This window comes from Mytilus trossulus, chromosome 5, assembly GCF_036588685.1.
Source record: "Mytilus trossulus isolate FHL-02 chromosome 5, PNRI_Mtr1.1.1.hap1, whole genome shotgun sequence".
NCBI classification, from domain to species: domain Eukaryota; kingdom Metazoa; phylum Mollusca; class Bivalvia; order Mytilida; family Mytilidae; genus Mytilus; species Mytilus trossulus.
In genome coordinates, this window is record NC_086377.1 from 20,924,912 (window position 1) to 20,997,000 (window position 72,089).

The window sequence follows — 72,089 nt, forward strand, 5'->3', positions numbered from 1 at the left end:
TAGTTAGAAAGTTAAACTGGTCTAAAATTAAAGAGCATTGAGGATTCTGTATAAAAGTTAAGAATATGGAAGTTGTTATTGAATAGTCCGTCTGAGTGTATGTTTGTGTTTTAGCAGTTCAGTGTTTCTGATGTTCCGTTGTTTTCCTCTTATTGTTTGTACGGTTTTGGTTTATGACACGGATTTGATTTCGCTCAATCAATTAATGACAATTGAACAGTTGTATACAATCGTTGCCTTTATTTAGCATTCCGTTATATCTACTAATTGCATGATTGATTCGTAATATTCATATAAAATGATGAATTCACGTATCGTCTGGTTCAAGAACAAGTTTCTTTTATTTTAACAAAATAGTTTTTTTAGTTATTTATCATAAACCACTTATTCTTGTTTCCTGCAAATTTGGAATTTTGAATTGATACTTTTCATATACCGATAGTCATTGGAATAGAGCAAACTGAAATATTCTTCCCTGTGCAGAGGTTCGTATTCAGACGTACATAATTATAATGCACATGTCTAAAATTAAACCCTCGATGAAAAAAAATTAATATTTACAACTAAAAATTTCAGAGGAACATGACGATGATATAGGCAACACATCTGATTGGGTCTCACAAAAATCCAAACAGCACAAGTCATGTTGTTGTAGTAGAAAAATCAGATGGAATTTGTTTATTGTTTTCCTCGTTCTATTAACAACATCATGTCTAGGGTCCGTAGGCTTGAGCATATACCTTATGCTACAATTTCAAGATTTGAGTGTAGAACTAGAGCATGCAGGTATGTTTATTTATTGAAGTATAATACATGTTATATTATATAATATTAACCTTATGGACAATTTTAATAGCAAGCGAATAAAACAAACAAATATGTCAGCAATGAAAAACAAAATGGCACGTGGGCACTATATAGACTAATCACATAAGCAAAATCGACATAAAAGACAAGAATACATAAAATAGCAATACCACATGTACAATAACAAAACAGCAGGATGTGTACATTCCGAGCCAAGCCAAAAGGATATAAACCAAAAATGGACAAAACAGTGAAGGATAAAATGTACAAAGACAAATAAAAAGAAATTTATACCACGTCATGTTTGTGTAAATAAGTCAGTGTCTGGAATCTATAGTTAAAAGGCCATCATGTATTATCGGTGAGGCTGATACTGCATATTTACCAACAAGCTCTTTGTATCATCCGATGAACTTCTTTTTAAAAACTATTACAAATTTCAAAGTTTTGAAGTGTTATTATATTGAAGCAAGCAGAAAGGAAATTTGTAGCAAAGCGAATTCTTTTGAAATCAACCATATTTTTAAAGGCTTGATTTTCTTCGAGTATTTTGTTACTTTCTCAATCTTGGTTTGTTGTTACATAATTTTTTTTATTGAACACATACGGTACTTTTAATACTTTTCCTTTGTTTTATTAATTTTACAGTATTGAGGAACAGTTCATTGCACAACAGATTTCAGATTGAACAATCTGAAGACGAAGAAAAACATAACGAAAACATCAATAACATGGCCATCAGTAAGTTTTACACGTGTTTTGATTGGAGGTCAATTTTTGTTATTGTGATGGAAAAGGGGTGGAGGTGGATGACAATTTTTGATATAAACAAGGGGTGTCCTGATAATTGCGAATGTAACGTAATATAACTTATGTATACATTTTCTACGTTTAAATTTGAATGGTTTGTTTTACACCTTTCGTTTGAGCCTAAATCCCTTGATATAATGCGGTCGAACCCTTTGCACCCAAACATCTCTTTTTCTAAACATTGCAACGTTGGGTTGGATAAAAGCATCAAACTAGAGACTTTGAAACTTGGTATACTATTAATGCTTCTTTGCAAACTGTGTTCATTTAAGTGAAAAAAGGAAAATCCCAAAGGTTTAAAAAGTGTGACCCGATCTGTAACCTATGTTCATCTTTCGAACTGCTGTCTCGTGCTATCTCATGAAATAGTCAATTACAAATCCATTAATACACACAAATATTCTTATTCGTACATCATCAACAAAACTAATGTTTGAATATGGATCATTTCTAACTAACGTTTAACAACCATTGTATGAATAAATGTAACTTGATGATTTTCGGAGTTCAATTTAATTTGCTCACGAGGAAGCTATTAAATCAAGAGTTCCAAATGGTGAAGTTGAAATCATCCCTTCGTAGATTTAATGGACCCCACCATGAGTTGGTTGATTGTTATGGAATAACCGTTTCACTTATGATATAGAATATGTTCCTTATGTCGTAACTACAAATCCCCTTACCTTTTCACGAATGTCACCCACCGAATTAGACTATTCATCGGGTGTGTAATAACATGAGCAACACGACGGATGTAACATGTGGATCAGGATCTGCTTACCCTTCTGGAGCACCTGAGATCATCCTTAGCTTTTGGTGGGGTTCGTGTTGCTTAGGTGTCTATGCTGTGTATTGTGTTTTATTATTTGTCTGTTTGTCTTTTTTTAGCCATGACGTTGTCAGTTTATTCTCGATCTATACATTTGACTGTCCCTCTGGTATCTTTCGGATCTCTTTCAGTATACTGAATCACATTACAATCTTCTGTGTGTCGTTTTTAAACTGCCTCGGTTGTCCAGTGTTCCCCTCGAGTGGCGAAGATCGTGGGTTTAAACTACAGCCGTGTCGAATTCGAACCAATGTTTTTAAAATGGTTCCTGATTTGAGACAGGCGCAAACATGCATGTCTTTTTAAACTGTCGTTGGATAACTGTCTTATGGTCTAATAATGTCATTATTGTTCTTTAAATATTCAATCACTCACAGTTTGTATATTAATGAAGGTGTAAATAAAGTAGTTTCATGGGAAGTAAAAGAGATGTAAAAAATAAAATCCACTTCAAGTTGTGAGGTTTACAATAAAATACGCGTCATTGGTAGAAAATGAAATAAAACTTGATATATTGATAATTACATTATTTATATCTCATTTCTATTTATAGTGTTAAAGAATTATACAGATATGTTCAATCAAAATATCGGAAAACTGGAAGTGGGTGTCAGTGACTTAACAAAAATGTATAAAAACCAGGTCAAAATACAGAGTGATATACAGCAACTAATAGAGACTTATAATAGAAATATCAGGACGAATATAGTGAAACTTGACACAAAATATATCGAGGTTCAAAAACAAATCAATGAAATAGTGCGGACACAAAATGTCATTCAAAAGAAGCTGTCAGACATTGTATTGGCAGGTATGAAGATATTATGAGGATACTTTATTTTTATTCTTTAATTTTTTAAAAGAATCTGGTTGTTGTTATGTCGGAATATATTTATACTGTTTTAAAGTATAAGGTGATACCAACACTACAGGGAAATAACTCTGTAAAGTCAGCTGAATGTTTGAATTACGTTGTGTTGTAAAGGAAATGATAAGCTTTTCAAAGATCAAAATTGGTGTTTGTCAAACTGCTATATAACCAGTGTAATTTTTCTGACAAAACGGTTGGTTAAAATTATTTTGAAATTTTTATATTTTTGTCAAAGGGTCAAAGTAGATACTTTGTCAAAATTTTATAAAAATTAAACGAGCCAAATTTGTTTTAGTGAAAGTGTATGGTACCACCTTAAAGGGGCTCGCGGGTCTAAATCATTTTTTTATTTAATATAAGATTTCGCTATATTTTTCTATAAATTGACTAAATCTTATACCTAATGGAAAAATGAAATAAAAAAATGGGGTCACCGTTCATTTACGCGCACAATCTGCATTCAAAAAAAGCATACATTTTTGCTAATGTCCATTTTTTCTGTTGAACTAATAGGAGAAAAAGCGGTAATATAGAAATTAAAAAAGAACTAAATTACAGAAATGGCTAAAATTTTACAACTATTTAGTTTATGTACAGCACTTTCGAAAATAACAATAAAAAATATAGGTCCCCGATGAGTTAAAAAAGATATTTAAATTATAATGCCAAAAAATGGCAGTTTTGCACCAAAGGGAGATAATTTGGAGCTTTTTCAATGATATCTACATTTTAAAAGTCACCTGGGGCCAACACGTATTGATTTTTTGGAATAATTTTTGTACCATATGATAAAGTAACAACTTCTGATGGTAATAAATAAAATTTGTAATAAAAAATAAATGTTTGATTTTTTTCTGAAAAATTTATACCCGCGAGCCTCCTTAAGTTTTAACATTAGAGATAAGTTGCAAACTATCACATATACTATCATAAAGGAACTTGAATTGCACGAAAAGAAAGTAGGTTGTAACTGCTTACTCTGTGTCTTTAAACAGTGCAAAGATAAAAGATGAAAGAATATTAAAAACATATGTCATGTTAAGTAAATCACTTGATAATTATTGGAACTTATTTTACAAACCATTTTTAGTTGACCTTTTTAACTGTTTCTGTACCATGCATACCATATTTAGATATAATTTAACATTGTCTACTGTGCTGTGTCTTAAAATGATATAATAAATCCAAATATGAGAGCGTAAATTCACTAATGGAATAACAAAATCAAAAGCTGAAACACATCAAACGAATGGACAACAGCTGTCATATTCCTTACTCGGTACATGTATTTCCCTTTGTAGAAAATGGTGGAATGAACCCGATTTTATCACTAGCTAGACCTCACACTTATATGCAGATAGCATCAAACTCTATTATATTGATAACGATGCGTGAACAAAACAAAAAATTGTCGTTTTATTGATATAGAATTGAGATAAGAAACTGGAATTGTGTTGTAAAAGAGACAACATTCCGATAAAAGAGCAGAAGAGCCAGAGGCTCAACCCTTACATCATATCTCTTGTCAATGTGGAATGAACAAATACACAGCAAAACTCTCAACAAAAAAACGTTTTGAAGAAGTCCAAGTTCAATATTAAATATGTATCAGAAGAAACTAAGCAAAATGACAATGATCAACATAAATTACCAAAGGACTAATAGCACTTACTGACATGCCAGCTCCACACCACAATGAAGCTGACCAAAAGACCACGTCTTCATTTTATGAAAATCAAGCACAATCTCATTAGATGTTTACAATCATGACATCATAAATTATACGAGAAGAATAAGTAAATAGGCCTGTCACCTTTTATTACCAATCCCAGCATACCTATAAATTGTCACACTTGTTATACTCTTTCTTATCGTGTTGCTGATTATAGTAAAATGAAACATAAGATACATAAGGGTACCAGTCAAAAATGGCAGAAAGATAACATCACCATTCAAGAGAACGAAATTCGATGATATTTTGCTATTTCAGAGTACACATGAATACATAAACATATGTGCATAAATCAAATAAATAATTTACATTTATAAAACAATGTCCTATAATAAATGAAATACACATTGTTTTTGAACTGTGATATAAAACTGCACATAAAGTCATGCATTTTGTAAATTAATTATCTATTTCAGGATCAAATGAACACATTAGTAAACAGAAAAGAAACAACAGTGAATGGATTTCTTACACGTCAGGAATACACACATTGTTACTGTCTATGTTTCTGTTTATTATCATTTGCATGTAGACGACACAATTGATATATATATATATACTGTGGATTCATTTTCATGAATAAAATTACTGCAATAAAATGTGCAATGTTAAACTGTGATCAATTATCACCAACAACGTCTCAAACAAATCAATTTCTTAGAATATTGTAACGAAATTGAAATAGTATATATATATTTCCATCAAGACTTAAAATTTTAGTTCTTGCGTGCTTATAGTATAAAATAATTATAACACAAAGGAAGACATAAATTCTATTAAAAGACGTATGCTTAGCTGTTTCGTAATGTTTAAGACTGTTCTAAAATCTATGATGAGTTTATTTGGAACCACTGGATCGATGCCACTGTTGGTGGCGTTTTAATTCCCTGGTGGTATTACCAGCCCAGTAGTCAATACGTCTGTGTTGACTTAAGTTATCATTATCAATGATAACTTAACTGTAAACAAAACTTTCAGTTTTTTAAATACTAAGGCTTTTCTATCTCAGGATAGATAACCTAAGTTGTATTTGACAAAATTTTAGTAATTTGTGGTTCTCAATGCTCTTCAACTCCGTACTTTTTTTGGCTTTTGTTTTACATTTTTTTGGTTTGAACGTCACTGATGAGTCTTTTGTAGATAAAACGCGCGTCTGGCGTAAATTTAAAAATTTTAATCCTGGTATTTTGCATGATCAATTGTTATGAGCGTCATTGATGAATCTTATGTAGATGAAACGCGTGGCTTGCGTATTGAATCATATGCCTGGCACCTTGAACTAACTGAACCGATCTATGGCCTTTTTTCATACAGTTAGGGGATTTTGAAAAGAAGACCATAATATCTGATACAGCTGGTCAATTGTACTCTTCCTTGAAATGGCTCAAAACAGCATCAAACGAAGACGGTTGTTGTCGGCTTCAAGTTGTTCAGCTTTTATATTATCATGTAATCATGTATCGATATTGTGTGTTTTAGTCGATGCTAATTCGTACATTAAGTTTTTATAAACGTGGTTCAAGTACTGATTTGTTTGAGTGATTTAACAAACTATTTTGTCTTAAAATGTCCAGTAACAAGTCAGGTATTTTGCAGTTGTTTTCTCTTTGCTCGTTGTTTATTCTTTAGTTTTCTATGTTGTGTCATGTGTACTATTGTTTGTCTGTTTGTCTTTTTCATTTTTAGCCATGGTGTTGTCAGTTTGTTTTAGATTTATGAGTTTGACTGTCCCTTTGGTATCTTTCGTCTCTCTGATATGTAGTGTTTAATTGTCGTTTGTTTTTGTTGTTCTTCAGTGCTTTGTTGTTTCGTTGTTTTCCATTTATAGTTGGCTTGTTTTCCTCTGTTTAAGATTGCAACCCCGACTTGTTTTCTCTGATTCGATTTAAGACTTTTGAACAACTGTATACAACTGTTGCTTTGAACTAACTATCATCATTTAAGTGATTCATAATACGAAAGAATTTGTAATACTTCCTTATTTGGATAAGTCATATCATGGTCAATCTATGTTGCTCTATTTAATAAAAAAAACATGTAAGGAAGGAAATTGATGTCATTTTGGATGCTTCTTCAATATTTTTCATTTGGAAAAACTTCTTTCTAAAATGAAGTATTATTTGTGAACAGACTGAAAAAATAATCTGGAAAATATATCATCAAATTGCATAAGGCCAGATATTATAATGGTATTTGATTTATAAATACATTTTAGGTGTTGAATCTTTATTATAAAGACAAATAAATCACATCACACCACACAACCGACAAATAAACATATTGTTTGAAACCCGACGGATTCGATCATGCATGAATGTGTTTATATAGGACAAGATATAAAATTGTTTATTTTATTTTTAATTATCCTTATCGTTTATAAAAAGATATTGTTGATTTTTTTTCAGTGTACTAAACATTATTAAATTAACTACATACTAAATGTATATAAACCCATATTTTGTACTGATATTTGTCATTATTAAACCGTTTTTTTTTTATTTTGCTCTGCAAAGATTAAAAATATAACATTTCTGGCGTACACAAATGTAAGATTGTTTTATTGATAATTTGTATTTACAAGAAGAAGGGAATCCATATATTTCTGGGCAATTTTTAAGACTGAAGTTAATGCATTTATGGTATTGTATTGACATTTTAAAGTTATAAACATGGTGCAAAATTATACGTCTATATTTGATTTTGAATACGACGGAATAGAATGTATTCTATGTCTACGTACCATTTGAAATAAATCAACAACAAACAAGAATAGTTATCAAAGGCAGAAGGCTTATAATTTGAAACGCCAGACGCACGCTTCTTCAACTGTAATACCGGCGTTACACCTGGACGTGAAAACTTACGTGCAACAGACTTACAATGGAATTGCCGCGCAAGAGGAACGCTAAGAAATTGCTACACGCGCATTTCATCAGTTTAAAATTTGTCGAAATTCAAAGGTATACGCTTGGTGAACGCTTACACCCCAGCAATTTGTATGCAGCATAAAAATTTTCAGCTAGCTCTAGCTTGTTTGAAGCGTATTCCTCCTCGCTGCACGCATAACATACATACGTTACAAGCGCGTTTGAAAACACTTCAGAAAAGTTTGAGACACGTTTAGTTCTATGCCTGACATAATAACAATGAATCTGGCCAGGTGAATGACAACGCGTATTGATCTAATATTTCGTAACTATCATCTTATCTGTAACTGGTGGCTGAAAAATTGGACTAAATAAAATGCAAAATCGGCACTCTATTGTATTGTTTCAAAATTTTGTAATGAAAATTTGAAACTAAATCCGGCCAATTCAAGAAAAATAATTTTAAATTACGGTTTGAAAGATTACTAGTTCTTACAAATGTAACGATCAAAAACCTTTTTGTATAAGAATTTCCAATTTTATATATTGAATTTGGTTAAAATAAAACAAAGTAACACTAAATTCATTACATGATTGCTTGCGTAAGGTTTTGAAAAAATAATGACGCGTGTCGATGGTACGGTGTAAACATGTCTCCAAATGTTCCTTAGTGCAGTGAATGTTGTTTCTATTTATTTGTTTTTCGTTCACGGACATTGAACATATTTTATGCCTGTTCAACCAATGTTATGCTCATTTCTATTTTATGTGACTGTCATACAAGTAAGATGTTTAGCTAGATATAAAACCAGGTTTAAGCCACATTTTTGTTTAACATGCCCTGTACATAGTCTGGAATATGGCAGTTGTTATCAAATAGTCCTTGTCCATGCGTGTTTGTTTTTGTAGCTGTTCCGTGTTTCTGACGTTCCATTGTTGTCCTATTATAGTTGACGTGTTCCCTCGGTTTTGTTTTGTGACCCGGATTTGTTTTCGTTCAATCGATTTATTACAATTAAACAGGGAGTAAGAAAGGGCTAGGGATGTTTTGGAACTTCGATAATCAAGGAAATGATTATAAAAACCGCAAATACAATGTCGCAATTGTTTGTACTTAAACTGCTAAATACCTATTTATTTTTTTCATCAAACACAGCTCCGCGTTTGACACCTTCCTTTAGAAGTATATAATATTTATATAACTTAAATGAATCGTAGGTCAGTTCATTAGTAGCAATCACAATAATTATGTTAGACTGATAGACAAAAGATAGGGATTTAAATATATCGTATACATTAATCCTTTTAGTATTTCCCTTATTGATTATAATTATAACTTAGCAGTTTTACACTTTTACATTATACCGCTAAGTCAGGTGACCGTTATAGGCAAATTAAATATGGTGTTTTGTTATGACCCGTATAGAGCCCCTTAATTATGATTACTTGTTCTAAACTTAGCACAATAATAGCTAGGACAGAAAATTTCCCTGTTACGTTTGTTATTATACCGTTCAGTTATGTGGCCTTGGTTTGCAAATTACATAATATGGTGTTTTGTTATGGCCCGTTCAGAGCCCCATAAATATGATCACGCGTGTTCTAAATTTAGCACAAGAATAACCCAGACAGGAAATTTCCACATCTATTTTTACTTGCACTTATTCTAAATTGTTTGTTAACGTATTTAATTTCAGTCTACTACAGACACTCAAGATGTATACAGGTAAGTTAGCAATAAGAATATATACGGACAGATGATTTAAGAAACACCACATTAGGCATGTGATTTAATTGTAGGTGATTAGAAAATAATAATAAATGAATTAGACACAGACTTGAATTGAAGTATCCAAGAAAATGGCGGATATTTTGAGACGGGTCTAGATCACTCATCTGCTGATATGGCACCTGCTGATTTTGCACCATTAACCTGCCAATTTTACCCCTACGTAGAACAACTAAAGTTGCTTCCCTTTGTACACTAACGGGTTTAAAATTAAAAATGAATGCCATGTTACTTTATTAATTAAGCTGAATAACAGCTAACATTAATTATGTAAGATTGCAGGAAAGTATGATTTAAAAATGGTTTGTAAAATTTGAATTCACTTTTAAAAGTTTTGTCTTTTTTAATAGAATATAAAATTTTATTTGGGAAACAATTATAGCTTGTATTAATCTTGCAACGATCAAAAACAAGTGAAATGAAATTATTTAAACCTAATTAAAGGAGGAAATTAACTTATATTTCTTTAAAATATATGACTGTTAGGTTTTATTTTTCCTTCAAATTTTATTGTTTGGACACCACTAAAAGAAGTTAACCACACAATTAATATAACTGTATCTATGATTTTATAATGAATGCATGGAATGCAAAACGATTATTTGAGTAATTTACGAGATATAAAAAGTGGGGAGGACAGCTATGGGTTTTTTTTTTGGAAAAAAAGTGTGTTTCCAGTTTTTGAAGAAAAAAATAATTTGTTTTTGATTCTGAAAAAAAGAAATGTTTGTTTTTACCCTCAGCTGCCACTATATGATCCTATATGTAATGCCAAAATTGAATCAAAAATATTGTTTTTGACTTGTCGCGAAAAATCAAATGGTTGCTGACTAAATGCATACAATTATTATGCATTTTATTTACTAATATTTTTATAGAGGAACCTTAATATCACTAGTGTTAATTTGCTTTGACGTTGCGCACGATATTGGTGTCACTTTGGAAATATAGGTTAGAAGGCGGGTTATTCAAATTCAAGCCCTTATACTATACCATAAATATCCATGTTATGCATATCATTCGAAAAGAAATAACCCACAGAAATCAATAACATAGATGATTTTGTACTTTGCCTAATTTTTAGTGAACAGCTTTACTTATCTCGATGCCTATAATGTTATTTCCAGGGGGTGTCCCGCTGTTACAATTTTGTTTTATGTGAGTCTTTAAAATCCCAGTGCGGATTCATTAGTAAGTAGAATGGTTAAAAATTTTCAATTGTTTTGTAAAAATTTAACTTAAAATGAAGTAAGAGACATTTTTAACTGGAAGATCGTCAAAAGAGTTTAAATAAAAAAAGAGAAAAATGTCCCAATTACCACAAAAACACAGAATAGGTTTGAATGTTGATGTCGTCACTTTTACAGTTTTAGATTTATGAATGGTCGGACAGGGGATACCTTTCTCCATTCTCCCGTCCCATTTCTCTTTTCTCCCGCCATAAAAACTGCGCCATGTGTTTTACTTATAGAGAATGCATATATTCTCAGATAATTTTATTGCAGAGTTTTTACGAATGGCAGAATGTTGAACTTGGTCTTTTCCGCAAATACACACACAACCCACACGTTAACATCATTCGAAATGTATTTTATTTTTATCAATCACTTTTACAACTGACGGAGTGTTCTAATAGTATTTTTTTATGGATGCATTAAGAACAACTATTTTATTGTGTCGTCCTGAACATGCCTGAAGTATTTGCCACTGGACATTTTACAACCTCTTATCAAACAAACTTCTATGCATATCATTCAACTTTGAATCAATTTATCTAAAAACGAGGATGGTTATATGTGTCTTTACACATGCACGGACTCACTATAAAATCCTGGAAATTGCTAGTTTTTAGTCTTTCACCGTATATATAAGAGATCATAATAAAGTAGTGACAGCGCTCTACGGGGCGCCGAATTGGACTCTTGTGGTTTTGTACTCAAAATTCAATTTTGTACGGACAAAAGTGACTTTTGTTCAACAAAAATGAGTTCAGTTTAACAAAATTTGTATTATACTACAAATTTGAAATTTTGTCATACAAAATTATCTATCAGCGGACAAAAGTCACTTTTGTCATGACAAAATTCATTTTTGTTACACAGACTTGACTTTTGTTACCTAATTTGAAAATTGAGCGACAAAAGTCAATTTTGTATTTAAATTAGTTTAGTTTGGTTTCTGTGAACTAATTTGCATACAAAATCGACTTTTGTTACACAAAATTGACTTTTGTTACACAAAAATTACTTTTGTTACACAAAATTGACTTTTGTTACACAAAATTGACTTTTGTTACACAAAATTGACTTTTGTTACACAAAATTGACTTTTGTCTCAACAAAATTGACAAAATTGACTTTTGTCTCAACAAAATTGACAAAATTGAATTTTGTCTCAACAAAATTGACAAAATTGAATTTTGTCTCAACAAAATTAACAAAATTGAATTTTGTCTCAACAAAATTAACAAAATTGAATTTTGTCTCAACAAAATTGAATTTTGTCTCAACAAAATTGATTTTTGTCTCACGAAAGTCAATTTTGTCTCACGAAAGTCAATTTTGTCTCATAAAAGTCAATTTTGTTGTTACAAAATTGAATTTTGTCATCACAAAAATGAATTTTGTCATCACAAAAATGAATTTTGTAGTCACAAAATTGACTTTTGTCTCAACAAAATTGACAAAATTGACTTTTGTCTCAACAAAATTGACAAAATTGACTTTTGTCTCAACAAAATTAACAAAATTGACTTTTGTCTCAACAAAATTTACAAAATTGACTTTTGTCTCAACATAATTAACAAAATTGACTTTTGTCTCAACAAAAATGACAAAATTGAATTTTGTCTCAACAAAAATGACAAAATTGAATTTTGTCTCACAAAAGTCAATTTTGTCTCACAAAAGTCAATTTAGTCTCACAAAAGTTAATTTTGTTTCACAAAAGTCAATTTTGTCTCACAAAATTGAATCTTACCGTACACAATTGACTTTTGTGATTTAATTTCCATATCAGGTAACAAAAGTCAATTTTGTATGCAAATATGTTTATATTTGCATACCTTTAAGACAAAATTGACTTTTGTCATGACAAATATGAATTTTGTCTACAAAAATGAATTTTGTCATGACAAAAATGAATTTTGTCTACAAAAATGAATTATGTCTACACAAATGAATTTTGTCATCACAAAATTGAAGTTCTCACAAAACAAGTCTGTAGCACATAGTTTTGTAAGACAAAAATGATTTTGTTATGACAGAATTGAATTTTGTACAAAACCACAAGAGTCCCATTCGGCGCCCCGTACGCTCGGAGTATTTTTATGAGGTCGTTTTCTGAGTTTTTCCTTTCTGTTTTCCAACTTTAGTTTGCTTTTACCAAATGCTATAAAATTTATACGTAATGCTTTATAATGTTTCATATTTATGAAAGAGGGGGCATTATCAGTTTCCTGTATGGACACATCATCCATTTATTCCAAGCTCTAACATATTATTTCTTTGTGTAATGCATTATAATCGGAATAACATAACTATGGTTAAAGAGAAGCCACGATCAATTTTGATTTGACGGTCGCAAATTTCCGTTTTACTGTCTCCCCTACGCGTGGACAGTAAAAGTGCATTTGCGAACATCAAAATGCCAATTGACGATGGGGATTCCTCAACTACAGTGCCGTTACTCCTGTAAACTTTATTGAACTGATTTTAATTGATTAAAGTGTGAAAGATTTTCATATTACAGGTCTACATAACTGCATTTCGTATTTTAAATATCAACAATACATATACGGCTGGTCATTTGTTTTCCAAGGCCATCGTCTGTTTCGTCTTTTATCACGCACAGGAGCATGGAGTTTGTTTGTTTGGTCAAAGACCCCAAATCTGAATATCATGTGTAACAATTACACAAATCATACCAGTAATCTATCTTTCTCCTGCAAGGCTTTCCCCTGCTTAGTCATAAATATTTGATCATATTTGAATAACATTTGTTGATGTCTAGATTTAAATGAATGGAATAAACACGGCTGCTGTAACAGACTTTACTATAGTCAAAACTGATGTCTTTTCATCCAATTGCTGCATACAAACAATTTACCAAACATGGGGACTATGGAGCAATGCTTTTCTAAGATTTAAAATATTATAGTTTGAAGAACTGAAAGAATATAAGCATTTCCTTCAAAATCAGAATCTTGTATACAAGTATTACACAAGTATAATTAAAGTTAAACACCCCCCCCCCCCCCCTTTCCGACTGATAGTTGTGGGCATAAAAGTTGAGAGACCACATCAAAATTTTAATGTTGGATACAAAAAAAAACAACTTAATTCACATATTTTGTTCACTAACCCTCCCCTCCCCCTCATAACTTAATTTGAGAAAATTGATTAACCGATATGGATATATGTAGAATCGATGTTAAATTAACAAAACTTGCAGCAACTTTTATCCCCCATCCCCACCCCCAAACTATTTGAATTAAGTTTTTTTTTTTTTGATCCTACATTGATATAGGAAGATGTGGTGTGAGTGCCAATGAGACAACTCTCCATCCAAATAACAATTTAAAAATTAAACCATTATAGGTTAAAGTACGGCCTTCAACACGGAGCCTTGGCTCACACCTTGATCTTTTAAGTTAATCACTGTTTTCTCTCATTGATTATGGTCAATCCCAAAGTGTTACAAGACAACATGATTCTTTATAAAAAGATGCTATTTAAGATGACTTTCTTCCTTGCAGATCAACAAAAAAAAAATGTTTTTGTTTAACAGAAATGACAAGCTAAACACATATAACGGCCATTTCCGTAAAAACGAGTTCGGGGACATACCAATTCTATTAGCTCATTTAATGCAAATAGTTAATTCCTTAATTTCACAGTTTTACAAAAACGTTGGACCCGGAAAAGGGATATTTTTGGCTTTTTGTTGCCATGGCAACGGGATTTTTTTACCAAAAAATTAAAAAATCTTGTTTTTAGGATTTTTTTTTATGATATTGTTAATTCAAATTTATTATTGATGAATGAACCACCATTATTTATACATGTTTTATTCAATTTTATTTTTTTATATTCACTCACATACATTATTATTTCAGAAGAATTCAAAATACATTTTCCCCTAAAAATCGTAAAAAAATCGGAATTTTGAGCTTTTCATCTGAAAAAACGGGACGGGCGATGAAATTAAATGATTGAGTCTTCCTCCCTGAACAAAATGATGCATCATATTGCTATAATATCACCAAGAAAAAAATCCAGGTTTCATGCAGACCTTACCTTAAACTGTATTCAAATTTTCTTGCATATTTGGCATAACATAATTTCATGAAATGGTCTGATCTATATAAAATAAAGTTCTCGTTTGATATGCATTAAAATACAGATCTGCATTAATTAATGCATATAAGATCGAAATGTTTTACTCGGATATTTCAAAAAGACAATGCCCCGGAGGTATAACAAAGAGATAACTTACTAATGACCACACTCCTACTTTATAAATCAAGAAGCATTTGAATACTAATTGAAGGAGCGAAATTATCAAATAACAACAAACATATATAAACGTGTAATTGGGGAAAAGAGATAGAAACAGGAAACGAAATATTTACAATTTTACTATCCAATATAGGAGACGTCTTCTAGCAGAGAGAACATTGCTTAATTTGAAAAAAATATATAGATGAAACTGATTGTTGAAGGCCATACAATGACCTATAGTTGTTAATTTCTGTGTCATTTTGATCTCTTGCGGAGAAATGTCTCATTGGCAGTCATACCACACCTTCTTTTTATATATCTAAATCAAGACATCAAATTGTCATTTTGTGCTATTGTTGCAGACAATTCTTCATAAAAATTTTAAATTGTTCATGTATCTAAAATTTTGTTTTAATTCAATGGAATTTTGAATTTGCACCGGCTTGAAAAAAATAAAACCATATAAAGAGGCCACTTCGAACATCTCTTTATTTTAATCGGCATTTTCACATGAGTAGAATTTAAGGTCAACGTTTGAAACTTTTCGTGGAACAACGTCAAAATCGTCGTTTTATTAGGAACGTAGTTTAACGCTGAGTGGCACCAATATCGTGCGTAACGTAAGTATCTTTTTGCTTGTGTTCCAAGATTTGCTTTATTAATTAGTAATTAATTCAATTATTCAACATATACTGACTCTCAGTTTCACTGTGATGTTGTCTCAATACGGGTGGATACAGGACGCTACGAGAGTCTCCCAATAGATAAAAAAAAATTGTTTCGTTTGTGACGATATAATTGAAACGGAGGAGCATGTATTGACTTTTTCTATAGAATACTAAATAGTATGTATAACAATGACAGACTATGTGTGAGGGTAGATAATAAAATAACTGATTTTTTTAGTTCAAAAGTTGGAGTCCGACAAGGGGACGTTTTAAGTCCTAACCTGTTTAAATTTTTCATAAACGATTTGCCCAAAGCTTTAGAGGACAACTGTGACTGTTTACAGTTAAATAATAAATGTGTACCTTGCCTTCTCTATGCGGATGACCTGGTGCTATTTTCAGATAATAAAAAGGGGTTACAAACCCAACTTAATATTTTATACCAATATTGTAATGACTGGTGTCTTGAAATAAACACAAAGAAAACACAAATTATAATCTTTAATAAAAATGGGAGACTACTGTCAGATGAATTTAATATAGGTGCAAACAGAATAGAGTGTGTGAAATTCTATAAATACTTAGGATTAGTTCTTACTAATACTGGAAAATTTAATGCAGCTAGAAAAAACCTATTTGATAAAGGACTAAAGGCTTCTTTTAAATTTTATAAAAACATTAAGTCATGTTCTCCATCTATTAAGACTTTACTTCATATATTTGATCACACCATCAAACCAATAGCTTTATATGGCTGTGAAATATGGGGTATGTTAAATTTGACTCCAAAAAGAAGAGCCATGCATCTTTTTGAAATCTTCAAAGATTGGGAACCTGATAAATTAAATCTTAAATTTTGCAAATATGTACTTGGTGTCTCCAAAAATTGCACAAATATTGGAGTTATATCAGAGCTAGGAAGATTTCCTTTATATATTAACATAGTAATTCAAATGTTTATGTATTGGCACCGCCTTGAAAACTCGCCCACTGATCTCTTAAGTGATGCTTATATTGAAAGCTCCTCTGATAAAGCTGTGTCTAATCAATCGTGGTATGCAAACATAAAGTTTTTTAGTGAAAAACTTGGTTTAAATTTAGCACTTTGTAAAAAACTCAGTAAAAATAAATTCAAAATTTTACTTAGAAAATGTATCAAAAATGATTTTTTAACATATTGGAGCCATCAAAAAGACTTTATTAAAAAAGATGATCATAGTAAATTGAGCAACTACTTTATTTAAACATAATTTCACTTTTGAAGAATACTTCAATATTAAAAACAGAGACAAGAGAGTCATACTAACTAGATTTAGAATAAGTAATCATTGTCTCCGCATAGAGAGAGGTCGTTATGAACGAAAAATTGATGACCATGGAAAAAATATTACACTGCCAAGATCAGAGAGAACATGCCAGTTTTGTTCAATGAACTCGGTTGAAGACGAAGAGCATTTTTTATTTAAATGTACCCTTTATAATAAGGAAAGAAAAACCTTTCTGGATGAACTCTTTGCAAAATACCCATATCTATCCCAAATATCTGATAGTAATCTGCTTATTTGGTTTATGTCAAACGATAGCCTTCATTTTAACTCTAAATTATGTGAAGTGCTATCCTCATTTTACACATTGAGAAACTAAGTATTTGCTTAACTGAAATTATTAAACTTATTTCTAGTCTTCACCAGTTCATTGTAACATAATATAAATTGTTCTTTTCTGGGCAGTAAGAGTTATCCTTCGTTCCATATATATACAATGTAGGCAACTGACTCTCCTCATAAAACAAATACTTTTGTATTGGTATTTTTATATGTATGCTATTTTTTTCATTTACATGTTGTACTGTTAAATCAATCATCCTTAATCAGAACGATAGTTGTATGTGTGAGTGTATGCGAGTGGGAGAGAAAGGCTTTTTATTTTTACTTTGTGTGATTAAATGCTTGTTATGAGCCCTATGATTAGGAAATAAAAATATCTTTATCTTATCTTTATCTTATCTTATTGACTGAATGTCCGTTCCTTTTTAATCCGTCTCTCATATGGCATTAATAGTTTTGATAGGTTTCCTTTTATAATGTGAATTGTGTATACTGTATTATTGATGGTGAGACGTTAATAAATTATTATTGTATTGTATTGTATACCCCCACAACATTAGCAGAAGAAGTATATTTAATTTACACTGATACAGTAATATTAAATTAATTGATGTTGCTTGTTTTACGTTCAGCATCAAATATTTCATGCATGCTCATGGTGATATCAAATCAATAATCTTTAATACAACCAGAAGGTCTTTAACCGAAATCAATGATTTGTATAGTAAGATATACAAATCCTTGCCGAAATCAATGTCGACAAACTTGAAATAACACTTGTAAATAAGGGTGTATTGGATAGAGAAATTGAAATTTAGCCTTGCAACAGCTCACCTCCAGACCCTGCCAGTAGAAGATCCTCCAGGGATTTTTAACGTGCAGAGAGCCTGGCACTCTATCACATCACGAGACAAAGAATGCAAAATCTCCTTTCTGACTAGACGTGGCTGCGTATTTATTCATCCAAAGAACGCCCAACATTCTCAGGGACTTTACTGTCGGTTCAAAGACAAAAGTGATAATATTTCTGCATGTTCCTGAGTCACTTTTGGGGTTTAACGCAAATATCATCATTTTTCAAAATATTAAAAAGGGGTCTTACAGGACTTTGCTATAATATCAGAATAAACTCAAATATAAATACTTCATTGGCAAAAACACAATTACATATTTCAGTACATTATAACAATGAATACAGCATAATTAAAAATTTTATAGTTTTAAAAGAAGTCAAATTCTCATTTCTATATACCAGATATTTATGTAGATAAGAACTTGTCACTTTCGGGCCTTTCAAAGAATTTCCTTCATATATTAGGCTGATTTTCACTACTACATGTAGATAGTATATTTAATATAATAGTTTTAAAGTTTATTCTGTTGTTATTTATTTTTTTATTACATTTCAGTAAAAAGTGGTTTTCATCTTTTACCTCACCCGATTTACATACATGACAAACTCGTTCATCGATGGGTAAACCTAAATATCGCCCTTTTTAAATAGCAAGATTGTGTGCCCTCAATCTTATTTTACACAGAGATGACCTTTCTCATATATTACTTAGACTATCAACATAAGAACTACGCTGATTTGAATTATGAAATTATAAATAAAGTTTCAGTTTTGATGAATCATGATTTTTTTATGATTCATCCTGTGTATACTGATCAAATACTCGTTGTTTAATACTTGGTGAACATTGTTTAATAGACAACCTCCCCCAGCTAGGTTTGAAAATCCTAGATTGTTTAAAATAGAATAAATTTCTTTGTGCATGCATTGGGTTCTTTTTTTCAGTTGCCAGAAAATTTTAGATACAAGTGTGTTTTCACACCTACACTTTTGTTAAAAAAACTTTAATATATAAAATGAGATTATTTTTTTTACCACAACGGTAGCCTGCAAAGTTCGGCTCTTCAATAAAGCAGCATTACTTGCTTTGCAATGAACACCTAGAATATCTTTTATGATTTCATAATGGAATTGTCTCCCGAATACAAAAACACCACAAATCTCACTACAATACAGCAATATCGGACTTACTAATGAATCAAATAATTTTTCTAAAAGTTAACAAGGATTATCCAATCCAATTGTTTTCTTAATCATACAAAATGCTTTCCTAGCTTTTTTCCATTAGTAAGGATACCGCTAAATGTAAGTAGACTCTAACACTTAAACATTATTCCCAAGTAACACTATTAAATTGGGATAAAAGATGACACCATGATGTAGATGTGGTTAAATATGTTTTGCACTAGACATGATGAATATTTTGTAAAATTATACTCAATTCTTTCGGTATTTTTTTTGTGAAAGATGAACCATATATATATAAATATATATATAAAGTTCCTCTTTCGGCCCTTTCTTTACTTATTACATCATCGGCTGATATGACCCCTTCGTGTAGACACCAAACACAGTGTCTCTATTGACCCTTTCTTTACTTAAAATATCACCTGCTGACATATTCCTATTGATCCTTTATTTACTTATAACATCACCTGCTGATATGATCCCTCCCTATAGGCACCATAGAAAGTGTATCTATTGATCCTTTCTTTACTTATGACATTACCTGCTGATATGACCCTCGATACATACAGCTTAGAAAGTGTCTCTATTGATCCTTTCTAAACTTATAACATCACCTGCTGATATGACCCCTTCCTATAGACACCATAGAAAGTGTCTCTATTGATCCTTTCTCTACTTATAACATCACCTGCTGATATGACCCCTTCCTATAGACACCATAGAAAGTATCTATTGATCCTTTCTTTACTTATGACATTACCTGCTGATATGACCCCTCGATAAAGACACCATAGAAAGTGTTTCTATTGATCCTTTCTTTATTTGTAACATCATTTGCTGATATAACCCCTCGATAGACACCGTAAAAAATGTCTCAATTGATCCTTTCTTTACTTATGACATAAGCTGCTGATATGACCCCTCGATACAGACACCACAGAAAGTGTCTCTATTGATCCTTTCTTTACTTATAACATCACCTGCTGATATGGCCCCTCGATATAGACACCATAGAAAGTGTCTCTATTGATCCTTTTTTACTTATGACATTACCTGCTGATATGGCCCCTCGATATAGACACCATAGAAAGTGTCTCTATTGATCCTTTCTTTACTTATAACATCACCTGCTGATACGACCCTCGATAACTGATATGACACTTTTTACTTATGACATTACCTGCTGATATGACCCCTCGATACAGACACCACAGAAAGTGTCTCTATTGATCCTTTCGTTACTGATAACATCGCGTGCTGATACGAATCTCGATATAGACACCATAGAAAGTGTCTCTATTGATCCTTTCTTTACTTATGACATTAGCTGCTGATATGACCCCTTCCTAAAAACACCATAAAAAGTGTCTCTATTGATCCTTTCTCTACTTATTACATCACCTGCTGATATGACCCCTTCCTATAGACACCATAGCAAGTGTATCTATTGATCCTTTCTTTACTTATAACATTACCTGCTGATATGACCCCTCGATAAAGACACCATAGAAAGTGTCTCTATTGATCCTTTCTTCACTTATAACATCACCTGCTGATATGATCCCTCCCTATAGGAACCATAGAAAGTGTCTCTATTGATCCTTTCTTTACTTATAAAATCTCCTGCTGATATGACCCTCGATATAGACACCAGAGTAAGTGCCTCTATTGATCCTTTCTTTACTTATAACATCACCTGCTGATATGAACCCTTCCTAAAGACACAATAGAAAGTGTCTCTATTGATCCTTTCTTTACTTATAAAATCACCTTCTGATATGACCCCTCCCTATAGGCACCATAGAAAATGTCTCTATTGGTCCTTTCTTTACTTATAACATCACCTGCTGATATGACCCCTTCCTATAGACACAATAGAAAGTGTCTCTATTGATCCTTTCTTTACTCATAAAATTACCTGCTGATATGACCCCTCCCTAAAGGCACCATAGAAAGTGTCTCTATTGATCCTTTCTTTACTTATAACATCTCCTGCTGATATGGCCCTAGATATAGACACCATAGAAAGTGTCTCTATTGATCCTTTCTTTACTTATAACATCACATTCTGAAATGACCCCTCGATATAGACACCATAGAAAGTGTATCTATTGATCGTTTCTTTACTTATGACATTTTCTGTTGATATGACCTCTCGATATAGACACCATAGAAAGTATCTATTGATCCTTTACTTATGACATTACCTGCTGATATGACCCCTCGATAAAGACACCATAGAAAGTGTTTCTATTGATCCTTTCTTTATTTGTAACATCATTTGCTGATATAACCCCTCGATAGACACCGTAAAAAATGTCTCAATTGATCCTTTCTTTACTTATGACATAAGCTGCTGATATGACCCCTCGATACAGACACCACAGAAAGTGTCTCTATTGATCCTTTCTTTACTTATAACATCACCTGCTGATATGGCCCCTCGATATAGACACCATAGAAAGTGTCTCTATTGATCCTTTTTTACTTATGACATTACCTGCTGATATGGCCCCTCGATATAGACACCATAGAAAGTGTCTCTATTGATCCTTTCTTTACTTATAACATCACCTGCTGATACGACCCTCGATAACTGATATGACACTTTTTACTTATGACATTACCTGCTGATATGACCCCTCGATACAGACACCATAGAAAGTGTCTCTATTGATCCTTTCGTTACTGATAACATCGCGTGCTGATACGAATCTCGATATAGACACCATAGAAAGTGTCTCTATTGATCCTTTCTTTACTTATGACATTAGCTGCTGATATGACCCCTTCCTAAAAACACCATAAAAAGTGTCTCTATTGATCCTTTCTTTACTTAAAACATCACCTGTTGATATGACCCCTTCCTATAGACACAATAGAAAGTGTCTCTATTGATCCTTTCTTTACTCATAAAACCACCTGCTGATATAACCCCTCCCTATAGGCACCAACGAAAGTGTATCTATTGATCCTTTCTTTACTTATGACATTACCTGCTGATATGACCCTCGATATAGACACCATTGAAAGTGTCTCTATTGGTCCTTTCTTTACTTATGACATAACCTGTTGATATGACCCCTCAATATAGGCACCATAGAAAGTGTCTCTCTTGATCCTTTCTTTACTTATAACATCACCTGCTGATATGAGCCCTTCCTAAAGACACAAAAGAAAGTGTCTCTACTGATCCTTTCTTTACTTATAAAATCACCTGCTGATATGACCCCTCGATATAGACACCATAGAAAGTGTCTCTATTGATCCTTTCATTACTTATAACATCACCTGTTGATATGACCCCTTCCTATAGACACAATATAAAGTGTCTCTATTGATCCTTTCTTTACTCATAAAATCACCTGCTGATATGACCCCTCCCTATAGGCACAAAAGAAAGTGTATCTATTGATCCTGTCTTCACTTATAACATCACCTGCTGATATGACCCTCGATATAGACACCATTGAAAGTGTCTCTATTGATCCTTTCTTTACTTGTGACATAACCTGCTGATATGACCCCTCAATATAGGCACCAAAGAAAGTGTCTCTATTGATCCTTTCTTTACTTATAACATCACCTGCTGATATGACCCCTCCCTATAGGCACCAAAGAAAGTGTCTCTATTAATCCTTTCTTCACTTATAACATCACCTGCTGATATGACCCCTTCCTAAAAACACCATAAAAAGTGTCTCTATTGATCCTTTCTTTACTTATAACATCACCTGTTGATATGACCCCTTCCTATAGACACAATAGAAAGTGTCTCTATTGATCCTTTCTTTACTCATAAAATCACCTGCTGATATAACCCCTCCCTATAGGCACCAACGAAAGTGTATCTATTGATCCTTTCTTGACTTATAACATCACCTACTGATATGACCCTCGATATAGACACCATTGAAAGTGTCTCTATTAATCCTTTCTTTACTTATGACATAACCTGTTGATATGACTTCTCAATATAGGCACCATAGAAAGTGCCACTATTGATCCTTTCTTCACTTATAACATCACCTGCTAACATGACCCCCCCTATAGGCAACATACAAAGTGTCTCTATTGATCCTTTCTTTACTTATAACATCACCTGCTGATATGAGCCCTTCCTAAAGACACAAAAGAAAGTGTCTCTACTGATCCTTTCTTTACTTATAAAATCACCTGCTGATATGGCCCCTCGATATAGACACCATAGAAAGTGTCTCTATTGATCCTTTCTTTACTTATAACATCACCTGTTGATATGACCCCTTCCTATAGACACAATAGAAAGTGTCTCTATTGATCCTTTCTTTACTCATAAAATCACCTGCTGATATGACCCCTCCCTATAGGCACCAAAGAAAGTGTCTCTATTGATGTTTTCTTTACTTATAACATCACCTGCTGATATGACAGACATACAGATAGACAGACAGACAGACAGACAGACAGACAGACAGACAGACAGACAGACAGACAGACAGACAGACAGACAGACAGACAGACAGACAGACAGAACAGATAGACAGACAAGACAGACAAGACAGATAGACAGACAAGACAGATAGATAGACAGACAAGACAGATAGACAAATAGACAGATAGACAGACAAGACAGACAGACAAGATATATAGATAGTCAAGATAGATAGATAGACAGACAAGACAGATAAACAAGATAGATAGATAGACAAGATAGACAAACAATTCAAACGAGAAAACTAACGGCCTTATTTAAGTAAAAAAAATGAACGAAAACAAATATGTAACACATAAATAAACGACAACCACTGAATTACAGGCTCCTGACTTGGAACAGGCACATACATAAATAATGTGGCGGGGGTTTAACATGTTAGCGGGATCCCAACCCTCCCCTTACCTGGAACAGTGGTATAACAGTACAACATAAGAACGAACTACAAAAATCAGTTGAAAAAGGCTTTACTCATCAGATAGACAAAAAATACAAGTGGACGTGGCCGGGTACTTATAAATCCCGACAAAAAAAGACACAATGAACAGATCTGAGAGTACTCGCAGTTATCTGACAGCTAGTTCAAAGCCACTAACAACTAATAAAAAATCATGCATCTTAGACTAAACACTCAATCCGTACACATCCAACATACAATGGATATAGTGTAAAGACGGCATAAACAGCCAGAGAAGACCATGACCTTGTGCAATGCCAAGTTACAGGTATCGACAGATTGTAGATCTATGAAAGTGTATATGTATATAACATACTAGTAATATTTAGTTAGCTTTTAATCTACTGATAACAAAATCAATATTTATATCAATAAAAAAAATATTCAATGATCGTATTACAGTGTTGAATAGGTAACCTTTTAGAATAAGTTTATTTAAAGGAGCAACAAGTTTACATGGATCATTTCTAAATTTCCGGGTTAACAACGTTTCCGTAAAAATGAGGATGTGTTATCCCGTTTGAAATAAGTTTTCTACAGGAACAACCAAACTTCAAAACCAATTTTTTATATCTATGGAAAAATTTAGTAAAGGTTTTAAGTAATTTATGGTAACGATATCCCTGGTTCAATAATGTATTTTACCAGTAATACATAGGTTGCGTTAAAATTTAAAACGTCACAACAGACACGGGCATAGCGATCAAGTTGTGAAATGTAAACACCGTAAGATGGTGCCAAAGGAATATCACCATCTAAAAATGGAAAATCAACAATAGGGAACAAAAAATCTATTTCTTTTGTCTTAAATTTTAGTGTGTAGTTTCCCGTTTTAAACCGAAATAGCTAAATCCAGGGAAAAGGACAGTTATTACCGAATACATTTGATTTATTTAAAGTAAATTCCCTGGGGTAAATTTCAGCAGTATATTGAGAAAATTCTTGATTATTTAACGAACAAATATCATCAAGATAACGGTAAGTGTTGTTGAATTTATTAATTAAATGCAATTTCGACGGGTCTTTACTGAGTTTAGTCATAAACTGTGACTCGTAACAGTACAAAAACAAGTCTGCTATTAAAGGAGCACAATTAGTGCCTATGGGATACCTACAACCTGTCAATAAACTTTGTTGCCGAAACGTACGTAAATATTATCAAGGAGAACATTAACAGCTTCAATCATCTCATCACACCTCCAGTAAGTATATCTAGCATATTTAACTTTCTCATGCTTTAAATGAGTTGCAGCAAATATATCTACATTCAGCTTTACCAAACGACCATTTAATCAAATAGGAAAACTTTTGTTTAATAAGATAGTGTGGAAGTGTAGTGTAAAGAGTAGAGAAATCAAAACTATAAACAGAATCAAAAGGACCATCAAAAGCCCGTAATTTATCTTAAACATCCAAAGAATTTTTTACACTCCAAAAATGGTTTTTACCACTATGTTCATATATTTTATTACAATAGTTTATGATAAGCTCTTTAATGGTCGTTAATGAACTAGTTAAGAGCACTGACAGATTAGTTGTAGAACACTTACTAGAGGCCGAGATGAAACGATATTTAAATGTTTTTTGTGTAGCTTAGGTAGCCAATACATAGTAGGGACCTTCAAATGTTCAGAAGAAGCCTTAAGCTTTGATGCGGTTGTGATATGTTTGTTACTATATTACTCTCTGTGAAGCGGATGGACTTGAATGTAGATGAATTTAAAATTACATTCTTAAGAACGTCCGTGTAGTATTTTCGTCATACCACAACCACATTGTTGGCTGCTTTGTCGACCGGTACAAACACAAACCGCTGTGACAGTATTTGAAGTTTATTTCTTATTCTGGAAATAGGTGTATTATGTACTCTATTATTCAATTCTAAATTATCATACCCCCGCTTAAAAAAAGGGGGGGTATACTGTTTTACCTTTGTCTGTCCTTCTGTCAGTCCGTACTTGCAGTATAAATTTATTAAAGAAATTCTAGGAATACATTGTAAAGCATCAAATGCTGCATGTTTAGCCGAACTAAATAGATTGCCTTTATATACCAGAATAGAATTTTCTGCAATAAAATATTGGCTTCATATACTTGAATCAAATAATTTATTATGTACTCTATTATTCAATTCTAAATTATTATACCCCCGCTTTAAAAAAAAAGGGGGGGTATACTGTTTTACCTTTGTCTGTCCTTCTGTCAGTCCGTCAGTCAGTCCGTCCGTCCAATGAATATTTTTTGTCGCATTTTTCTCAGGAACTACAATATAAGGATTTCTGAATTTCTCAGAGTTTATCTAAGTCAGCTATACCGTGTGATGCATTTTCAGATTGATCACTTGACAACTTCCTGTTTACCGAACACTTGTATGATACACATGATAGCCAAGTTGAAAATTTTCGTCACATTTTTCTCAGGAACTACAATACAAGGATTTCTGAAATTTGGTTTCAGGATTTATATAAGTCAGCTATACCGTATGATGCGTTTTCAGATTGATCACTTGACAACTTCCTGTTTACCGAACACTTGCATATTTTTACACTATTAATATTATCCACTTGCGGCGGGGGTATCATCAGTGAGCAGTAGCTCGCAGTTTCACTTGTTTTCAAAATGTGAAATTCTCTTATCTACCACATTCATACATTTATTTAAATAAGAATCAAGAGATTTTTTTATCAGATTTTTCCCGTTTACACCATTTTTTACAAAATGAGGAAAGAGCATCTGACTTGACGACATTCTTTCCAATCTATTTTAGATGGAGGACGATATTTTGGTCCTTTTTTCAAAAAGGTTTTAACCTCTCCGTCCTGGACGATATTGATGTCCCTTGTAATAACATGGCCATAGAGAACATATCTAAACTTCGACGATTGATCATCACTCAGTTCAACTAGAGGGAGTATTACTATCTATATTCACGTCTGATGTAACCGACGTATAATTAAAAATTAAACTTCTGCTGTTTTTTTTGTAGGGCGCAGGACATTTGAGCGAAAAAAATAAAACTACTAGGGGACATTTGAGCGCCAACATTAGAGCCCATTTAAGCTAGGGATTAATCCGATCACCTGTATTTTCGATAGCCCATAACAAACAACAACATATATAAAGATACGAAGTAAAGAGAAATATGCACCACGATCGAGAAAAGATATAGAGAAAGAGCAGTTCTTAATGCAATTCTATGCTAGAACTGACTTTTAACATTAGTGCTGAATTTTAATGGACATGTTTTATATTGTTGTATATTGTGCTGTCTTGAGTCTATAAAACATTTTTTTTAATTTATTATATATTATTTATTTTCTAAAGAGGGTTAAAATTATTTCGCTAAAATGGTCTTTGACAAATTTAATTTTCACTAAAATGGGTTGAAATTCTGGCGCTGAAATGGGTTCTACTTTGGCGCTCAAACGTCCTATTTTTTTCGCTCAAATGTCCTATCAATGAGCTGAAATGTCCTCCGCCGATTAGCAGATGTATTGATTTTATCAACTTATCTAGTATATTTAATTACTCTACCGTTCAAAACTTTATACCTCCCTATTTTGATAATATAGAACAACCTATAATGTCATACTCATACAAAAACGGCGGAGGACTGCTAATGTGTTTAATTTTCAAAAAATGGCGTTTATGATCTTCAGGTTTGTCGATACGTGGGAACAGCCTATGGTGGCAAAATGCTGTAATTATACGAGAATATTCATACAGTGGGCTGAAGAATGAGAAGGTGTCACACTCTTTGAAAATATCGTGTAATTTTTTAATGGGTATTTGACCCAGTTTACATAATAATTGATGCCTACCATTATTTTTAAATATAGATAGGAGATTATCAAGTGTATAATTTATACGATGTTTAACTCGTTGATTTCGATTGATACGTTTCCCATGAGACCTATTGTTTTTTTTTTTTTTTTATCAATAAAGTATGTTCCTTAAATCGTCATAAAGCGGACATTCAATTAGTACATATTCCTCAATTTCAGTTTTATTTTAACACATAAACAGCTTTAAATGTTTTTAGTGATTTTTGTAAATGCTGGAAACTAGAAGTCAACATAAACAAATCAAAAGTCATTATATTTAACTCAAATGGAAAAACCCATAATATTTTTTTTAAATATAATAACGAATTCCTGGAAACTGTCAAATCATACTGCTACCTTGGCATGACACTGCAGCACACAGGAAATCTAAATCTGTGCAGCTCATTGCTTGTTGAAAAGGGTAGAAAAGCACTTTTTAAAATAAAAAAAACAATTGGACTAAATAACCAATGCAAGCTATTAGAAAAATTATTTGACTCCCTAGTTGTGTCTATTGCTCTATACGGTAGTGAAGTATGGGGAATAGGCAAACAACACAGGGATTCAGATCCCTTTGAACACTTGCAGTATAAATTTATTAAAGAAATTCTAGGAATACATTGTAAAGCATCAAATGCTGCATGTTTAGCCGAACTAAATAGATTGCCTTTATATACCAGAATAGAATTTTCTGCAATAAAATATTGGCTTCATATACTTGAATCAAATAATTTATTATGTACTCTATTATTCAATTCTAAATTATTATACCCCCGCTTTAAAAAAAAAGGGGGGGTATACTGTTTTACCTTTGTCTGTCCTTCTGTCAGTCCGTCAGTCAGTCCGTCCGTCCAATGAATATTTTTTGTCGCATTTTTCTCAGGAACTACAATACAAGGATTTCTGAAATTTGTCAGAGTTTATCTAAGTCAGCTATACCGTGTGATGCATTTTCAGATTGATCACAAAAAAAAAAGTCTTGACAACTTCCTGTTTACCGAACACTTGTATGATACACATGATAGCCAAGTTGAAAATTTTCGTCACATTTTTCTCAGGAACTACAATACAAGGATTTCTGAAATTTGGTTTCAGGATTTATATAAGTCAGCTATACCGTATGATGCGTTTTCAGATTGATCACTTGACAACTTCCTGTTTACCGAACACTTGTATGATTTTACACTATTAATATTATCCACTTGCCCTAAAAATATGTAAAGCAACTGAAAAAAATAACTCTTGGATAATAAATATGAAAAATCTCATTTCAAGACTTGGATTTCATTTTATTAATCTAAATCCTATTGATATTAAGATGTATTTAAAACCCATTCAAGAGAGAATCAATGATATAGCCTTCCAAAAGCAAGAGAATGACATCAATCAAAATAAAAAATTGAATTTTTTTAATATACATTATAAACCAAATAAAAGACCCTCGTATGTTGATCAATGCAAATCCAAAAGTGATAGATCAACATTATGTAAATTGAGGTTAAGTGCTCATACTTTATCTATTGAAAGAGGGCGATATCTAAAAATACCAAAGCAGAGTAGGGTATGTCTTTGCTGCAACAATGGAGACATTGAAGATGAACTTCACTTTCTTTTAAAATGTTCCTCCTATAAATATTTGAGAGATAACCTGATGAAAAAAAAAAATTAATGTTCTTTTGAACAACACATTTCCTTCCTTATCATATAACTTGCTTATATCAATTCTAAATAGTAATTCCCAAACAATATTAAAAATTGTTGTCAACTATTTGAATGAATGCTTGTTGGTGAGAAACACATTATTAAAAGGTATTTGATTTCTGTAATAATGTCTTTGCTTCTCATTTTTTTTTTTTTATATATTTCTCTCATAATTATACACTGTCATTCCTTCGTTGTATATATGTTATTGTAGTTAGTCTTTAATTTGTTGACATAACCATTTATTGTCAATGTGTTAGTGCTAATAAAGTTATCTTATCTTATCATAAAGCAAGTCATTTCATGCATTGGTAAATGTTCGAAGCACCCTGTTTCGATTCGTATGGGTGCAACTTTTGTTGATTTAGAGAGGAACCAAGAATTTGTTTACCAATTGTAAATGCAGTATTTTTTCTGGAGAACATTTGTCATAAATTCGGTAAAAGGACAACACGTCATTTCTTAATTTGGGTTTGAATGCGGGTTAAACACACATCATTACCATAAAACTTTGTAGGTTGAACTGCACGAGTGTATGGTCAAGCAGGCATTATTCACGTAGTTTAAATTTAAATATATAATCTATGTAGACTTTTCATTTCTGTGTCATTTTTTCTCTTGCGGACATTTTTTTTAATTTTTTTTTATATCTATTGCACATTCGCGTAGCTTTTTGATAACAGCCAAAACTTCTACAAAATCTTAATCATACCTTAAGTTTATGCAAGTGAAACAAGTATGATTATTTTGTATTCGGTTGCATACATGGTGCTTATCATAATCATAGTGGTTAGAGATGAGCACTTGTTACAGTTGTCAGCTAATGAAGACATTATTAATTACCTCAATGACATCTTTATTACATCCCTGTCTTGATATTTATATAAATGGACATTAGATTGCATTTTATTTACATTTGATTTGATTGCTTTATTATTGAGAAACTTAACAGATGATTAACTCTCAGTGAAGTTAACGTAAATTCTTTCAATTTTTTTAAGAGCGATGCTTAATAATTTTGGGTAATATTCCTCCCTCTCGTTTTATAGCATGCAAAGACTAAAATAATGTCTTATACGCTTACTCTGTAAAAGCAAGAGAGAGCTGACATAGTTTTCATTGGACCACGCTTCATTATCAATATCTTTGGATCTACTCTTCAAAATGTTTGGCCTTCAGAATGACTTATGTAAATTTATAACTCAATTTTTTTATAAACTATAAGGTTATAGCATGAGGCAAATATCATTTTGATGTTTTAAATATATATATAAATAGACTGTTTAAGGATAAGACAAGATGTTATATAAACATGTTTACTTTATCAAAACTACAAGACTTAAAAACTGTAAAACTTAATATTTTATATCAAATCAAATGTAGCTATATATGTATAATAATGTTTTAAAATGACAGTGCTTCGTATGCCTATAAGGCTGGCTGAAAATAACAATGTTCATATCATATGTATTATATAATTGCAATTCAGGTTGCACTTTAATAAATTATTTATTCATTCATATATATCCTCTACTTTGAAAGCATGTATTTGTGTCCTTTGGAAGTTGTCTGCTCCATGGGCGGGTTGTTGCCTTTTAGACACATATCCCGTTTCCATTCTCAATTTTATTTGTAGACACATCTGTCCTGGCTATTCTCTTATGTCTTATAGTGTCTACTAGGATGAGAGTATTTAACTATTGCCTAATTCAAAGTGGACACTCACAGTCATACTTCATCAAATAAAGATATGTCCACAGATAGTCATAAGAGGATCATAAGACATGTGTTTTGAATGCTTCAAAATACCGACCCCTGGACATTAACTGTATAAAAAAAGGACAAAATACACTAACATAAAGAAATAATAAAAAAGTTATGGAAATTATATTGAGGTCAATAACATCTGTTGCGATAATGGAAACATATTCTTATTTTTCGATTTTGTACAAGTTAAAACCATTTGAAAGCAATATTTTGTACATGTTAAACATGAACGAGGTACTTTTGTACATGTTATAACTTGTAATTTTGCATTATACAATTATAACGATAATTCGCCAATAGTTTTCCCTCTGATTAAATAACTGTTTATAAAACGTCTATATCCCATCCATACAATATGGGTGAAAAATTTAATAATTCAAATTCAAATATTTTATTGGACAAAGCACATATGATACAATGCGTATTTCAAGATACAAACACATTAAGCATGACAATTAATGCAAATACAACACAAAGAAAACATTTGAAGTACTTATTATATATAACATTACCATGATTACAGTATTTCACAGTATTATACTTATGGTAGACCAACAGACATTAGATTTTTATTACGAACTTCAAAAGCTTGACTTAAATAATTACATATTTGTCTGTTGTCAACCAGATTTACTGGGTTAAGTAAATAAATCGTTGATTTATATCATCATCATTATTAAGGTTTTTGAAAATATCAAACTTCTCTCGAATGTCTTTATATACAGGACAATATAAAAGAAAATGAACTTCATCTTCCACTTTATCTTTACAAAGTTTGCAGTATCTTTCACTTGCTAAATTTTGGGTTTTCAGTTCTTATTGTTGAAGATGTACATATACCTAGATGAGTGACACTTACTCTTTCTAGTCTCTATTTTGTTTAGCTGCTATGTATATCCAAAACTGTTTATAATTTTCCTTGACTAACCGATTTTCACATACAAAACATCAGATGTCATCCTCAGAATTTTTCAAAACAGTTGACATTGCCTCAGCTAGAATTGTTGTCGAGGTGAAAATGGAGCAAGTGAAACATTTTCAGATTTTGAATTCTATTTACCACTTTCAGAAAGCACATCTGGCTAAACAAATATGTATAATTTGTATATCTTAGACAAACTGATTGCCTCCTCTTCTGCAATAACTTAGATATTAAGGGCATATCCAACAGTATATTTCTGACAGTGATAATTTCTTTATTTTTACATTAGTCATGTTTATATTGTTTACAGCACATAATGTTTACATAGAACCAATTTTTGCTTAAAAATAAAGTACAAAACGTAGGTCAAAATTAAAACCCAAGAAATGTGTGTCAAACTTGCAATAAGCTATTGTCAAAAATATATTCAAACATTTAGTGATACTTATTATCTGTCTTCACTTGCATGACTTGAACTATTTGATATGCTCTTAAATTATGCAAACAGCTGTTGTCATGACATCATGATGATGTAATTGTGTGTTCATTTTTTTCGTATCATATACATGTACATGCATATTTAAAGATAACAACATTTTATTAATTTTTATCTCAATTATATGGTTCACTGAACTTTATAATATGATTGTGTAAAACAGTACATTCCCCGGATAAAGATTTTGGCCAAGGTAGTTTGTGATGAAGATGAAGTCACATCAAACTTGAGACTCAGTGAAATTTTATTTATGACATGGTCTTTCTAAATTGTATGTTGAATTATAGTTTCAACCCTAATTTCATGGTTAACAGAACATAGTAACTAATACAGACTTTATGTATGTGCCTGTCCCAAGTCGAGAGCCTGTACTTCAGTGGTTATCATTTGTTTCCGTGTAACATATTTATTTTTCGTCCATTTTTTTTTTATAAATAAGGCCGTTAGTTTTCTCAATTGAATTGTTTTACACTGTCTTATCGGGGCCTTTTATAGCTGACTATGCGGTATGGGCTTTGCTCATCGTTGAAGGCTGTAAGTTTACGTACACGTTTGTGATTATTAATTTCCGAGTTATTTTGGTCTCTTTTGGATAGTTGTGTCATTGGCAATCATACCACAACTTCTTTTTATCCCTAAATTATTATCTTTTCATTTTTTGTCAATTCTGTCTTCTATGTCCATTATTTTCTTTTATATCAACACCCCATCCAGACCTTCATGCATGTGTATGACAGGCATCATTATTTGTTAATTAGAACGAGATTTACATTTTAGTCTTGAAGTTGTAGTTTACATAAATTATTCTCTATTTTTGTCCTATTGTTTTTTTATTCCCTTTTTGTGTCAATTCTGTTGTCCTTGTCCATCATCCTGACACTAATATATATATACACACCCTATCCAGAACTTCATTCATATATATGACAGGGCAGGCATCGTTATTTGTGAGTTGTATGAAAAATATTTAGAACGAACATTTAATCTTATTCTGTAAGCTTTAGTTTACATTTCATTTAGATCTAAAGGAGATACTACAAACCCAATATAAAAATAATTTAATTTTCAAAGTATTTATTCAAATAAATCCCGACAAAACAATTTAAATTATGTTAAAATGAGAAGCAAATAGTTATTTCTCTAAAAACTTAAGACACTGTGCAAAGGGAGGCAAATCAATTTTTTCAAAAAAGGTGCCGTATCGCCAGCTGATGGTGCTATATCAGCAGGTGCTCTATCGGCAGGCGAGTGATCTAGACCTTACTGGATATTTTAGTCGCAGATTCTTATGTAGATCTGATGTAAGATGATTTGTAACAAAAACACTCAATGAAAATAAACAATGAATTAGTATATATATATATATATATATAGTATAATGTTGGTGTTTTAGAACACACGGCTCCACTACTTTTTACGTAAGTTATCGGTGTAATACTTACTAAGGGAAGACGGGTATAGAGAAGGATTAACAGCTAAGTGGCCTCTGTTTGGATAGGCGGGATGTTGAAATACATAGACACGGCGGGTCGGAATTAATGGAGTGTATTAAATTAGGAACAGACATACCGTTCCCATGTTTAATCATGAGGTGCAGGTTGGGAGACGTTCATATACGTTGTACATGTTTTAAAAAACTCTTTCTTCAATTGAGGAATCTGTCGATGGCATATTAATATATCGTATTCAAATGATAGTTAATGTTTTTTTCTTAAATGATAACAACTGCGTTGTATAATGCAATATACAAATGTAGATTAATTTAATGGTTGTTATTTTCTAATATTCGCTAGGATGTAAAAGAAAAAAAATAATTGAGGTTGACGCTTTTATATAATATTGTTTGATCTTAAATGCTTTACTCATAAGTTCTAACTATGAGACATATATACTTAATCTATTGAACTGACTACACAGTTCAACAGTGTAAACAAACAATCATGTCTATAAAAATAATTTTCACTTTCATTTTCGCTATTGGATTTCACAAAAAATGTGTTCTGAAAGTTCAATTCAATTGACTATTGATTTATTCTACTTCATGAAAATGTTTATGTCGTTGACAATACCCAGATCTCCTTCTCTTATATACTAGTACATTTAATTGTATCTTATCGAACTAAAATATCACTGCATGTACTGTAAACTGAAGTATGAGCATTGCGACTAACGGCCAAATTTAAGTTCAAAATGAACGAAAAACAAATATGTAAAACATCAACAAAACGACAACATATGATATAGGCTCCTGCCTTTGAACAGGCAAATACATACAGAATGTGGCGGGTTTAAACATGGGATCACAACCCTCCAACTAATTTGGGACAGTGGTGTAACATGACAACATAAGAACGAACTACAAAAATCAGTTGGAAAAGGCTGAACTCATCAGAGGGATACAAATGAAAATAATACAGAGTTGACGTGGCCGGGTACTTGTATATCCCAACATCAAAATCACTTTACGTACAGATCTGAGAGTTCTCGTAGTTACAGTCACCTAGTTCAAAGCCACTTGCAACTAATTATCGAAAATCATAAATCTGTTACGCAAGTCTGTGACAAACTGTTCCAGGGTTAGTCTGACCGAAAAGGAAATAATTAACTAAAAAACTACATTGCTCCCTGACCGAATGATTTTTGCATATATTTTCTTTAGCGCAATTTTTTAATTAACAATGTTGACATTTTAGACAAAGATGACCATGAGTATCCAGATCGCTCTGAAAAGTTGCTTAATGAGAAGAGAAGAGAATGTGTTGTTGACATGAAGTCAAATGGCGGCAAACAGACGACAAATCCGCAGGAACAAATATGTGCATGTGTTTGGATTAAAAAATGGAAGTGGAAAGTTTTGTTCGGTATCATAGCCGTGTGTAGTATCGTCTCCGTTGCATTGCCATTATACAAAATGGCGAATTTGTCCCTTGATGAGAAAGGTACGTCAGTAAATATAGTTCTCTTATTACCAATTCGAAGTACAATGTATTGACTTTAGGTTTTAGCATAGAGTTGAGTCTGCTAGAAATCGACTGTACTTACATATATTATTTAATAAATATTGTAACCTAAGCTCGGGAAAAAATCGCAATGGAAAGTTTGTTAGAAAGTTAAACTCTTTAAACAAAATCTACAAATAGACCAACATTCATATTTAATTTGAGTGTATCAAAATTAATTTTTATAAATGTACATGTATATGGGCAATTGCTATATATCAGATGCAGCTCAATTATGTCAATCTGAAAGTCATTTCTTATCTTTATGAGATCAATAAATGCTACAAAGGCCCCCTCCCTTCGCCAAATGGATGGGGATATTATTTATTATTTTCTCAATTTTTAAATAAAATATTACCAAAGATTTGGAGGAGGTGAGAACACTGTGTAGATTTGATTGACTGGTTAATTTAACAATAGTGTTAAAAGTGGCGTTAAAAATAAACCAGTCAATCATTTCTACTTTTTGGCGGTCAGTTTTTATTGATGGAGGTAGCCGGAGTGAAATTTAAAGAAAAGGAATTTGTAAATCATGATGATTTTCTGATTGCTTTAATTTTTATACGACCGCAAATTTTGAAAAAATTTTCGTCGTATATTGCTATCACGTTGGCGTCGTCGTCGTCGTCGTCGTCGTCGTCGTCGTCGTCGTCGTCCGAATACTTTTAGTTTTCGCACTCTAACTTTAGTAAAAGTGAATAGAAATCTATGAAATTTTAACACAAGGTTTATGACCATAAAAGGAAGGCTGGTATTGATTTTGGGAGTTTTGGTCCCAATATTTTAGGAATTAGGGACCAAAAAGGGCCCAAATAAGCATTTTCTTGGTTTTCGCACTATAACTTTAGTTTAAGTTAATAGAAATCTATGAAATTTTGACACAAGGTTTATGACCACAAAAGAAAGGTTGGGATTGATTTTGGGAGTTTTGGTTCCAACAGTTTAGGAATTAGGGGCCAAAAAAGGGCCCAAATAAGCATTATTCTTGGTTTTCGCACAATAACTTTAGTTAAAGTAAATAGAAATCAATGAAATTTAAACACAATGTTTATGACCACAAAAGGTAGGTTGGTATTGATTTTGGGAGTTTCGGTCCCAACAGTTTAGGAATTAGGGGCCAAAAAGGGACCCAAATAAGCATTTTTCTTGGTTTTCCCACCATAGCGTTAGTATAAGTGAATAGAAATCTATGAAATTTAAACACAAGGTTTATGACTATAAAAGGAAGGTTGGTATTGATTTTGGGAGTTTTGGTCACAACAGGTAAGGAAAAAGGGGCCCAAAGGGTCCAAAATTAAACTTTGTTTGATTTCATCAAAATTGAATAATTGGGGTTCTTTAATATCCCTTATGGAAATATAAGCCCTCTGGCACATAGTTGCGGCAGCAGTATGGCTATGCTGCAGCTTTGTTGCTGCAAACTGTTGCGGCTTCGATGCAGCGATAGCATATTTCGTATGCAAATTAGTTTTCTGGCACCATAATTGCGGCTATATTCTGGCACCGTTGCGGCAATATTCTGGCATCATGTTGCGGCACTGATGCGGCTATAGCGTATTTCGTATGCAAATAAGTTTTCTGGCATTATGATTGTGATGCTGTTGCGGCGCTAATACGGCTATATTCTTGCATCATTTTAGTGACAAAACATGCAAATAGGCCGTGCTTTGTATAAAATGTATTGTGCCAGCAAAAACAAGTTGTCAATGCATATATATATGACATGCATTCATGCATTATAAATTTTTATGCACAGGCACATAAAATAAATGTCAGCGGTATCTGCATAAAAAATAATGAAAATTTTTAATGTGCCCTAAGTTTAGCATATAATATTGTGTTATTTACCAAACTACAAGTATGCAATTGAACTGCTGCAAAAAAAAACACAAACTTCACCGATACATGTAAAGTGAACTCAGATGAGGCCATGTTATTGAAATACACAATGCAAGATTGATCTTTTCTATACATGCAATTACTTGATATGTGTTTACTTACAAGTCTTCAAATCTTCCAAAAAAAACCCCAGCTAGAACACAAAATTCTTCAATACAGTTATAATCACAAGCAACATGGTGGATTTCTAACACACTAGTACAGGGAATAGCTAAAAACGCAGGAAATGACATCATCAAATTTTCTGGCTATATTGTGGTGCTCATTAATTTTGAAAGAAATTAGTGTCGCAATGATGCCAGAACAATGCCGCTAGCAGCATCATCCGGCACTACTCCGGCAACAATCCTCTGGCAACCTGATTAGGTTGCAGCTATAAAGCCGCAACGCTACGGCAATGCTGCAGCAACATTTTCAATTTCATAAGGGATGCCGAATCTAACTGTGTATGTAGATTCTTAATTTTTGGTCCCGTTTTCAAATTGGTCTACATTAAGGTCCAAAGGGTCCAAAATTAAACTTAGTTTGATTTTAACAAAAATTGAAACCTTGGGGTTCTTTGATAAGCTGAATCTAAAAATGTACTTAGATTTTTGATTATTGGCCCAGTTTTCAAGTTGGCCCAAATCGAGGTCCAAAATTAAACATTGTTTGATTTCTTCAAAAATTGAATAATTGGGGTTCTTTGATATGCCAAATCTAACTGTGTATGTAGATTCTTAATTTTTGGTCCAGTTTTAAAATTGGTTTAAATTAAAGTGCAGAGGGTCCAAAATTAAACTAAGTTTGATTTTAACAAAAATCAAATTCTTGGGCCTCTTTGATATGCTGAATCTAAACATGTACTTAGATTTTTTATTATGGGCCCAGTTTTCAAGTTGGTCTAAATCAGGATCTAAAATTATTATATTAACTATTGTGCAATAGCAAGTCTTTTCAATTGCACAGTATTGTGCAATGGCAAGAAATATCTAATTTCACAATATTGTGAAATAGCAAATTTTTTTTTAATTAAGAGTTATCTTTCTTTGTCCAGTAAAGTAAGCAAGAAATATCTGCAAGAATTTTTTTTAATTGGAGTTATGTTTCTTTGTCCAGAATCAACTTAAATCTTTGTTATATACAATATACAATGTATATTCACTTTTTACTACCAACTGATAAATTTAAATAATCTTTACCATTCAGTGATAACAAGCAGTTTTTTTACATCTTAATATTTTATGATGTATTTAAATGAGTAGTAATTGTTGCAAACTCAATTAGAATATTTTAATTGAAATTAGTTTTGGAATAAGGGAAAGGGGGATGTGATTAAAAAATTGGGTTCAATTTTTCTCATTTGAAATTTCATAAATAAAAAGAAAATTTCTTCAAACATTTTTTTGAGAGGATTAATATTCAACAGCATAGTGAATTGCTCTAAGAGAAAACAAAAATTTTAAGTTCATTTGAATACATTCATTCTGTGTCAGAAACCTATGCTGTGTCAACTATTTAATCACAATCCAAATTTAGAGCGGAATCCAGCTTGAATGTCGTGTCCATACTTGCCCCAACTGTTCAGGGTTCAACCTCTGCGGTCGTATAAAGCTACGCCCTGCGGAGCATCTGGTTATTTAATAATATTTTGATTTCATAGAATGTAGTTAATGTGAAATGGTTTTCATTGGTCAAACTCTTAGTCATTTGTAAATTGTTAAATAAAATATATGGAAACTGATGCGACTGTCGTACAAGTAAGAAGTTAAGCGCTATAAACCCAGGTTTAATCCGCCATTTTCTACATTTGAAAGTACAAAGTCAGGAATATGACAGTTGTTGTTCCTTCCTTTGACGTGTTTTATCATACGATTTTGCCTTTTGATTAGGAACTTTATGTTTTGAATTTTCCTTGGAGTTCAGTATTTTTGTGAATTATTTTTACTCGCTCTGTTTATTTTCAGAGATATCCAGCATGAAAAAAGACATACTAGATATGAAGCAACACAGGAAAAAGTTTGAAAATGACATAAGATTATTGTATGCTGGACATTACGATCAAAATGACGACTTGGACACATTGGAAACAGGTACGTTACATTTCGGGAGTGTTTAGGGAGCAACCATTTAACTTTAAGGGGAGGGGTGAGGTTTATGTTTTATATTTGTGTCAGAAATTTATTTATTTTTATCATCTACTTGACATTGAAGAATATGTATTTTGGATCAAATTTGGGATCGGAATATTTTGTTTTAGGGGGAAAACATACCTCTCCTTATTCGAAGTTAAATGGTTGTTCCCTTACTGATGTTCAGGGAATAAAAGAGTGTAATGCAATCATGATTGACAAATACTTCACTCATGTTCAGGAAGAAAAACTTGAAAACTGATGCTTCGAGACAATATATCAATGAGAAGATGTGGTATGCGAGCCAATAAAACAAATCTTCATCAAGTCACAATGTATCAAATATAAACATGTATAGACCAAAGTACGACAATAGACACGGAGCCTTATATTTATATATATTAAATATGTATCAATATAATTATGTACATGTTACTTCAAACTATTACATGTACTGAAGTCGGTTTAAATGACAACATAATATAACAGCGATGAATATAAATATTTCACGAGGCTGTAAAATGTTAAATTAGTTTCACTTTCATTATTGGATTTATATTTAAATATATTTTCGGAAAATTCAAGAAGTTGACAATCGATGACCTTAACCCATATCTCCCTTTATTTGCATTAAGTTGTTTGCAAGTAATAAAACCAAAACTTCGTTTATAATACATTGTATTCTAATTTTATGTTTTAGAATGATATATGATCGGCAACTTTGTATACGTGTACTTAACTTTACAACTATGAATATGAAACCAAGATCTAAGTAAAGGCTAAAACAATTACAGACCATGTATGAATTCACAAATTTCTTACTTTGATATAACAGTAAAACTAATATGTTTGTCGATGTGTTAGAATTTCTATCTGAGGAACATAGTCAGTTTGATCGACGGCTTTTAGATACCTAAGGATATGCTTTTGTGACAAAAACAAATAAACAAACCATAAACCATAAACCATAAACCATAAACCATTATTTGATATTTTTCATATCGTGACCTCTTGCATTCGACTATCATGACTATACGATATGGGATGTTCTCATAGTTATATGCCGTACGTACGGTTTAAAAAGAGGGGGTGCCAAACCCAGGAAATAGGGAGAAAGGGTTCCAACTATATATCCCCATTTAAATACATTGGTTATCGAGATAAAAGGAGGGGCAAACCTCGGAACCCTCTCCCTGGATCCGCTACTGGGTTGCCAGATTATACATTTTCCTATTAAACAAAAAAGCACAAAAGTGTTGAAATTGGCGTTAAATACGAAACCAATCAACCAACTCTGAGGTTGCGAGATCGAACCATCTTTTTTGTTTGCTTTGGAACAAAGGTTAAGAAATTATAATATATAGAATCGACTTGTTGATAGCTCTGTTTGAATATGTATGTTTTATTTCAGTTCTTCAGAATATAACTGTGACCTTTAACGAACGCATCAACAATCTTACAACAGAGCTTAATACATTAGCTACAGAATATGAACGTCAAGTAAGACTCCAGGAGGAAATGCAAAAACAGATTGATGCAATGGGAACGGAAAACAGAAAGAAGTTTCAAGAATTCGACCAAAAGATGGTCGTTATGAGGCAAAATTTAAATGATATGACTGCATCCCAAGAAGTTCTGAAAAATGACCTGAGAGACACTCAAAGTAGTTTACGTAGGGAAACCCAAAACGCTATAGATAAGATACGGAATGATTTCAGAGCAGCACAACACAAGTTAGAATCTGACTATAGAGAGACTCGAAACTCGCAGAATGAACTCAAAGCAGAGCAGCAATCTCTTCACAGTATGTTACTTGGGAAACGTAAGTTAAATTATTTAAACTTAAAATCTTGTTATGGAACAACAATTTAACTTTAGAAAAAAGAGTGAGGCGGTGTTATAATGGTTTTTTTTCTAAAATAAAAAAAATATATTCTGATCACCAATTTGATGTAAAAAACAGTCTAGTCAAGCTTCAGGTAATCGCTTGAATGCAAAACACAAATAATAGGACGAAGCCCAAAAGTCTTTAAATTGTCCGAGAGACTCGAAGTTACAAAAAGTCAACTGCTTTATATGAACCGTATTGACTTCCGATTGTAGAGCAATATATTTCCCTGGGTTTGTGTGGTAAAAAACGAGAGAGGACAGAACATTTTCCAATACAAAGTATGATACAAACAATAAGCAAAACGCATAACCAATAGTCCGCTATAAGACACGTGACAAAATACGAGATAATACAATTGTCAATCATAAGGGTTCAAACATTTGACACCGCTTACATTGTCTACAATATAAATCGGATAAGATCTTCCAGTTTAAGTGAAATCACTCACAATTATGAAAAAACGTAATGATTTATAGAAATATTTAGACATTATTATATTTTATTTAATTGTTTAGTTTCAGATCTAAAGAAGCATGTCCAGTCCAAACCAAACGCTGGTCCGATTACACGAAGCTCTGGTGGATTAACTTTAGTTTTACTGTTATCCACCCGTTTATTTTTTTTTATTGGTTCTTAATTTATCGGGCGATTTAGAAAGGCGACTCCTGATGAAAGTGTCTGCGCCTTGTGCAACGACGGAACTGGCGAAGATGAAAAACATTCCTTACTATACTGTAAAGCTAACATTAAATTTAGTCACATGATAATTGAATCAGTGAACATGGACATAAAGTACATTAACGATAGTACCTTTGCAAATTTGATGACATTTCATGAAATTCAAAGACAAACAGCCCAATAATGGAATTTATTTTTCTGTAAAAGGGAAGTTTGTAACAAGTTACAATTTCACATTAAGTTTGCTTATTGAAAATATGAACATTAAGGCTAAAGTGACTTATAGGTCCAGCATGGGGTGTAATTTAAAATAGTCATTGTATTATAAATATGTAATATTATTGTATAGGATTATAATATTTCCCACAGAAAGTAACCAAAAAATTTGTAATACGACTGTATGATCTTTATAATTTCATATCTTTTAAATTGGTTGAATTTGGAGGTTTTGTCTTCCAACAGACTGTTGGAATACCAATTGGTACCAATTGCGCTCCTCTACTTGCAGATTTGTTTTTATATTCATATGAAGCAGAATTTATCCAAGGGCTTGTACAGAAAGGAGAAAGAAATTAGCCTAGTCTTTTAATTTCACCTTTCGGTATATTAATGATGTACTGTCTCTTAATAATAATAGATTCAGTGATCGCTTACATTTAATATATCCAAATTAAAATTCGAAATTAAAGATACTACCGACACAGATAAATCTGCTTCATATTAAGATCTTTTTCTCGAAATGACTACTGGTGGTAGGTTAAATACCAAAATTTATGACAAACGCGATGATTTTCATTTTCCTATAGTCACCTTTCTATTTCTGTGTAGCAACATCCCAGCGGCACTAGCATAATATGTAGTATATGTGATTCAATTGATACGTTACGCTAGGGCTAGCTCAAAGTACGCTGATTTTGTTGAACGAGGAATACTGATTTCTCAAAAGTTTCTTAGACAAGATTATGCACCAATCAAATGAAAGTCATCACTCTAGAAAGTTTACGGTCGCCATCATAAGCTGATTGGCCATTATGACAAAAGTGTGTCAGAAATCATATATGATATTTTCCCTCAGTAATAATAACCTTCCATCATTACCGAACTGAACAAAGAAATAACACGACGGGTGCCGCATAGGGTGCAGGAAATGCTTAATATTCCGGAGCACCTGATTTCACTCTAGGTTTTTAATGGAGTTCTTGTTGTTTCTTAATTATTATTTATAACTGTTGATGTAAATGTCCTTTGGTTTTGTGAGTCTTTGTTTACTCCTTGGTTTTGATTGTTATTGTCTTCAACGATACAAATGACTTATTCACATCATATAAAAAAGAAGATGTGGTATGATTTCCAATGAGATTTATATCCAAAGAGAAAAAAGCTCATAGATATTAACAACTTTTTTGTCATTTGCCTGCTGTCTCCTGATCGTATACACCACGTGATGAGTTATACACGTCAATATGATATAATGCTTGATTGATTGATGCTTCACGTGCAGTGGCAAATACGTTATATATTTTAAATATGTTCAGGACGAGAGGAATATTAACAATGAATACAATTTATTAGGTCATGAAGTTAATGGCGTCTGGGAATTTTCGTCAGATCTCAGATGAATATATCATTGCAATTGGATAGGGATATACATGTAGCCTTTCTAAAACACACGAACCCCTCAAAGAGTTGACATACAGGTTCTTAATGATGAACAGAGAGCGTACACCTTCTCTACAGGTGGCACCGTTTTTTCCCCTTTAAAATCAGACGTGACTGCGTACTTATATATCCCGGACATCCTAATTGACGCCCACTTACCCGAGGCTTTTTACCGCCGGTCGGAAGAAGACCAAAGAGATCATTTTTCTATTTCTCAATATGATAGAAGTCATCTGCTGGCTATGTATAAGAAGATTTTTAAACAGTATTTATTAATTAAAGATTAAACAGTAAAGAAATAAAAAAAACTTCTATAAATCCGTCTCCCCCTAAACAAATAGCATCTGTGCAGGCCTAGGATTCGGACTCGTATGCAATCCCAGAGCTACGTCTCTTCCTGATTTGTAATATATACCACTGGACATTAAACTGCAATCTTTATGTCACCTTAGTATGTAAGCTAATATGATAGTCCGTCGGAAGGGGACGATAAATGGCTGACCCGTGTTGATTAAGAGAGAGCCATATATACATTGTATTGCACGTTAAAGACACCCTTGTAGATTTCGAAAAAAGAGCAGGCAAATGCCGCTACAAGGCAGCACTCGCACCCGCAAAGTGGAAAGGTATTAATATAAGTTGCAAATCCAATCCACTATAAATAAATATGTTGAAACTAAGCTAAAAGCTAATATTTATCCATACTTGTTCGTAACCATTCCCCTGGAGAGCTCTATACTCTACTCCTTAACCTATATCCGTTCGTTTTTGTGTACTTCAACCTAATCCTCTATTCCATGAAACATTCGACATAAATTATTTGGAATAATATGAGATAAGGAATTTTAAGCGAGTCGTTTGCATGTCCAATTGGAATTACATTCTTTCACTGAAGTTGGTTAATTCTTATGGCTATGTCTGAAATGTACATGGCAAATCCTCCACGAGAACTACAAATAAGAGGTTCCAATGATTACGTTTCTAACAATTTTGCGTCTACATATATTTTACCGTGTGGAACTTTTTTACTTCCATTGACCATGTTGGAGACCAATTTCCAAATCCCACCAGCAAATAAACTCAACGACACTAAATACAGATATGAGAGTACTCGCAGTTACTAACAGCTAGTAAAAAGCTAAAAAGAACTAATAAAAAAAGTATTATACTGGCCAGGTGTTGAGGTCTTGATATTTGGGATTTTAAAACTCAAACATTTGTAATCCGAAGATGTATAAGTACCGTAACCATTGAAGAGCTTTATGTCAAAATACCTAAAATAAATAGACAAATTCATCTAAAGCCAATTTAACTGTGTCTGAGGGAGTTGAAACCTTATAGTTTCTTAATAATATCTAAATTTATTTACGGAAAAGTTTAGTAAAGTTTCTTAAATTATGTCAGTACCGAAATACTGACTACTGAGCTGATGATACCTTCATGGACTGATAGTCCACGAACAGAGGTAACACCCAGTTATGTAAAAAATTGAAAACAACACGTTTAATATTTTTTTGCGTCCGAAACCCTGCATACCTTCATCATGAACGGTTGAAGCCACACATTTGAAATCCGAAGATGTATATAAGTACCGTAACCATTGAAGAGCTATATATGTAAAACCCAATTAATATAAATAGCCAAATTCATCTGAGGCCAACTTAAAATATATCTAGTTCCTGCCATGCCTTTAATCAAATTGTCCTAGATGCATGTACCAGCTTGTCTGTACTCATAGTAAATTTTGAGGTGTAAAGGCCATATTTTTCAATTCCTCATGATGAATTTGAATAAATAATATGCCGTTAGTTTTCTCGTTTGAATTGTTTTACATTGTCATTTCGGGACCTATTAATTATAGCTGACTTTGCGAAAGAGGCTTAACTCATTGCACTGTTGAAGGCCGTACGGTGACCTGTAGTTGTTAACTTCGGTGTCATTCATGGTCTCTTGTGAAGAGTTGTCTCATTGGCAATCATACCACATCTTCTTTTTTTTAATAATTAAGTAATGTCTGACTTGTACATTTGTCACTCTATTGTAACTGTACATCCACGTACATCCTTGGTTTTTTATTTTGTTTATTCAGGTAACACCCAGTTATGTAAAAAATTGAAAACAACACGTTTAATATTTTTTTGCGTCCGAAACCCTGCATACCTTCATCATGAACGGTTGAAGCCACACATTTGAAATCCGAAGATGTATATAAGTACCGTAACCATTGAAGAGCTATATATGTAAAACCCAATTAATATAAATAGCCAAATTCATCTGAGGCCAACTTAAAATATATCTAGTTCCTGCCATGCCTTTAATCAAATTGTCATTCCAAAATTACATTATACAACCAGAAAAGGGAAATTGAATATATTTCTCGATTATGTTTCACAATCATTAATTGCGCTAATTCCACCTTTTGTACACAGTTTTCTGAAAATCACTTTCTGAAATCTGATAGTTATCGAAAGATGTTATAAAATTCTTAAAATAGACTGATATATATAAATCTATGGGAAGCAAATGTACACATAAACGTATCTTATAATCTAAATAATTTAAAACGTACTGGTAGAAATAGTTTTGATGAATCAATTAAATTAGCTTTACATTTAATCAAAATTGAGGACAAAGAAATCATTGTACTAACAAATCTTACTATTTTTAGATCTTACAGCTATCTTTTATATTGATTATGTATTTTAGATATACGAGTCTGGATGCAATATAGGACTCTTTGACTTTTGTATTATTAAAAAAAACACAAAAAAGCTAGCTTATTTTGAAAGATGCTATTAAAAAGGATATTGCATTATTCTTTCTGTAATAAAACGATTTTTAACCGTCGTTTTTTCCTGTAATTGATATGAGGGCTGGGGGCAAAAACAGTATAACCGTATTATTTCATTTGCTACAGTTATTCTTGAACCATGCACCACTTCTTTTTTTTCTTTATTTTCTTTCATAATTTGTTTTGTCATTATTATATATTCCTCTTCTATAAACTCCGTCCAGACCCTGATAATTACTTGTATTATACATAATTTCTACTCAACATTGAAACAGACAGATATATACATTTGTAATGCAACGAATTTCCAGTTATATATATAACTTGTTTATTGATTAAACCTTCTTTAAATTTATTATATATATATTACGTAATATATAAGAAAATTCTTAACATGGTTTTCAACCATATTTTGTTATCAGTAAAGTCAACGAACCAATAGACCACTTTCGAATTTATCCGTCACCGGAAAAACTCGTCAATTATACGCGCCTTTACGACGTCATTTACCAGACAGAAGGGGTCGCCTGTATCCCTGCACTATTAACGTTCATCAAGCGTGTTAGTGATCGTCATTGTGCAGGATAAACTAGTAATAATGGTTGTTCTGTAGGTACTTAATGACAAATCCCTAATGACAGCAATGCTGATTGTCAATTTTGAGAATTCAATTTGCCGAATAATTTGTACAATATAGAATTATAGTTTTCCAACTACTCGCTCAAGATTGGAATGGCAGTGACGACGCCCCTAAACGCACAATTGACGTTCAACAAAACCAGAGTTATTGACGGAAATGCATCGAACTCGAAAGTTGTCTATTGAAAACAAAGGATGCATAAGAACAGAAACACAAGAAACGTTGTGTAAAAAAGAAAAAAATAATAAAAATATTAAACTCCGAGGAATATTAAAAAAGGGACGCTCAAACAGATCAAACGAATGAACATCAACATGTCATATCTAACTTGGTACAGACATTTTCTTGTGTTGAAAATGTTGGATTAAACTTTGTTTTACTGCTAGCTTAACCTCTTACGTGTTGCATACAATTTTCTTTTATTGACAACGATGTGTGAACAAAATAAACCGACATGATAGATAAACAAGTAAAAACTAGGATAACAGCACTTCCATATATATATTGTGTTATTATTGTTTTAATCACTTTAAAAACAAACAAATATCTACAAAAACATTTCAATAATATACAATAATATGCTTTATTTCAAAAACACTCCGTCACATTGACATGTGAAACAAGAGGTAAATTTCAAAATACAATGACATACAATTAAAGAAATAAATAAAACAACTTAGAAATGAAATATTTAGAAAATTACCTTACTTTATATTATAATATTATAATATTTTATTTAACACTAAAATGAATAAAGACAAATTTTTAAGTGCGTTTATATTAATCAATGACAGTAGTCCTTTCATTTTTGCTTCACTTGGATATTTCACATAGTACTCTGGAATATGCTGATTTCTTATATTTGACTGATAAAGAATTGCATTTAAATAAATAAAGGTATTCATTGCCAATTGCAGTTAAACACAAATTACATGTCCTCTCTTATTTACGTTTAAATGGTTTTAATTTTAAAAGATAGTTTTCTAAGCCAAAGATTGTTTTAAAAAGTCCACAAAATTCTCCTCTGGATGAGTTGTAAATTTGACTATGCCACTGTTGAATGAATGCATCTTTTAATTTTTCTTTCAGTACGATTTTTAGTTGATTTATATCTTATGTTGATTGTTGAGTCCAAACATAGCTAAGTCCGGCATGGTCTAGGATCGATTTAATATAATCCATCCATTTGAAAGTGTGATCATCCTTTAAATTGAACATAATTTGATAAAGTATACTGCTAAGTTTATTTTCATTGGTGAGAAGTTTCTTCCAAAAACACACCATTCTACATTTTATTACGGTATCTATTGGTGTACGACCAAGTTCTCTATATGTCATAAAAATTGTTGTCGACGATCTAATTTTCAACACATTCACAATGCACAATAACACAATGACGGGCATGTATAAGTATGTGTACAGAGCCACGTGCCTGGACAATAATGGCCAAATTCAGATAATTAGGTCGACTTTGCAAGAAGCTTGCATCTTTATATGCATGTGTAATATATACGTTGTATATTTTAAATACTTAGGGAAGTTTTATCACGTTATAAAAGAATTTGAATAGCTATAGTTTCATTATAATCACTTACAATGTTTATCTAGGAAGAAATTCAGATACAAATTATATAGGTAAAACATGCTTGAGCTTTCGAAGGAACAACACAATTGTGTTTCTCTTCATGATCAGTCAATGTGTGTTTCCATATTCTGCACACGCACACTGCATATATATATATTAACAGCACACATGTATATATAGACACATGGAGTATGAACAGTAAAATAAATCAATAAAATAAGAACTAAGCATGCTATGCGATATAAACTTTAACATTTTCATTAAGTTTCATTAATTTTATTATAATGAATTATCAGTATTCCATTATGCTTGCCGTCGACGTTATGATTAAATTATGTTTTCCTTATAACAGTAGATAAAATCAATAATTGGAAAAAATAGTAAATGCGAAAAACAATAAGTGAAAAAAATATGGAAAAATAATCAATAAATAGAGAAATCAAAATATATACTAGTGATATATGTATTTTCGCTTGCTCTGCCGCGTTCACAAAGCTGCAATGTCATTGATTATTGCGATTTCCAGTAAATTGGTATATTTTATTATCGAAACATACATTCCAAGACTTTGTCCTCTCTGACCGGTAATACCTGCCGCATAAAGGAACAACACAATTTATCACTAGTCAAATTTATTCATAAATCAATATTTACAATGGGTAATCTGTGACATCAGTGATTATATTATAGTATTATAAAAGTTATCACTTGTTCTTATTCAATAACTTAGAATTAATTATTTTTTACCCGAACTAAAAAGAAAGAAGATGTGGTATAATTGCCCATAAGACAACTATCCACAAAAGACCAAAATGACACGGACATTAACAACTATAAGTCACTGTACGGCCTTCAACAATGAGCAGAGCCCATACCGCATAGTCAGCTATAAAAGACCCCGATAAGACAATGTAAAACAATTCCTTTGTTTAAAAAAAACTACTTTCACATTCACTTATCAGGCTTTGTTGTTTAATTCAGGTTTGGTCTGAGACGAGTATCCAATATGAATAAAGGTAAGATCCTTGAAATATATTCAAATTTGTCGAACAAGTAAGTTCGTTCCAAAAACACCTTATTTACATAATTATGCGGTTGTGTCTTAACAAAAACGTTATAAAAATTATATTCAAGAATAATAGTTAAAATGCAAATGAAGACTTCTATAATCGGGGAATTCTAATTTGGAAATAATTATAGAATGACTAATCGAAGAATTCAATACCTATTGTGGTATGACGTCAGAGAAGTTAAATTTTGTAAAAGAAATTTATTATATAGGAAACTTTCAAGTGTTCAGGTCATTGGCGGATCCTAGGGGATGGTTCCGGGGAATGGACCCCCCATTTTGTTGGACGATCAATGCATTTGAATGGGGACACATAGTTGGAACACCCCCTTTGTCCTGGGTTGGGACCCCCCCCCCCCCCCCCCCCCCCGCGTTTTTTCAAATGCCTGGATCCGCCCCTTCAGGTACAAATGGTTCTTACGTATATGTGCCATAGAATATAACCTTATAGTCACATGTCCATCACATTCGAGATATTTGTTTTTTTTTTCTATTTAAGAAAATTAATAATTGATGCAAGCTATACTTTATAATAGTTTTTAAAATGGACAGCATTATATTCGTGATTATTTTTGCCCGAGCGAAAGTGAGGGCGAAAATACAACACAAATATAATGCCTATCCATGTTAAAACTACAATAAAGTGTACTAGCAGCTTGTATCAATATTTTCGATTCTGATTTAGGCGAGTGTAATTTTTGAAAAAGACGTCAGACTGGGGTTAGACCAATTCAGACTGGTCGAGTAAAAATCAGCACAGTCAGAATTTAATGTTTTGTAGTGTAATCAGAAGGTTGCATCTTATAGAGACATAACTTGGGAAAGTAAGCAGAAAATACACACGTGAATATTGTTTATATTGAAATCTAAGGTAATTCTACAGTCGAAATTTAGTGTTAGTTTAAACTCTTAGAAGTTCGGGGCATATTAAAGTTGAAAATATGCCGCACAGCCCTATACTTTGACTTTTGAAAAAAATAATATATGAACTTTCCATTCTAGGATATGATTTTGTTCAAAACGTCATAGTAAAAGTGGTAAAGTTTTAGCCGTAAAAGGAGTTCCTATGGGAACATGCATTGTCAATATGTAGAGAAATGCAACATGAAACTAAAGCAAAAGTATAACAGTTGCATCATATTATGCATCCATTGTATATAACAACATGAACATTATCAGCTTTAATTTTGTTTACATAAATAAGTTCCAACATTGAATAATTTTATTGAATTATAAGGTGAATTTGTACGCCTTTCTAGAGTTTTTATTATAAAAGATGTTATCTGCATGTAATAGGGATGCTAGTTAAACATCACTTATCATTATTTGCTAAGTAGTTCGGTGGTTAACAAGACCAGTTGTACATGTTGTATAAATATAAAATAATGTGAGGTTGAAACCATAGGTTATTCCACAAGTTGATGTACATACAAAGCTGATGTCGTTTTAAAATACATTATACATAACCAGCTTGTTTGGATGATTGTGCTGCATTTTAATATAAAAAAAAATCCAGAACTCCATACAGTATAAATAAAGGCAACAGTAATTTACCACACCCAGTATCAGAGACCTTCTATATTTATATGAATACTGGTAACACTTTATATTTCTGTGTCTTAGATTTTTATATACTTTTGATTTTAAAGAACATATATCTTTGGTATCCTTTTCTCTAAAGCCTAGTATTTGATTATCAGATAATTAAGTATTAATATTATTACATTTCTTCTGTCCTTTTTCTGATTTATTTGCAAGATTGTCACCACAAATGTCTATATCATTCATTGCCCGGAAATTAGTTCAGTATTTTAGCAGTAGTATTAAGGTATTCGCATCGGATTTTGTCTAATGCTTAGTCCTTGTCTGTGTGTGTTACATTTTAATGTTGTATCGTTGCTCCCTTATATTTAATGCGTTTCCGTCAGTTTTAGTTTGTTACCCCAATTTTTTTTTGTCCATAGATTAACGAGTTTTGAACAGCTACTACTGTTGCCTTCATTTTAAAAAAAACCAGACACAAATCTGGTAATAAAAGTTGATCTGATTCTGGAGCACTTTGAAATCATTTATTATATTTGTTTACAAGTTGCAAAAATAGAGTATGCTAGAGTAGACTACATGAAGGCTGAATGTTCTGAATCATTTTGACATTTCGACATTTTATGTTTAAAGAGCTGCAATAAGTTGGTTATTTTACCAATTTCGGGGGCTATATAGAGTACTGTAGGCATCAAGTCTTACAATTCCTCTAGAGCTGCAGAAAAGTTGAGTATTTCACCAAGACTAAGTTTGAGCTTTCTGCTTAATGTTTTAAAATAAAACTCTGGTGCCTATAAAATATAAGTACATATAGTATGTGTATATATTGACAATTAAGAAAGTTGAAATACGTTTTTGATGGAGTACAAATAGAATGGGAATGATAAGATCATGATTTGACCACTACAATTGCAAAAAAGTGAACGTTCTCAAGTCATTCAAAATTATATTTATGTTATTTATCATTGAACTGGCTGATGTGAGCTGTGCAGTAAATCGAAAAAGGTCAATGTTGGTTTCCCTACAGATCCTTAAACATAACTGAATTAACGTTTTGTGACCCAAAATTGCCATTTTACACATAATTCCGAGAAGAAATTGCGGGAACAATCGCAATCAACAAATAAAATGTTTTACACGCATACACATTTCAATGAAATATTTTTTTGTCAAACCACAGACAAAATAAAAAAAAAGCAAGTAGTGTTATAAGACATATTAATGATTTCCAAAATATGAAAGGGCCCGGGTCATTTGGAAGAATTGTGGTACTTTAGACATTTTGTTTTTTTAAATTCAAGGGCCACAAAACGAAACTATTATCCTTTCTCACGTTTGGTGGGGATCGTGTGATTAATCTTTAGTTACTATGTTGTGTCTTGTGTACTATTATTTGTCTGCTTATATTTTTCTTTTTTAGCCATGGTGGTGACATTTTATTTTTATGAGTTTGATTGTCCCTCTGGTATATTTCGCTCATCTTTTTTCTCCTTTATAAAGCACTATTTTTATTAAGTAGTGCTTGGTAGATAATAATGTTGATGGGATGTTATTAATTCAATACTTAAATTTACAGTCGATGAATTCTGAAAGTATTCTACACTATACTTATTCTTTTTTAGTCGAAAGTGTGAAGTTTATCGTTCTTCTACGATTCAGTTGTGTTAGGGTTAACATGTGTTATTACCACATTAGTGAATTAAAAAGTGGCTTAACCTTAAACTATCTTCAACAGAAACATTTAATATTAGTTTCACTTCATTGGATACCCGGTTTGAAATATTAAAAATTGGTGTTTGAATAAAATTGTGAACATATGGGCTTTATCAAGTTATATGTGTAAGTGTTTTCAAAGGAGTTTTTGTCGACCAATAGACATTCAACTTATTCAAAAACTTGCAATTCCTTTCAAAAGAACGTGTATCTATAACATGATCCATATTCGTTAACCAAATGTTAAATTGGTTTTTTTTGTGAAAATATCATATGCTGTTTCTTTATTTTTGACGGTCAACGTTCGTGATGAAAAAAATTACAATTCAGCACCTTGCGTTATTCATTTCTCAAGTCAGGAATAAAAGGTTTTTTTCGATCGTTTGATGTGATTGAGCTTTTGATGTTGACATTTTTAATTTTTATTGGAGTTTTTTTGTTATTTTTTTACTTTTTATTAGTTACTTACAGCAAGTTGCATTCTCTTCATTTGTAAAAGTCCTTTCCCATTGACATCCCCAAAATGTTGACAACAACTACAAAAATACGTGCTATTTGAGTATACTAATACTTTTTAAATATCAGCTATGGTGATATGATTTAAACCCAAAGGTATACTTAAAACAGCGTTGATTCTGCAGGAGAACGTGACTTACTAAATGAAATCTATAAGGTAATTGTGTGAATGTAGAACCCGATTTTATGTGATTTCAACATAAATAATTAATTATACATATACGATCTAATTATATACGATTTATATCTTAAAACAAAATTCGTATTTCCTCATATCATCAAAACTAAAAATTAATTTTATTGCATGATATACATGGATATTCAATTAGAGGTGTCCCGTTGAAGTTACCTGACTTTACATTGACGTTTTCTCATTTTGATGGTTACCGTTTAAAGCTGGAAATGTCATGGCGAGTCAAATGACTTGCATACAGATTGACGTTAAAACTGTTAAGATAGTCCTGCAGATCGGTATATAAGTGTTGGTTTGATGATAAAAGCACCAAATTTGGATTGGTAGTAGGAATTGATTTATGTTTCAAAGAATTTATTAGCTATGAACCTAATAAATAACCAACCTTAACATTTCAAAATGGTGAGCTTTTTCAAGATGGTCGACATCAAATACAAAATCGACATAAACCACTTATATTTGGTCAAATGGTAGTAGTGCTGACCATCCAGCTTATCTACTTGGAATACTTAATTTAATAATAGCAGCAACTGTAGTATTATATCGATTGGGGGCTGTTTACCCGGTATGCAGGCACTGCCTGAATCTTGCTGTATACAAATGTGTTTGGATGCACCTTCAGTAAAACAAAATGCCCGATAACACAAAGCGTAGGCATCATTCATATACTTCAGCCAAATAGCAAGCATGAGTAAAGAATTGAACAAGGTAATTAAGGGAGCATTTTAGCAGAGCACTAGTCTACAATAAAATATCAAGTAAAGACATTGACGTTATTTCAATTTAAGCTAGTTTCAACTAGAACGTACACTTCTCTACTCGAACATGATTCTCTTTGATCACGTGGAAAACGAAAAGTAGTGATTTAAAATGCTTTATCATGATTGCCAAGCCAGCAACAAGCTTTTGTTGTTGGTAGTGTTGCAATTAAACAAGCAACAAGAACAATATAATAAATATGTTTATATGACAACGGTACTTGAAAAATAGGAACATGCAGGTAGTGCAAAAAGATTTTATTTGGCAAAGGTCTTTTTTCAACAGTCATTAACAACAATAGTTGTTAATATCTTGGTCAAATATTTAGATGCAGTCGAGTTTTTCCAAAGTTACTTCCGCTGTATTTCTTTATACATTTTTTTGTACATGTTATATTCTTTCACACAACACATTTACAAACGACTGAACTAACCCATCTTATAATGTATGTAGGCCTTTAAAAGGAAAGGGGACACTGAATGACAAAATGTAAAGTTTACGTTGTTGTTCGTGAATGGTTCAATTATCCATTTATTTACAGTATTAGAAGATTTCATTTACGAAATATTCACATTGAAAATCGGTGTTTCCCTTTGCAAAACCTGGTGGTTTTACAACATCCTATGTGTTCAAAATTTACAACAACAAGAGCTTGATTTCGGCTAAACAATGATACATAGTACCACAATTTAAATATTTCCTCTTTTCAGATAAATTATATGATTTGGCAAATTGGAGACAGATTTGTAAAAGCAAATTGCTTGTTTTCTGAATCCTTAATATTATTTCAATTGTATATTATCGTTTACTGTTGATTTATCTGAAAAAATATAGTTAAAACTAAACATGTTTCTAAACAGCAGAACAAAGAATCGTTTTGTTTTAGAACTTCATAAATAAAAGCTTCGATGAGAGCCCTGTGTGGTTGATACTATGTTTTTAATGTATCATTATAGTACAAGAAACCCAAATACATTGTATACTTAATATATCTTGCTTAAGATTGTATGTCGCCCATTTTTATACAAATTCTTTATGGTTATTATATGTTTTTCAGGTTTATGTTGAATTTGTTGTGGCATTTACTCCATTATTACCACTAAAGTTACTATTGTAAGGAGTCTTAAATAAAGTCTTTGTACTGTTCTTCATATAATTGTTTTGTCATAATTGTTTCATGGCCAATATATCCGAGTGATATTTCTACATTTTGTAACACATGTTCTAAATTAATTGAAAGTCTACTTAAAGTATATGTACAATACTAACATAAACATTTTTTTTAACAAACTGTATGCTCATTTTAATAAAAAGAAACTGCAATGTAATATCACTTACTTTTCTAATTTGTTTGAGATCAGCCATTGTTTTACGTCATCAATTGTGAATGTCTTTGGATTCGTTGATGATGAAGTTGAATCAGGCATTGCAACTACAATTATATATTCAAATACTGATATTGTTTCTCGGGAGATTATGCAATTGTGAAGTGTACACTAACGGTAATGGTAGTACTTTCTATTTTTATTTTTTTTACTCTTTCCCGTTTTATTTTTGAAAGGACGTGTCTTTAAGAAATTTGATGATATACCATTTATATCTGTTTCAAAAATATTCGGCATGACAAGGGTGGTTTCATTGTCAATTAGATACCCAGTGAATTCCTCGAAACGACATGTCACCCTGTGTGAAGGTCATCAGAATTGGCTAGTATTATACAGGTTTGTGTTATTAAAGTTTCAACATGTGGTTTGTGACGACAGAAATGGACTAGTTACAAGAATGTTTCAAGTAAAATAATAGTAAAAGATTTAATTCTTCGCTGTTGTTTCCTGATATTGCACTAATGTTGTCTTTAATCTTTAATATGAGTTTTGTGTTGAAGTAAGTTTTATCTTAGAAAAAATTAATGGCATAGTAGGGTTCCTTCAGACACCTTTCAAAAACTAGAAAATCAAATAAGCTAGATCATATAATTTCTTATTGAGATATATTGATAATGTTTAATTGAATTGCATTAATAATTCCTCCGGAATGAAAACTAAAAAAAACAACTGACTCTGCTTCATGAGCCATATGTTTGGACTTATACCGCATAGCGGTCATTTCAGTACAAGAATCTTCGACCAACGAGACGATTTTATTTTTCATATATATAGTGTATTTTTTCCAACGCAATATCTACTGCTGCAATATATAACAACTCTACCTACATAAATGACATATTTTCGAAATTATTTTGGTATATATTAGCTGCATCGGCTACTTTACTTCAAAGCACGTCTCATTTTTAAAAACAACTAGTTGGAATATACATTTAATCAAACTTACACATTATTATTTCCAACGGAAGGTCATTTACGGACTTAAATTTACGACTTGAGTAACAAAAGGAATTCTAAGTGTAATGTTTGCTTCTAACAGTAAGACATATTGCATGTTTGATCTTGCTTTACACTATCCCTTTAACACAAATACAAAAGTTCCTTCATTTCTATTTCAATCATGGGTTGTATATGTCTTGCTAGTTAGGAAACTTAATAAAGGCTTTAAAAAATTGTACGCCGGACGTAATATTTGTCAATAAAACACTCAACAGTGACGCATATATACACATAAAGACGTATGCAATTTTACAATTCACATCGCTAAGATATTATGTTTCCCGAGAATTTCTACCCAAAACAATCCCTTTAAATACTCAATATCTTAAATATCAAAGTTTCAGCTTTTCCTTTGAAATATCTAATGTATATTTGTAGGTAATATAATTTACTTGCCTTCTGATGAGTCAAATGTATCCTCTCCTTCTGTTAACATCTTAAATGCTTGGAGTTCTTTGATAAGCTCATTCCACTTTAGTTCGAATTTATATTTTCCACTGAAGTCTATATAGAGCTTTGCTCCTAACAGGACCCCTAACCAGCTATCCGGTTTATAATGCTTTTGAACAATGAGCGGGATATACTGCTTACCACATCTAAATGTGTTCTCTGCTTCTGAAAGTAAATAAAAGGAGGTCTGACCGTATGATGTATTCTTCATAATATACATGGTTAACACTCTTCATTATTTTAAAAGCAGAAAAAAACAGAAAAGCAATTCGGACGCATGATATTTTGAACGTGCTGTTTTCTTCGCTTATGTGTCATATATAATGATAATCTTAGAAAAACTTTTTGCGTTATTCAATTTCAAATAAATTTCACCCTGTGATGTTATTAATTGTAGAAATAGATTCATAAATACAGGCGATTTGGTGTCACGAAATCTCAGTAGCATGGGTTCCAATCCTGGCGAGGGAAGAACCAAAAATTTGCGAAAGCAAATTAACAGATCTAACACTGTTGGGTTGATGTTTAGACGAGTTATATAACTGGCTCAGACGTACTTATAAATATAATTACTTTCCGTGACTGTATATATCTTACATTAATTTGTAGGATCTTTTGCTATATATAATTAAGCTGATCTGTAGAAATAACATCTTCATGCCTTATATAACATGACGATAGATTAAAACTGGCGTGGAAAGATAACATCCGGCCACCTGAAGCTTTATTTTTATGAAGCCCATGCGGTCTTGTGGTCTAGCGTGACGGCTACAGTGTAGCTGATTTGTTGTCCCGATATCTCAGTAGCCTGGTTTTCGAATCCCGGCGAGAGAAGAACGCAAATTTACAGATCTAACATTGTTGGGTTGATGTTTAGAAGAGTTAAATATATATACAATAAGACCTGTACATATTAATTAAGACCTGTAGTCTCAATTGAAAACAACGTTCAAACCTATGATTGCGTTGGATAAAACCCGAAACTTTTTTACGTGTGCATGTAAAGGACCAACAGAGAGAAAAAAATTATTTTTATTAAAACTCATTTGACTAACAGGTCGAACAACTGATGGTCTTGAACCCTGTTGACTGCCATTGACGATTTCCAAATAAATCGATCACAAGATGTAACAAAATTGATCTGAATATTAATTTAATTCTAAATAGAAAACATTTAACTTGCGGCAAAGGTGTAAAACCTAAAAAATGAGGTGCAAAATTTAGTACACCATATCCGGATTTCGACAATTAATGTCTCTTCAGTGATGTTAGGGATCAAAATAGTATTTATATTAATTAACTTGAATTTAGGATAGACTTTATGTTCACATATATTTATATCGCAGTGCAGGCGATTTGGTGCCACGATATCACAGTAGCATGGGTTCGAATCCCGGCGAGGGAAGAACCAAAAATTTGCGAAAGCAATTAAATATAAATATATATATTTATAAGTAAGTCTGAACCAGTGACAACTCTTCAACAGATTTATCCATCGGTTCTCCAGCAGTGAGGGTGATACATGGCTATGTACATTCTGTAAATACAACTCGTCTAAACATCAACCCAAAAATGTCAGATCAGTAAAGTTGCTATCGCAAATTGTTTTGTTCTTCCCTCGCCAGGTTTTAATGTGCTATGTACGCACATAAGCGACAGATACATGTAGGACTATTTATATTTCTAAGGTATCTGTTAACTTTCTTTAAAGGCACAAACTCCACTATAATCTTGGGCAGAGGTATGACAGTACACTATTACAACAAACTATAGAAATCAGTTGAAAAAAAACTTAACTCATCAGATAAAAACAAATAGAAATCGTCTAATAAAATAACAGAGAGGACGTGAGATGGTACGGATACATCCACACAACAAAAGAAAACAACAGATTTACAAATCTGAGAGTACTTGAAGTTACAGACAGCTATTTCTAAGTCAACATGGTCAATAGCAACTAACATAAAAACCATGCATATACTACAAAATTATCAATTAGTACACATCCAATGATGACTGGTGATGATTACACTTCGGAATTGTTAATGCACTTACCTAATCGACAATTAGGGCTTCGTTTTTAACTCTCTGACATACAAATAAGTACAAGTGCTGTATTCTCTTACCTAATCGACAATTAGGGCTTCGTTTATAATTCTCTGACATACAAATAAGTGCAAGTGCTGTATTCTCTTACCTAATCGACAATTAGGGCTTCGTTTATAACTCTCTGACATACAAATAAGTACAAGTGCAGCATTCTCTACAGCATGTCCAATGGCTTCCAAAGTTGATCCTCTCATTTTTTCTTTATCTATCCATATCTGTATCCCTTTTTCCTATAACAATATTAAACTATAATTATTTCTTAAAACGAGTCATCAAACTTATCTCGAAAAAAAACTTTCTTGAAGACTTTTAGTCAGCAAAAATGAGTATTATTGCTTCACATATTGCACATATTTCTCAAATGGTTAAAACAAGATTATCAATGTTGATCTTGTTAACGATATATTAACTTCTTGAAGACAAAACATATTGAATTTTACTTTAAATTCAGATTAAATAATAGCGGGCTCGTGATCATTTAAATCCGATTTGATTGTTACTAACATACAGTCACAACGGACACTGATGATTTATCATGCGTATATCTGAAACCAACTAATTTAAAACAATGATCTTCATTTCGAGTCGGTTAGATACTGACTAAAACAGGTCTTTTCCATGGAAAGTTTAAAAACAAAATTTTGATATCTCACTTTCATACAATTAAAGGTTATGTTTTTAAAAGTTTAAGAAAGACAAATATGTGCAATTCATGTAAAATGTTTACAAAGTCGCGATACAAAATGTACTGACGCAAATAGGTATTTTATCAACTAAGGTATTTTCGACGTTGCTAATGACCATGACCTCATAAAATTGTAGGACAGTCGATAAAAATAGCAAAAACGATAACAAAACCAAGAAAAACGACATAACCGTGCCAGAAGGAGAACATCTTATATATAAGTTTAGTCGTATTTGGCACAAGCTTTTGGAATTGTGGGATATAAAATCTCTTTAACTTTGTACTTGTTTTTGTTTTATTACAATTTTGATCTATGCTTCAATGATGAGTATAATGTAGATGAAACGCGCGTCTTGACTATTAAATTATAAACCAGGAGCCTTTGATAACAATAAAGAGATTTCAAATTCAAGGAAGTTAATGTCAGTAAAAATACTATTATTTTTTCCTTGGCAGAACAAGAGAACTAGCTACTCGGAGTCAGGAGTTCACAATTAGCTGTATCGACCAAGTAGTAGTACTTACATTAACATTAACCAGATCAAAGTTACTAGACCTGTTATGCTTGTCTTTTTCCCATGAGTTGTCAGTTTATTTCCGATTTATGAGTTTAACTGTCCCTTTGTTATTTTTCGTTCCTCTTCGACAAAACATGTATATCCAAATACGATAGAGTCTAAAAGTAGTTTATATTAAGCAACACATATCAAATTAACGATAACTGCTTGATTGAAAAGAAGTATACCTGTAATAGGCCTTTCAGTTTTAGAACAATTTCTTTTTCATTCCACGAATAGCTTATAAATAAGTGCTTGCCTTTTTGTTGTGTTGGTTTTTCAGTTATATCTGCAACAACAAAAATATCGGCATACAGGGACAACCCGTGGTAAAATCAAGATATATTCAAGCCCCCATGAATTATTTCGATTCTAATAGGACAAAAAGCAATTCTTTTGGATCGAACCGCTCTAGATAGGAGGCAAATATTTGCCGTTCCCATAAATAAACACACTTTTTAAAATGGCGTAAATGAACGGGGAAAACTACTTAGTGACATGCTCAAACTATTTAAAATAGCGTATTTAGTTGTTTTGGATGAATTTAAATGATAATTTACCTATATGTTTTATTCACTTGTAAAAAAAATGGCTTATATAAAAATTTAGCATCGTTTGTTTGCGTTTCAATGTTGTGATGATTTTGTGTTTCACAAGCGTGTTTTTTCCCGTAAAAGGCTTATATTCTGACGTCATCATATTATGACGCCGGGTATCTCATTCATAAACAAACATATAGCGTGAGAGTGCGTTCGGAACAACCCAATCAATGTATTCATATTTTACCACGGGTGTGTACTCAAAGCGTTTGAAGGACGTCATGTTAGAATGATCAGCTATAAAATGCATCAATGACGTACCATGACAAACAACGTATTGCGTTTGTAGTTAACTAGAATCATTCTAACCGGAAAACTTTATTTCAAACCTAACAGTATCACTCGTTTTTTATATATCTTTATCTCTTTTAACAAAAATTAACGATCAACATCAATATAAATGGAAAAAAGAAATTAAGAAAATTATAAATTAAAATGTGTTTTAGATACTTGGTTGACCATTGTTCGCTTAATACCTGTAATTTTTCACGTTTTGGTCCGTCGAGTTAAATGCTATTTGATTACTTTGTTTAGGCACACATTATCACTGTGCTTAAACGGCCGTGGGTAACTTAAGTTACCCACAGCCAAGATGGAGCCGCCTGGCTTCGGTTAGGAAGTTTGCTCCTATATAATTACAATACCATGAATACAAAATAATTGTTCAGTAATTAAAAAGTTATATAAATCTTTTAGGGAAACTCTGCAATGTAAAACGTGGTTAGTTACTACAAAATAAACGATTACAGCACGATTTGCCAAAACACTTATGATGTCCGTAACTTCAAAACAACTTGTCCGTAACTTTTTTCCTTATACCAATAGGGATGTCCGTAACTTTCAAAGAGGTCAATCCTTAGCAGAAATACAGATGAATCAGTCCAAACCTCTAAAGAAGATATGTATGATTTGATACACGATCTTATTGATTCCCTGAGGTCAATGAAACTGTTAGAAGATTTTAAATCTACCTTTATTACTATAATAAACTGACATATGTTCAATAATATAGCCTTCAATGAACTCCTAGATATTGGCATTTTTTTCTCACAATCAACAACAAATCACACTAGATATAGTAAAGACCATACCTTTTTGGCTAACAATTCAGAATAATTTAAAGGAAAGAATGTCATTTTTTTCCGCCAAGGACTCATCAGTGAACAATCTATAAAGCTAGAAGAATGTTAGATAAATTTCGCCGTACCGTCAGATCCCGTTTTATTCCGGGAATATTTTTTTCAAATTTAACGGAATATCCGTGACACTCTGGTTTACTTTTTCTCTTGTTTAGTTTGAAGCATATCGCTATTGTATAAATCTATGTAATGATTAAGGGGTTTGATAGTGTTTATTGTCCTTTAACTGTTGAAAATGTTAATCTTACAATTTTGAAAAAAAGTTACCCATATCCGAAAATAAAGTTACGGACAGTCTGATTATTTTTAACTTGTAAGTTACGGACATCTTATGCATTTTTTAAAAGGTGGCCTTGCGCTAAAGTGAAGTCAAAATTAACGAATTTGAAGTGATGGTAGGTGATTTCTTTATTCAAAAAGCCTATCAATATTTACATAGATCATGAAAAACGTTGCAAAAAGTATATTTCGTATCAACTGACTTCTCAACGAGTTTAAAGTCCGCCATCTTGGGCTGTGAAGTTACCCACGGCCGTTTAAGCACAGTGATTATCCTAACGTAATTAAATCATAGCCAGAGACGATACAAATTTCCTGCGTTATCATGCAATACCTTTGAATTTTTCCATTTTGTTAAATACTTTTCCAATAGAACATAAAATCAATGAGTGTAATACCTTTCTTTTCTTTCTTTGATACTCGCTCAATATTGTATAAAAGTCCCTTTACGTTATTTTGTACTGCTTTGTCTGAAGATTTCGATAGCATCTGTAATCTGGCTAACAAAGTTTTCGTTGATTTTACAGCTGTAGCAACATCATCATCAAAAGTCATAGTCCACAATACTCTTGCTGTCAAAGCTTGTTCTTCTGGTTTATCGAGGTTTAAAATGGCCTCGAATAATGGTAAAGCACCAGCTTCTAATATCTTAAAAAAAAAGTGGAATACATTCATCAAACATTTCATATCACTAGAATATGTATGTATGCTAATCACGTCATATTCCCTTGATAAGTTATTGTTGCTATAGATTATCTTTGAATGATTGTGATGATTACATAAAAGATGACCTACACATACCTGCGGGACAGCCAGACTCGGAATAGAAAAATAAACTGACAACGACAATGTTAAAAAATAAAAAGACAACCAGACAAATTACAGAACACCAGACACAACATAGAAAACTAAAGACTAAGTAATACGAACTCAAACAAATACTGGGGTGATCTCTAATAAATATTTCCTTATGGTCGCTATTGAACTTTGTTTATTCAGAACATGCGTACTTTTGTTTTGGTAAACTTGTTGTTTATCAATTGTCAGTACACAAACTGTGTTGTTTTCAGAACATTTGTCTACTTGACGCCTTTCTCATCTATTTACCTATCTTTTAATTATTAATGAATGCTGTGTGTTGTTTTTTTTTTCATTGATAAGGTTGATTGTCTGCTTTGTCTACTCATCTGAAATTCTCGAAACACATGTTTCATTAGTTGTCAATTTGCCTGTCTCGTTGTGTGTCAATACATGTGTAGTTGTTTTAAGTACATTTGTCAGTTTGCCTGTCTTGATGTGTGTCAGTACATGTGTAGTTGTTTTAAGTACATTAGTCAGTTTGCATGTCTCGATGTGTGTCAGTACATGTGTACTTGTTTTAAGTATATGTGTCAGTTTGCCTGTCTCGTTGTCTGTCAACACATGTGTTGTCGTTTTAAGTACAGTTGTCAGTTTGCCTGTCTCGTTGTATGTCACTATATGTGTAGTTGTTTTAAGTACATATGTCAGTTTGCATGTCTCCATGTGTGTCAGTACATGTGTAGTTGTTTTAAGTACATGTGTCAGTTTGCCTGTGTCGTTGTCTGTCAATACATGTGTTGTTGTTTTAAGTACAGTTGTCAGTGTGCCTGTCACAGTGTATGCCAAATCATGTGTAATTGTTCAAGTACATTTGTCAGTTTGCCTGTCTTGTTGTCTGTCAATACATGTGTTGTTGCTTTAAGTACATTGTCAGTGTGCCTGTCTCGTTGTATGTCAATACATGTGTAATTGTTTTAAGTACATTTGTCAGTTTGCCTGTCTTGTCTGTCAATACATGTGTTGTTGCTTTAAGTACATTTGTCAGTTTGCCTGTCCCGTTATATGTCAATACATGTGTAATTGTTTTAAGTGCATTTGTCAGTTTGCCTGTCTTGTTGTGTGTCAGTACATGTGTAATTGTTTTAAGTACATGTGTCAGTTTGCCTGTCTGGTTGTCTGTCAATACAATAACGAATAACGAACTGGCCGCTTACTTCAAATACATGATACCATCTAAAGGTAAAAGAAACAGCGGAAGACGAAAAGAAACATGAAGTAATACAATTCATTGTGAATTTAAAATCATGGGAAGTACTATGGATGAAACGGAAAAGATTGCAAAGGACAAACAACAGTCGAGAGACGTGGCATCAGCCTTTTTTTACCACCCGGCATGAAGAGGATTAGTTTGTTAGTTATTTTAGAAGTGTTTTAGATTTGATTATCATCTTAACGGTTCATGATAATTATTTTCCCATAAACTGCTGCGAAGAACGTAACAAGCTTCGAGCATGTGCTGAGGTTCATTGTAAGAATAAATATTTGATACCTTTGTAGTTCAGTATTGCTTTTCTCATATAATTAAAGTAGACAAAGTATTTTCTGTATGGAATATGCTGACCAATATTCGACTATTAAAGCTCTTTAAGGTACAAACCGAATATCAATTTGACCACAAAATTACAATTGATTAGCATTTAATTATTTTAATTTGAGTTCTGATGTTGATGGTTTAGAAGTTTCAACGTTTTTCAGAAATAAATATTTTCCAATCGTTAAAATGTAGCTTTTTATCATTTCATTGATAGATAATGACTATAGTAGCATACCACTATTCAAAAGTCTCAAAATGGTTGAAAAAAAAGTACCGGTTACAAACTAACACAAAGGGAAACACATAAACTATAAGAGGAAAACAAGAGAACAACAGGAACACTGAAGTGAAACATAAACAAAAGCAGACATACATTAAAACGAAATATTTGATAACAACTGAAATGTTTCTGACTTGGTACATGACATTTTAAGAAAACAAATGGTGGGTTAATCATGGTTTTATGGCAAGCCAAACCTTTCACTTATAAGGCAATGCTTAATGTTTTTGCCAAAATGGTAAGAATGCGTAACAGATTCAAACACAGTCACGCAGGAACACTCATCACAGAGAAACGCTCAAACGTATAATATAATGGTCGACATACATGCAAACATGGTACAAAAAAGTATTTCAAATTTTAAATTGAAAATCTACCTTCTTCTTAATTTTATCAGCGCAGGCTAATTTATCGATACCACTCAACAGTTCCAGTAATGCAGCCCCTTCAAAACAATAATCGGAGGTTTGTGTTGCCTCATTCAGATATTGGAGTATTGACGAAATAACACCTTCGGCATCAACTAACATATGGATTTGACTGTCATCACAAATCTCAGCTGCTGCTAGTGTTGCTAAGATTTCTAATCTTTCTTTCTTGCAACTAAATAGAGGTACCATTGCCTTAAAGTATTACAAAAATGAAAGCATTAACTATTTCTATTAATTTGTCTGTAAAACACTCAAATGGTGTCAGAATTATCATAAAGTTAAATACATATATACGTCTAGATTTAAGTCATCGGCAGAATTTCAGACACATTTTACATTAGAAAACATAGAGCGCAGCCTTCGAAAACCTAACTATTCAAGTATATGACATGTACATGTTAAATGTCATTAGAAACATTATTGTCAAAGATCTTTTGTGTCGACCTCTGTGCTCTTTGTTTCCTGTCCAAATATTCAATGGAAATTTACGCATTTTCAAGCTTTTTCGTGGAAAATCAAAATGTGTACTTTTTAAATCATGAATAAAACGCGGGAACGTAAATCTGCAACAAGTAGGCTTATTATTTTAATTTTGGTTTCTTGTGTACAATTTGGAAATTAGTATAGCGTTCTTTATCACTAAACTAGTATATATTTGTTTAGGGGCCAGCTGAAGGACGGCTCCGGGTGCGGGAATTTCTCGCTACATTGAAGACCTGTTGTTGACCTTCTGCTGTTGTTTGTTTTACTTTGGTCGGGTTGTTGTCTCTTTGACACATTCCCCATTTCCATTCTCAATTTTATTTCCTATCTAGTCACTGTATTAGCTATTATCCATTGTGTTATTGGTCAATAACTCCCAATTTGAAATTAAGGCTACAAAAGGGGGCCATTTTAGGGTCTAATCGAACCTACTCGGAATAATCGTGTAATTACAACACGGGTTGCGTCTTTACACATCCAAAAAAAACAGCGCTTTAATAACAAAAGAGGGAAGAAAGATACCAAAGCGACAGTCAAACTCATAAATCTAAATCTCATAAATCTAAAACAAACTGACAACGCCATGGCTAAAAATGAAAAACACAAACAGAAAAACAATTGTACACATGACACAACATGTGAAGGTTATATATTGCCACTGTTTTCTATTCTAGTAAAACAAATGGCATATTTGCCTTTTAAAAAACGTTACATAAAAAAGCATCTATTATTTAACTTGTTTAATATTTCATTTCTTCATGTAGACATGATGGTAGATATGTTTTTTATCTTCTGAATTCCATTCATATAGAACGGCCTACTACAATAATATTAACCCATACTAATTATCAATATCACTGAAACCTAAATGGCAGTGGTTATTTGTCAGTTTGTTAAAGTCATTTTGAAATATAAGACGGTTTTTGTGATTGTTCCATATTATAGTTACTATGGTGTTTTACAGACAAAAAAACACATCATAGAGGGCACATGAAGAACTTATGCAAATAAGTTAGCACAACTAAAATTCTAATGCAATTATTTTGTAACCATTGTTCTGATTGGATGACAGCAAGCGTAAAATTCTCTATCTCCTTGTCTGTAACTAGGGAAGCCGACATTTTGAATTTCGGAATGTATTGACATGCTATTTCTACAATAATAAACAAAAAAACTCACTTGTTGCGCCTAAAAATCTCCTTTTTATCAAATTTTATTACATTTTGAAGCGGCACAGAAGCCATAAAACGCCCGGTGTTTATGTTTGACGCCGGAAGCATAACTATGACGTCACCTAGTGTAGGGACCAAAGAAGATAACATTTTTTCGCGGAATTTTCTTTAATGAAGATTTTACACTGAAATAATGATTGAAATTTAATAACGAACTTGTTTTGCATTAGAATAGAGATAACTGTATTGTATTTGAAGCTTTAAGGACGTCCATCGGTAGTTTTACTGTCGCAAATACCCGTTTACCTGTCTCCGCTCCGCGTCGCCAGGTAAACTAAATTTGCGACAGTAAAACTACCGATGGACGTCCTTAAAGCTTCAAATACAATACAGTTATCTCTTAATTGGATTTTCTTAAGTATATTACGCTCATCATTCTTATCTCTTTACTTCAAAACGATATTTCTCACTATTTGCAGTTTTACTGTTCTTCTCATGGCTGACCAGGCCTGTAGTCAGCAACTCGGTATCGACATGAATATCAATTATTTGGTCATTTTTATTAATTTTGTGTTTACAAAACTTTTGATTTTTCGAAAGAAAAAAAAACAAGGATTTTCTTATCCCAGGCATATATTACCTTAGCCGTATTTGGCACATTTTTCTTGATTTTTGGATCCCTAATGCTCTTTAACTTTGTACTTATTTGGCTTTATAACTATTTTGATATGAGCGTCACTGATGAGTCTTATGTAGACGAAAGACTTATCTGGCGTACTAAATTATAATCCTGGTATCTTTGAGTACTATGAATTATGCCAGATTTTACAAAATCTATTTCTTTTTAAATACATGATGTTACCTCAGCGGTCTTACTGTCACTAACAAACTGCGAAACTGGTAACAGGCGAGCTAGGTTATGTAATGTAGCTACAATGGCCGTAATAAAACTGTAAATATGCTGCAAAATCATAAAACATCATTGATGAATACCAGATATAATACGAAGAAACTTAATTTTTTTTAAGTTCTTCCTTTAAATTCATAAAAATATGAAATAAATATTACTTGTTATAGCTCCTTTACAAAATGCTGTAAATGAATCTCATGAATTCACAACCAAATCGATTGATATCTATTGTTTTATTGTATACAGTTTTCCATCAATTTTATCAGCAATCGAAGCTATTGCGAAACTACATAATGAAGTGGTGTTGTGAATCTGATGTGGAAACTAAAACAGCCAAAGATTGTATTGAGCGCATGTAATCTAGGACTCTTTCATTTTCTAATAGTATTAAAAAAGACTTTTCTTCTTTACATATGTATTCCTCATTACAAATTTTAATACAATTTGACATAGTGGGTCCTGCTTTGTTAATTTGACATAATTTGTGTTTCAAATATCACTGTGAATTAATAAAAAATTCGCTGAAACTGACATTATCAATATGCTTGATTTCTTGATTGACAACATATTTGTTACTTTTCGAGACGTGTTTTCATCAATCAAAAGACATTCCCAGGGGAACCAATTGTACTCATCTGTTTGTCGACTCATCCATATGAGGCTGACTTCATACAGAAACTTCTTATGAAGAATGAACAGAAGTTCACAAGTATAATTAAATTTTACTATCCGCTATATACATGATAAAGATGATGTTCTCTCACTTATTTTTGACTATGTTGAACGCATCTATTCCACCGAACTTGAGATAATGGATACAACAGTTTCAGTTCATTCTGTGTCTTATCCTTACTATCCAGCTGGTACCTTTCATAACTATTTACATCTAGCAGTTGCATGAAAATGAGGTCTGGTTGAAAACAAAACCTAGTTTCAACTTCTCAACTGTGACCTTTCTATTTCTATGTAGCAACATTTCAGCAGCCTGCATAGGGAGTATATATCAAATCCCCGGGTTGATATCATGGTCTAGGGTTTGTATTATCTATAATGACGTACTTCATAGAAGGTTTTTGCTCATAAAGATAAAAATGGAAATGGAAATGGGGAATATGTCAACGAAACAACAACCCGAACAACAGCCGAAGTCCACCGATCGGTCTTCAATGCAGCGAGCAAATCCGCACTTGAAGGTGGTCCACAGCTGGCCCCTAAATAAGTTTGTGTACTAGTTCAGTTCAAATGGGCGGTCACATTTAACTCAAAAACATATACATTGACTAAAAGAACAAAACGTACAAACCTAACAAAGGCCAGAGGCTTATGACTTGGGACAGGCGCAACAATGCGGTGGGATTAAACTTCTTTCGTGAGATTTCAACGCTCCTACTATATATCTAGCCAATGTAGAATAATGAACCACACAGCAATACGCACAGTGAAACTCAGAATCCGAGGTCGATGTCAGAATAGGTAACGTATGTGACGGTGATTCAAGGCTTAAGACAATATATCGAATAGAATAGAAATCTACATTCAATCCCATGTTATCAGCTAAAAAACGATTGCATTATATATGGAAATGTTCTTACCTCGTTTTCCAAATTGTCGAGAAAGGGTTTGAATCTACAAATGTCTGTAAAATATGAAATACTACCGGCCTTTACAATAACCTGCAAGTGCATTGAAAAACAAAAACAAAAACAATTGTAAAAAAACATAAGATTTAAGAAAGTTTGTGTGATGGAATAAGCACAGTAGAAAACGATATTAATAGTATGCACTTTAAGAATATAAAATGTCTTATTCCCAATTAAACGCCGATAAACATGATCTTAAGTATGTTCATTAACAGATCAAGTCACTGCAGTAAGGGTAAAAAATTCTCAAACACGATGCGATTTGTACTCGAACTAAAACCTGTTTACTAGTCCAATTTAGTGTCGACTTTGTATTACCGTGGGCGTTTTTACGTTCCTTAAATGTTTGTGAAAGAATTTTGGACAGTTGAATCACTGTAAGAGAAAACATTTTGTTGTTTTCGTTGTTTACTTTAATTCAAGTTTAATTAACGGATAAAAAAATCTCAGCATCAGACAAATAAATGACCAATATACACGAGCAACAAATATTTGATAACCATACCTCTCCTAAGCCAGCGTAATTATTGCTTAAGTTGCACATACACCTTGCTATTCCAATATTTAGGTGACAAGTTTCATCATTTTTGAAGATTAAGTCATTGTAATCTTCATATTTCATTAAGTATAGCAATGTATCTGAAAGTATTAATGCAATATCAAATTGATGTAATGCAGTATGATTTCCATCAGACAATTCACCCAAGGACACAGATTGAAACAACTGTTTATCACCATATGACCTTCAACAATGGACACAACTAATATCTTAAAATAAAAAATTATACGAAGTGAAACGAATTGGTTAGAAAACTAATTTCATGATATAAGAAAATAACATTATACGGAAACAATTACGGAAGATTTCTAACAAGGAAGACCAATCTACTTTGAAAATTACTTCATTTTGTTATCAACAGCTTTTCGAAAGACCTCCTGTTCAGATGTAAAGAAGTTTGATTAATTTCGTTTTTACGATAGCTTCCTTTCCGATCAATTAAGAACCTTTTGTTTTTATTTAATAGTGTTTTCATGAACATCTGTTGTTATAAAACATTGCTATGCAGTTATTATCATTATCCTCAACTCAATGGTCTTGATACACGAATAGAAATTTGCCTACCTAGATATATCAATATATTATGACTGACGAATACTCACCTAATACTTTAGTTTTAATAACGTTTTTTTCGAATATGTTTGCTAGCTTCAGGTCGTTTAGAAACATAAATAAGCTAGCACTTATCCTGTCCGCACATTCCAATTTCTGATGACTAGCACCTTGTCGTAGAATAGAATTGATAGTTTTAAAAGTTGTACGCAATGTCTTTCTATCTGAATCAACATCTATTGTAGGAATGTCATCTA

At 32.3% G+C, this 72,089-nt stretch overlaps 3 protein-coding genes across 3 annotated transcripts in view; 2 read left to right on the top strand and 1 right to left on the bottom strand.

Annotated features, from left to right (window-relative positions):
- The first annotated feature begins 581 nt into the window (after positions 1 to 581).
- LOC134719506 (uncharacterized) lies at positions 582 to 5,702 on the top strand. Its single transcript, XM_063582500.1, has 4 exons — positions 582 to 786; positions 1,456 to 1,548; positions 3,000 to 3,257; positions 5,466 to 5,702. Exons 1-4 carry the CDS (start codon positions 744 to 746, stop codon positions 5,579 to 5,581), a joined length of 510 nt encoding a protein of 169 aa, XP_063438570.1. The 5' UTR covers positions 582 to 743; the 3' UTR covers positions 5,582 to 5,702.
- A 3,828-nt stretch (positions 5,703 to 9,530) lies between these two features.
- LOC134718644 (uncharacterized) lies at positions 9,531 to 43,120 on the top strand. The gene is made up of 5 exons (XM_063581291.1): positions 9,531 to 9,642; positions 35,857 to 36,102; positions 40,008 to 40,133; positions 41,584 to 41,994; positions 42,579 to 43,120. The coding sequence occupies exons 1-5, from the start codon at positions 9,633 to 9,635 to the stop codon at positions 42,698 to 42,700; spliced, it is 915 nt and encodes a 304-aa protein (XP_063437361.1). The 5' UTR covers positions 9,531 to 9,632; the 3' UTR covers positions 42,701 to 43,120.
- Positions 43,121 to 52,725: 9,605 nt separating this feature from the next.
- LOC134717735 (uncharacterized) overlaps positions 52,726 to 72,089 on the bottom strand; it is a 20,803-nt gene continuing 1,439 nt past the window's right edge. The window contains exons 2-11 of the mRNA XM_063580229.1: positions 71,883 to 72,089; positions 71,227 to 71,360; positions 69,034 to 69,132; positions 66,463 to 66,708; positions 63,861 to 64,058; positions 60,240 to 60,381; positions 57,989 to 58,207; positions 56,547 to 56,640; positions 54,210 to 54,276; positions 52,726 to 52,818 (exon numbers count right to left, since the gene is read on the bottom strand). The exon at positions 71,883 to 72,089 is cut by the window's right edge and continues 52 nt beyond it. Coding sequence (XP_063436299.1) covers positions 52,726 to 52,818; positions 54,210 to 54,276; positions 56,547 to 56,640; positions 57,989 to 58,207; positions 60,240 to 60,381; positions 63,861 to 64,058; positions 66,463 to 66,708; positions 69,034 to 69,132; positions 71,227 to 71,360; positions 71,883 to 72,089 — 1,499 coding nt within the window. The remainder of the gene's footprint in view (positions 52,819 to 54,209; positions 54,277 to 56,546; positions 56,641 to 57,988; positions 58,208 to 60,239; positions 60,382 to 63,860; positions 64,059 to 66,462; positions 66,709 to 69,033; positions 69,133 to 71,226; positions 71,361 to 71,882) is intronic.

Bases quoted from the DNA above. Each gene is read 5' to 3' on its own strand.
- LOC134718644 (XM_063581291.1), top strand. The intron at 36,103-40,007 runs GTACGTCAGTAA...GTTTATTTTCAG, and splicing joins TTTGTCCCTTGATGAGAAAG to AGATATCCAGCATGAAAAAA. The intron at 40,134-41,583 runs GTACGTTACATT...GTTTTATTTCAG, and splicing joins CTTGGACACATTGGAAACAG to TTCTTCAGAATATAACTGTG.
- LOC134719506 (XM_063582500.1), top strand. From the start codon at position 744: ATGCTACAATTTCAAGATTTGAGTGTAGAACTAGAGCATGCAG. The intron at 787-1,455 runs GTATGTTTATTT...TTAATTTTACAG, and splicing joins TGTAGAACTAGAGCATGCAG to TATTGAGGAACAGTTCATTG. The intron at 1,549-2,999 runs GTAAGTTTTACA...TTCTATTTATAG, and splicing joins CATCAATAACATGGCCATCA to TGTTAAAGAATTATACAGAT.